The sequence below is a fragment of the Ceratotherium simum genome, chromosome 16, assembly GCF_057802395.1.
Source record: "Ceratotherium simum simum isolate JZ-2026a chromosome 16, ASM5780239v1, whole genome shotgun sequence".
Classification (NCBI taxonomy): domain Eukaryota; kingdom Metazoa; phylum Chordata; class Mammalia; order Perissodactyla; family Rhinocerotidae; genus Ceratotherium; species Ceratotherium simum.
In genome coordinates, this window is record NC_141915.1 from 52,068,990 (window position 1) to 52,141,078 (window position 72,089).

The 72,089-nt window shown below is 37.1% G+C and overlaps 1 pseudogene; it reads right to left on the reverse strand.

The window, feature by feature from the left end:
• Positions 1-366: 366 nt before the first annotated feature.
• On the reverse strand, positions 367-57,819 carry LOC101391933 (ras-related protein Rab-9A-like; annotated as a pseudogene).
• Between the last annotated feature and the right edge of the window lie 14,270 nt (positions 57,820-72,089).

A 72,089-nucleotide genomic window follows, 5' to 3' on the forward strand; every position in this document is an offset into this window, starting at 1 on the left:
AAAAAACCCAACTATAACTTCTAGAATGTCAACATCTTGTTTTAATTATAATTAATATCTTGGTCACCTCACTTATTATTAGATCTATAGCCTACATATTTAAATTAATGTTATTTGACACCCAGCAAAATTTAAAAATGCAAGGTTCCATTATTCAGTAAATAAATTTCTCAGTGGGTAGATGTTTCTCTTCTCCCTCCTACTGATGAAGCAACAGTATACGTTAGTTTAATGGTGTTAGTTGTTAGTCAATAACACACTGCTGCAAATACTGATTCTCTAATCCACCCTATGTTTACTTTGTGTGTATGTCTGAGTTGGTTAGAATGTATTGACAATTGCTTTAACCATCAACAGTAATATGAGCTAACCCTGGGCTTTCAATGAACAGACTTCATCTGTCTGTATTAAGATATCTGACTTATCCTTAATAACAAGAACTCCCCCGACTGCTTCCTACAAGGCTGGTGCAGCCTTAGCTGCATCTTTTGCACTTGTTTCAAGTAAGGATAGTTGACGGCCGTGCACCAGGCTTAGGCTTCTTCTGCAGATTCTTGCTATTCACATTTGCTAATCTTATTACCGAGAATCACAAGAGTAAAGCTCTCAGGCTGATTCACTTTTGCTGAATATATGAATTCTTTCTTCCAGTTATCAAGTCCTGGAGACTTTGAGAGTCAGCTACGCTAAAAGTAAGAACACAACACTCAGCATCGGTGTCAAATGGTGCCCTCGGGTTTCTAAACCACTTTTGACTGACTGTGTTCCAAACTTGCAAAGTTAAAATGAGCCATTCACCTCCAAATCTTTATTTAAAAATCCTACACCTATTGTATGGAATGCCTGGGTATCAAGTTTATTAGTCATGTATATGTTTGTAAGAGACCTCTTCCCAACTTCACATGTCCAAGTAAAATTGCTTTAAAAAACGATAATTTTCCTGCCTTTGCTAATCATAAGCTCTTTGACTTCAGAGCCCTTAACTGTTCAGTTTAAGCGCCATCATCACCTCCTAACCACCTGCATCTCAGAGGAAGCCACGGGGAGGCCCCTGGCTTGGCCCATCCTGGTGAATCTGGGGAATGCACAAGAGTCAGGAATGGCACGGAGAGAAGTCCAAATGAAAGGTTTGATTGGAGAAAAATCTATTGGTTAGGTCACAATTTTATCCTTCAGAAACATACAATATCAGGAAGATAGGACCACATAGGAAAACACACACACACACACACACACACACACACAGAGCTATGGGGGCAGAATAGCCTAGTAAAAAAATTGGTAATTTTGAATTTAAAAAATTTAAAGACCTGAGTACATTTCAGCTCAGGATTTGACCAGACGTTTTTAGATGCGATGGTTAACATTTCCTCACTTCAGTTTCTTCTTAGAAAAATAGAGATGTTATCCATCAATAAGAGTGACCCCTTTCTCATAGCAGCCATGCATCAAATTATAGCTACTGAAGTGCTAGGAAGGAAAAAAAATTTAGGATTGGATTTTAGCTGACTCAGGAATAGGAATAAGTTTAGCCAGAATTTTCCTCGGTATAATTTATTTTGAACAGGGTCCATTTATTAGTGATTTATTCTACAATAATAAGTATTAATTGTTCAGAAAGAACACAGAATATTTTATACATATATACATATTTTATACATATATATCACATTTATATAGGAGGCAAGCACAATACGACCCTGCCATCTTGTGGTAGCATGGAATTTGACAGCCATGTTAATTTGTCAAATGTAGAGTTTTGTTCTAAGGCCCTGGCTCCATGGCACTTTCCCCCCCAAATAAATAAATAAACAAACAAACAAACAAATAAATAAGGCAGAAGAGTTTTTATCAATGTACATATTATTCAGCAACTTTGATGTTTTTATTCTTTTTGGAAATAAACTGATGCAATTTTTTTTCTTAAGAAGAAACCCATTAATTGATTCTTTCAACACCATTTATTGACTGCTTTCTATCTGTCAGGCACTGTTTTAGACTTTGGAGATATGTGGTTTAACAAGAATATGTGTCTGTCCTCAAATAGCTCAAGATCTAACTAAGGGTGAATACTATTACAATGTAAGGGTCATGACCAAGGAATGTTACAGAAATTCCCAGGTGAGCACCCGGTTCAGAGTGGTGCCCTTGGAGGAGACTTAGAAAAAGAGAAAACACTGAAGTGAATCTTAAAAAATAGAAATTAATCTAGATTAATCGAAATTAATAAAGCTAGAAATTAGCCAAGCAGAGTAAAACTGGAGGAAGTAGGCTAGTGGAAGAAGTGGAATCAAGGCAGAGGGAATATCAGGGGTAGAGATAAGGAGCAAAAATTTTAGATCAGTTCCTAAGGTATTCACCACTCCTTTGCCAAGTATCCGGCTAAGTGCTGGGATACCACAGGAGACAAGGTAGACATTGTCCCTGCCAATATGAAAATTGCATTTCACGAGGGAAGTGATACATGAGATGAATGCAAAAAAGGTGGAGTAGACTGTGCTAAAACAAAGAGATTTGCCCTGATTTTGAAGGTTAGAAAAGTCAGAAAAGACCACCTTGATGAAGTGAAATTTAATTTAAAGAAGAAAGGAAGAATGAGCGTTAACCAGGTAAAGGGGGAAAGTGGATGGCTGGGCGGAAGAACTTTCGAGGTATTGGGGAGAACGTGAAGGCCAGAACCAGGTGCTTCTACCACTACCCTTTCCCCCAAGAAACAGAAGGAAGTTCCTGGTGGGTAGACCATGAAGGGCAATAGTAATGAAATGAGGCTAGATGTGATAGGCAGAATAATGCCCACTCTCCAAAGTGCTCACATCCTAGTCCTGGAACCTGTGAACACTTATACAATAAAAGATAATTAAGATTGCAGATGGAATTAAGATTGCTAATCCATTGACCTTTACATAGAGAAAAGATCCCAATGTAATTTTGTAAGCTTTCAGATGTGGGAGCGGGAGGAAGAAAAGTGAGGCAGAGACATGAGATGGAAGAAAAGTGAGGCAGAGGCATGAGATGGAAGAAGGGGAAGAAGTTCAACAAATGACAGGAAATTGACCCATCACTGTTGGCCTTGATGATGGATAAAGGAGGTCATGAGCCAAGGAATGTGGGGGGCAACTAGAAGCTAGAAAAGGCAAGGAAGTGGGTTTTCCTGTAGAGCCTACTGAAAGGAATGCAGCCCCATCAACACCTTGATTTTTGCACAGTGAGACCTGTGTTGGACTTCTGACTTAAAGAACTACAAGATGATACATTTTTGCTATTTTAGGTCACTCGGTTTGAGATCATTTGTTATGGCAGCAACAGAAAATTAATACACTGGTTGTGTTGTCGGTCGGTAGATCAGGGAAGCCCTACAAGCCCTGTTAAAGATTTTAGTCTTTATGGTCAAGGTGGAGCTATTTTCTAGTTCAGAAAGGAAAGTGACATAGTCCAGTCTGCATGTACAAAAATCACACCAACTGGCTTCACTGAGAATTGATGAGTGGGAGCAATAGTGACACAGGGAGACCTGTGAGAAGGACTATTGCAATTGTCAGTAATATATGATGGTGATTCGGACTAGAGTAAATAATGGCTGTGAAAAAAAGAGAGACATTGATTCATTTAAGAGATATTTAGAAGAATTGGCAAGGTTTGCTACTTAATGGATGTGAATGGTAAGACAAAGTGTAGACTTAATGTTTATGCTAAGATTTCTGGTTTCTAATGGGGCATATTATATTATTATTTATTGGAAAATGCTTTAAATACTGACAGAGGAGCCGATTTTGAGGGAAATTCAAGTTCAAATATGGCAATACTGATTTTGAGATGTTTGAGAGCTATCTAAGTGGAGATGGCCAACAGATGGTTGTGTTATACTGGTTTATAGCTCAGCAAACAGGTACAGACTGAAGATAAATATTTGTGAGTTACATATACACGATAAAGAAAAACATAGCATTGATTAGATTGTTTGGGGAGGGTATTAAAATAAGGAACTAGAGAGAACTATGAGGTATAGCAGCATCTATGGGACAAGTAGATGAAGAGAAACTGGCCAAAAAAAAAAAAAAAACAAGACTGAGGAGGAACTGGAAGATTAGAGAAAATCAAATTGTGTAAGGTTACATAGGCCAGTATTATTCTCCGGAAGTAGGGAGTGGTCAATTATATTACAAGTTTCAGAGAGGTCCAGGAATATAAGGACCAAAAAGCTTCCATTACATTTATTGAAATAGATTTTATTTGAGATATTGGCAAGAAGTATTATTTATGGAGTGGAAAAGAATCAGAATTGGAGTTAGGTAAGGAATGAGTGAGAGGGGATGAAATGATTACAGTTGGTAGGGGAAAATTGAAAGAAAATTATGGGTAAGAGTACATTGCTTTCTTGGCTTTTTTCCATTTTCATGTTACTTGAATTTGCTACAGAGAAACCTTGATATTGCATGACAGAAAAATAAAATCAGAAGTCAAAGAAAACTATGCTTAGTCACATCGTAATTAAACTGTGTGAAACCAAAGATTAAAAAAATATGAAAGCATCCAGGGAAAAATGACATATTATATATAGGGGAATCATGATTTGAATGACTAGAGATTACTCAACAGAAGACTTGGATTTCAGAAGACAGTGGAAAACATCTTCAATGTAATGGAAGAAACTAGCTGTCAACTCAGAATCCTATATCCAATGAAAACATCTCTCAGGAATGAAGGTGAATTAAAGACATTCTCAGTTGTAGGAATTAGAATTAGTTGCTCCAAAGAAATGCTAACAGAAGTTCTTTAGTCAAAAAGGAAATTATACCAGAGGGAAACTTGGAAATTCAAGAACAAAGGAAGGGCAACAGAAAGGAAAAATATCTCAGTAACAAAAACATTATTTTCTCTCTTCTTGTGTTCTTTCAAGTATGTATGAATATTGAAAGCAAAAATTACGACATTGTTCAATGTATGTAAATGTAATATATGTGATAGCTGTAACATAAAGGAGTATGGGTAAAAGGACCTACATGGTTGTAATATTTCTATACTTTAATTGATTTGGTAAAATAATAACTATAAATAGACGTTGAAAAATTAGGTGTGTGTATTATAACCCCTAGAGCTACCTCCCTCCCCACCCAAAAATAATACAAATAGAAAGAGCCCAAAACCAATAGATTAATTAAAATATAATATTAAAATATTTAAATAATCCAAAATAAAAGGGTATACAGATGAACAAAAAAAAGAGATAAGCAGAAACTTATTTTAATTGCAAGACGTAATGAAATCACATCAATATTACATTAAATACAAATGGCCTCAAGACAAGAACTCAAAGACAGAAATTGTTAGACTCAATAACAAAACAAGACCCAGTTATTGGATTGTTTCCAAGTACTCGAAAAACATTACAGTTATTCCCAATTACTTGGGAAAAACACTTGAAATATAATGACATAGATAGATTAAAAGCAAAAAGATGGAAAAAGATATGCTATGCAAATGCTAACCAAAATAAAGATGAAGTGGTTATATTAATACAAAACAAAATAGAATTCAGAAAAAAAGAAAATTATAGAGGAAAAAGAGAAACATTACATAATGATTACAAGATCAATTCACCAAGAAAATATAAGAATCCTAAATGTTTGTTTACCTAACAAGAGAGTTCCAAAATATACAAAGCAAAATGATAGTACTGAGAGGAAAAACAGACAAGCTTACCAGTATCGCTGGAACTTTAACATTCTTCTCCCATTAAACAATTAGAAAATCAGCAAGAATATAGAAGACCTGACAACCGAAGTTACCTAGGTAACAGCATCAACAGATGCACAAAAAGCACTCAATATTCAACATTTGTCCATCAAAAACTGCGAGCACCCTAGAAGTTCCCTTAGCACATGAAAAGGAATCAACAACAACAACAGAAAAACTAAAACTAGCATCAGATTTAATGATGAAAGATAAAAGTTTTCTCCCTGAGATTACAAATGTGAAAACAACGTCCACCATCACCAATCCTATTCAACATACTGAAATAGTGAATGGTAATGTTTAGACATCCATGAGAGAGAGAGAAAGAGATAATTAGAGGTATATTTTACACCTTATACAAAATTAATTCAAAATGGATCATGCACCTAATACATAAAATTATAAATTTTTATAACAAAATATTGGAGAAAATTTTTGTGGCATTGGGTTAGTCAAAGAGATCTTAAGATATGAAATAAAAACAACAATCCATATAAATAAATGAGACTCCACTAAAATTAAAAGTGTTTGTTCTGTGAAACAAACTTAAGGAAATGGAAAGACAAGCCATAGAATGGGAAGAAATATTTGCCAATCACATATCTGACAAAAGATTTGCAACCAAAATAGGTGAAGATCTCTCACAATATAGCCATAAGAAAAAAATCAATCAAATTAAAAGAGGGAGCAAAAACGTGAAAGAGATACATCGGCAACGGAAATATACAGATGGCAAATAACCATATGAAAAGATGCCCAACATTATTAGTCATTAAGGAAATGCAAATTAAAACCACAATGAGATATCACTTTACAACTATTAGAAAGGCTACAATTGAAAAAAAAGAAAAATGATAATACAAAATCTGGCAAGGGAATATTACAGCAAGTTTTACAGTATGTTTTCATTCATTGCTAGTGGAAATACAAAATGGTACAGGCACTTTTAAAGTAGTTTAGCAGCTTATTATAAAGTTAAACATAGACTTACCATCATCCCACTTCATCCCACTATCACCATCGTAGACTTATCCATCAATCCCACTCTCTAGACAGACCTCTTTGTAATCTCTCCCACCACCAGCCCCACTCATCCTCAGGTAAACATCAATCTCTTTCTTTCACTAAAAATTAGTTTGCACTTCTAGGAATTTATATAAATAGAAGCATGGAGTATGTACCCTTTTTTATGTCTTTCACTCAGCATAACTAACTTGTTGAGATTCATCCACGTTGTTGCATTCATGACATGAATGTGGCTCACTCATTTTTCTTGGTAAGTAGTATCCCATCATATGGATGTAGCTCAAATTTTTAATGCATCCTATGTTGATGTACATTTGTGTTGTTTCCACTTTTTGATTATTACAAATAAATGCTATGAACATTTGTGTACGAGCCTGTGTGGAGTGGCTGGACTGTATGGTAGGCAGAGCTTTAACATTTTTAATAATCTGTGAAATTGTTTTTCAAGCTCATCCTACCATTTTACATTCCCACCAACAGTATATGATGGTCTCAGTTTTTCTACATCTTTTCCATCACTTATTGCGATCAAGAATTTAATTTTAGCCTGTGAGTACACGTGTAATGTTGTTTCATTGTGGTTTTAGATTGCACTTCTCTAATGACTAACGGTACTGAACATCTTTCTTTTTTCCTATGCTTATTTGCCATCGTATATCTTTTTTGGTTAAATATCTGTACAAATCTTGTGGACACATGAACACATTTCTGAAAGCCAGTCAATCAATGATAAGCTCACCTGGATAAGCACACTTTCATACTTCCATAGCTGACACCAACCTTTTCCTGAGTACGAAAGTCTGCCAGTCCTCCATCTCTTCCAAATCCCTCTATAAAATAAGCTCCCTGCCTGACAATCAGGAAATCTGTGCCTAAAATCACAGCTCTGCCTGACTTAAGTCAGTAATAAATTTAGCTTCTTTCTTTCAAATGTTGAGTGGTGTGCTCTCCCTTCCACATCGTTTACTTTTATCTAAAAATTATTATTTTTTAAGTATGTTTTGTGACTTTGGAGAAATCTGCTTTCTCTTTCATCAAAGAAAGGAAATTTCTTTATCAATAGTTATTAAGTCCATCCTTTCTTCACTTATTTAAATATCTTCTTTATTCTAAACGAAATTCCTATACATTCTTGATTCTATCCAAAACGCTTAATCATGATTTTCTTTGCATTTCCAAGAAGTTTTTCTAGAACAGTGCTAATTTGCTACCAAACTGTGCTATTTTTCTACCACTGGAGTCTCTCTTAACACAGTCTCACATAACTCGTGAGACTCACATAATTTGTTTCTCAAATCAAACCATGAGAAACAACTAGAGGGGGTCAGCTTATTTAGTCTTAAACCTGAATCCTTTCAGCTCTTCTCTTTGATTGTGAAGCAGCTTTTTAAAATAATCTAGGGCTTGCTCGTGGAAATTAGTGGCAGAACAACTGGATTGAAAACAATAAAAAGCAATGCAAAAGAGAAAAGTAGATAGATATTTTCATTCATGGCCAACCAAAAGGTTTTTATTTTCAACTCAGAGTCTGTGATGCTTCATGAAATCAAGGTGGTTGTTTTTTTGACTCTACATGCCTAGCAACTAGAGGAATAGCTTGTATGTGGTAGACATTGAATAAGTATTTGTGGGATGAATGAATGAATGAATGAAATGAGTTTTGCCTTCCTGTGTGTATTTATGCTAAGCACATAGGATAAAATTGAGACATTATTCTTAATTACAAGTGATTACAAAGTGGTTGGGTGGACAACTTAACAAATAGCATTTGTGAATTAAATATAAAGTTTACACTGCAGCATCACCAGATGAGAAATTATTGTTTGCTAATCAAGTGGTATAGACCACAAATGCCTGGGAAGGAATAAATCACTGTAGACTACAGAAATCTAGGCTCGCTTGATGCAAATCTACACCTGGACTCTGAAAGGATGTTGATTTTTTTAAACATGAAATTCTTTCTTCTGATCTCCTTGGATGTGAAACCTGTTGCTTCTTCCTCTAATTCAATTTTTTCATTAAGTAGCAGCTCCATCACTTAGCATTTGATTCATCCCACACTCTGACTGCTAGCTCTGTGGTGAAACTGGTCTCATGCTAGAGAAGCCCAAAGGTTAACCAGAAAATAGCACAGAAAATGTGGTTCCCAGATTTCTATTTTTAAAGGAAATTCAGCATATTTTCATTCTGTTCTTCCAAGCATTGTCATTTCCTCTATATTCTTAAAATCCTTCAAACCTTGAAAATAACCTCATAAGAATATATAGTAGTTAATTGCCTAACAGATACACATATTGTACTCACTTTCTTGTTCCTTCTGTTCTTTTTATTGCTATCAAAATAATAATTGTGGTAGAGTATAATAATTTGGCACATTAAAAAGAACAAACCAGACGAGATTAAGGAGACATGATATAGAATGTAATGTGATATCCTGAATTGGATCCTGGAACAGAAAAGCAACATATGTGGAAAAACTGACAAAATCTTAATGAGGTCTGAAGTTAGTCAACAGAAATACTCAACAGAAATGCACCAAAGTTAGTTTCTTAGTTTTGACCAATGCACCATGGAGAAGTAAGATGTTAACATAAGGGGAAACTGGATGAGGTATATGTGGGAACTCTTGTATTATTTTTTCAACTTTTCTGTAACTATAAAATTGTTCCGAAAATGTAATGGATGTTAAAAGTTAAATATATAACTATATATTTCAGTAAGCATATTGGAGTGATTTTTCAATTAATTATCTTATTGTTACTTCTAAAATAAGACTATTTTATTCATTATGTTTTCTTCACTATGTGTAGCACATGGAAAGTACTCAAGAAATATTTGCCAATTCATTGAATTGTAGAGGATCCAGGCGTTCTTTTTAGTTTTTAACAGGAGAAGAAGCTGTATTCTCCACTCTAGCCACTAGGTGGAAGTATCAGCACATCGGTTAAAATGCGTTCTTCATCCCGACGTTAAAAACTACCATTTGAAAACAAACATTTGAAAAATGTTATGATACGACATTAATATATATATAGCAGGGGGAAGAATTCCTAGTATTGTGATGAAGATCAAGAAAGATATGAACTGGCTGTGGACAGGAATCCAGGATACTGAGATAGCCAGAAATAAAGTGGAAAAAAATTTAGTCATTTATTTAAACATTTCCAGACGCGGATATAAGTGCAGTTGGGCAGATAGCACATCTGGAGAATTAACGGACATCTATCTTTCCCCAGACGTAAGTGTAGCGTGCAATGTCTGAAACTACCAAGGCATGGAAGGCTAAAATGATCAGTGTGATGCCGTCAGTGCTTCAATATGAGTGATAGGTTTAAGTGCACCAGAACCATTCAGATTGGATGCTACCATTTAAAAAACCGATCTGCATTCTCCCTGTCATTTTCCTTTTTACACTTTGTATCATTCAGGACATAAAAGCACTTTCTAATATTGGCCAATGCAAGGTGTAACTAGGAAGGCAGAATCTAAAACCAAAAAAGGAATTAGAATGGATTCTTGTCTCAAAAAAACCCCACAAAACTTGCTTTGTAGTCTCCAATTCATCAATTTTATTCACTATTTTGGGTAATCAGATGTTCATTATGTCTTGAACACTATGCCGATCAAATTCTCTGTCCTCTGTATAAACTCTCTCAATAAAGATTGATACAGGTATGAGAGGACACCAGAATTTTTTCAGACAGATTTATATTAGACACAATTTAACACAAAGTGAAATCTAGTGATTCAGTCATAATTTGACAAATATTTATTGACTCACTGCCACATATCATGTGTGTTAGTTGGTGACAGTACCGAAATAAAATAAACAAATAGGGATTTGTTCTTGCCCATTTTCTGGCCCATACAAGCTTTCAGATAAGTGTGGTGTGTCAAGTGCATCTTTACCTGGTTTTCAGGCTCAGAGATGTTAGAGGTCTGGGAAATTGTTCCTTTCCCAATTGTAGCGAAAATCCATAGACCAGGGAAGGAATAATTATAGTCACGTACTCTTTTACACAGAGAAGACCTATCATCAAATAACTGTCCTGACATTGAAAATTTAACTGCTAACGGATTATTAACACACAACCTACTTGTTTCTAGGAATAAGGTCTACTTGTTTTTATTTATGAGTCTACATTCTGTGAGCGGAAATTTAGATAACGTTTGAGTAACATTTTCCATGTTGACTGACAACCACATACGTGGCAATGACAGAAATCTGAAAAAGATTCGTTTGGTTTCCTCATTAGTGATCTCCAGCTACAACATTCCCCTTCATACTCTCCTTTTCTTTACATCCACATCCACATATTTAATCTAAAGCCTGGTTATTTGGAGCAAAAATTCCAATAAGTGGCATTTCCAAGGATAACACTTAATAGATTGAGAACTTTAGGGCTTGCAGGCTTAGAGGTGTAGTTAGAAAGCACTTTATTAGAAATGCAGGCCACTGGGGGAATCAATCTTTCCTGCTTAGGGGGAAATTGCCTCTGTTTATTAATTTCCCTATAATAATTAATCAACAGACACAGTTATAAGCAAATGTTTTTGCCAGCAGTTGGACAACTACAAGCAGCGTTTTTGTTCAAAGGACACCTGCATAATGACTTGTGGACACTTATGAAGCAGAAAGATAAGGTACAATAGATTCTCTGGAAAAAATCTGCCAGGTACGACTCCGTGGGTAGGAGGCAGTGCAGTGGACTTCTTTGGATCTACCACTTGAGCAAGAGAGAAGAGGGGCTACCCTACTGCCCTCTTCAGCAGGGAGAAAAACTAGAGGCTGAGAGCGTGGCTAGAGACACAGTAGTGCTGTGATTTCTCAATAGAACTCAGATTCTTCCTCTAGGTGTTATCTTTTATATATCTTACACATAAAAGGAAGAGGGTATAAATCTAGATTGTTTTTGTTGTTGTTATTCTATTTTTATTTTGTTTTTCTTTATACAACAGGAAATTTTAGTTACTTGATGGTGTACTTAAAGGCATGTATATCAAATAGTTGAAAAAATAACATTTTATTCTGTCATTTGTATTTAGAAGTATATCAAGTTTGTTTGGGGGTAGGCAAAATACACCAATAAATAAAATTTACACTTTTTAACTAGGTTTTTGGATGCTACATTCCTGAAATTTCACAAAAAATGATATTTTTTGGAAAAAACAGAAAAAAGGTAGAAATCACATTGCCTTTTGTTTTTTTAAGGATCATTTCTTGATTGACTTATTTTCATTTCTGTATGTATGCTAAAAAAAAAAACTAAAACTAATGGGTTTCTAGAACAACAACAACAACCAAAAAAAAAATAAAAAATAAAAAGTAATGAGTTTCTGACAAACCTAGAGAGTAGTTCATTATTTTAACTATTAACTACCAGATCATTCAGGTCTCTGTTCTCTTCTATGTTTGTCTGTCTCATTCTCATATACTTATTTTTAAGTAGAACACATTGTACTTAATCATTGTCAAAGATTCTCTGAGAATCTGCTTTTCTACTCAATTTCTTCTAGATGGAAGATAATTTTTTGAAGAGAAACAATCTGAACTGTCATAGAGATAAACAAAATCTGTGGAAAGTACGTTGTTATTGGAGGCATCTAACCCAGAAGTTTCTGTTCTATAAAGGTATGTGTTTGGGGGCGTCTCTGAAAAGCACCAATCATTTCTTTGCTGGGACATAGTTTATACCTGAAGGAGAACGTGTAAGCAAAGAGGAAATGATGATGAATGTGCTCTTGCTGCTGCAGAAACCTCTTTCTAAAGGAGTAACGCTAACAAAACAAAGGAGACTTGAAAATGCAGTGGACCTCACCCTCAGCCCAGGTGAGCTTCCAGATTCCCCACCTCCCCTGGCTGAGCCATCCCTGAATTCGCAGCTAGGGTGGTCGTCTGCGTGCAGAACTTAAAGCAAACAAGGGCAAGCTGTAGCCAGATGTGGGGGCTTTCAGGTTCACTGACGGTTCCTGGGGTGCTTGAAGTCAAAGCAGCTCACGCACGTTCTGCTTTCCACCAGGAAACATGGAGACGTGGAGCCCAAAGGAATCTGATCAGCTCTGGGTCCCCAAGTTGGCCTTTTTGTGCTGCAAAAGCCACCACATTTGCTCCTTTTCCAAGTCTCATAAGGAAATACAAATGCCTTTGAAATATCAGCCACTGTTACTGAAGCTCAAATTGCTGTAGCAAATCTGATAAGCCAATGGATCCACCTTATAGGCCAAGATCCAGTAATATATTCCTACGAGATTGTTTCTTTGCCCTCCTCTGTACATGGGTTCCTAGAGATGTGATATCAGCCCTTTCTACTAAGTAGAGAGAATTTTTATTAGATCTTTGGAGAAATGGAAAGAAAATTCTTATTTTCAGAGGCATCTAGTTTTATCTCTCCCTCTTCTCCACATATCTAGCTCCAAAATCGATAGTTTTATTTGTTCTATTGATTTCTGACCTGTTCTTTTGTTTTGACTTTCTTCCTCACTAACCTCAAATCTCATCTGACAAGCAAAAACCAGAAATTTTAAAAAGCATATTCATTAACCTGGTTTTGTAATGTTAAATCAACCTTGCATATGGATTGACATAGGAAGATGTCATTTCATTGCCTTGTATATGAATTTAGGGAAGACATGAAAGTCAGTTCTGTTAGTTTCAGCCCAACTTTTGCGTGCTCAGTGCTTAGCGGTAGAGGGCCATTTGTCTCTTCTTCCTTTTTTGTTTTTTTTGTTTTCTAAATTTAACTAAATAATTTCATCTCTATGTCCCCGTTGCTAAAATTACTCCCTGGGTTGAATGAAATAAAAGATATAATTATTATTGAATATAACGATGAATTGATTTTTACAGATAGCTCACTTTCCAAGTGGGTCTTGAACTTACCTTTGAGCACTGAAAAGTTTATTGATGTTCTCTAGGTACTGGTCAAAATGAAACCAAATTTCATTTTACCTCATTGAGAGTCTGTTTACTAAAGTCACTAAATCACCCTGTTTCTGACCTCAGCTAGAAGTTCAAACCCTTTTTCACAGCCATTAACTTTTTCAGCGTTCCACCAAGCAGATGTGCGTTCTGCGGCTTAATCTTTTCCATACTGGATGATACAGCAGGCTTCCATATGATGTGGGCTTTGCTGCAGCATGAAAGTCTCATCCATCACATCCTATTTGCCCATTTTGTTTACGTATGATAAATTCAAAATTTTTTTTTACGACAAAGAGTCATGCGTTTGCTCATTAATTAAAATAAGAGACACAGGGATTGCTATGGTGTATCCACAGCAGTATCCTTTCAAGTAAGTCTTATTCATGTTCCTCCATCCCATTATTTTTCATACATTTGTTAAATTCACATGTGAGTCAAATTCACATATTAGAGTCACAAATTGTTCAATGGTATCAAAATGCCTTTTAACTAGCACAAATCTTCACCATTCTGGATCATTTTTCACATGAAACTGTGTCAAGCGTTGTGTTTGCATATATAAACTGAAAAGGAGAGAAGTAAAGCAATCAACTAAGGAGTTGGAGACATAAGCTTACTTTTTTGCATCTTACAGGCGGAAACAAATTACATTTTCTTATTCTGAGTGACAATCATTATTTCACCTCTTTTTAAAAGTAATATTAAAGTCTAGCATTTTTATTGCTTATTGCCAGAACCTAAGTGCTAAGATATTAATTTACATTGTTTGATTTGATTCTCATAAACATCATGAGATGCAAGAATTATTATCCCGTTTACCAGGTGAGAAAATGGAGGAACAGATGTTTTAGAGAACTAAATTAGCCTGCTCTTCTATTCTATTAGGTCACTACATTATATTTCTCAGTCTTTATGCTGATATATGTAATAATAGGAAATTCAGAAGGCATACAGTATCTATTTTGCATTTCTTTGGGGAAAATAAAACCTTACTTTCACCTTGATCCTTTTAGGTCTAAAATGATTTCTACAGACTCTGGATGGTTTAGTTATCCCCATAGAAAAGGTTGCTACCTTGGTCCTTAAAGTCCACAGGATGCACAGCTTATAACTACTCTGCCTGCCCCCTCAAACTTGTAATATGTGAAGAAATATGTGAAATATGTGTAAAGATTTAGATGACATTTGGAATCTCATGGGCTCTACTGTTCCTTAGAGAAAACATAATTGTTATTGATTCTTAACTAATCATTCAAAAATTAAATACCTCCAAATTTACTCTCTTTCTAATTGGAGGTTCCGGCTGCCCTCGGATCGGGTTTTCCTGTTGTTTACTTGTCCCTAAAGTCTCTGTAAAAGATTTTATTTCTCTAGGCAACCAGCTGGTTTTTCACGTAGATAAGGCCAATTAATTTGACCTTTGGTTCAATATGAAATGCATAATAAAAGCTGGTGCCCCCAAGACCGGATGTGGCCTTTCAAAAAAGCTACTTGCCGGGACAGGGAACAATAATTTATCACCTCAGAAACTCCAGTTGAAATGCTTGTTGCTGAGCATGGCAATGACAAGGAGCCTGTGTGTCTTTATTTATTTATTTTTATTCTGTGCGGTGGAGAGATGGGAAGAAGAACCAAGCACCTGCACTATTGACGGATGGGAAGCGGCAAAGCAAAAATAGAGCTGTTGTTTCTTTAAGGATCCGCGGACGCTAATTTGAATTTGTGTTTTTCGGCAGCTTGTTTTCTACTGACAAAAATTCGTAAGTACAGGCTCAGAGAGTTTATTATTGACTTCTGACTGTAAGATCTTATTAAAGCACATTTCATAACCCAGATTTGAGAACTGTGTAAACTCACTGCGAAGCAAAGCATGAAACAGAAAATTGAAATTGCTATTTACGATCAATACCAAAAAGACTAGAATTTGCAGTTTGATTGATAGATCTATTTATGAATCAGATTTTAAAAAATTTATGAGGATGTGAATTTTTATGTTTTAGGCTTCCTTTAACTGTGTCAGCATCATTCTCTATGCCATTAACATCCTTCATATGTGGTATGTTAAGACTGTTCACTCCTTCACGTGAATGTGTTATAATTGGCATTTGTGTCTAGTTTTATTCTGTATTTTAAACAACTTTGGATGATTCTCTTTTACCTAAATCTTTGACCACATCTCTAATTACATCTTAGAAATGGGCTAAGTCAAAACATATAAATATATTTAAGCCTATTGATAACTATTTTCTCAGCATAACTCATCATCTCCCAGCCACCATGTATTTAGGAGTCCATTATTTTAGCTATTCTTCTGAAATAGGCCCTTTTGTATGCCTTGAATTGTGGATTAAAGCATTTGCTCCTCACGATGTGTCCTCATTCCTAAAACACATCTTTTCTCAGCTCCGTAGATGCACTTTTTAGGGAGATTTTCACAGACGTGGAGATGCAATTTCTGGAAACGCAGTGGTAATTTTGACTAAGGAGAACTTTCTGAGTAATAATGCAATAGGACGAGTAATAGAATACGACAGTGCGGCTATAGTGAACAGGCTTACAGACTTTAGAAGGTACCAAGGCCTTTTGGGTGGCAGAAAAAACCTACAACCAAAGGGGGAAGAGGGGCTTTAGGAAGAGCATGGAAAGTAAAATGAAATGATGCTGGAGACAAACTTATTTCAAAATTTTTGCACAGCTACTCGCATGTACTTCTGGTGAGAAGATAAATTAGAACCACCTTTCTCGAAGGCCATTGGCAGTACCTATCACAAGCCTTAAATAGCAGATACTCTGTCTTGGCAACTACAGTATGAAGCCTTGGTCCCAAGCAAAGCATCATAGTTATCCCAAACAACTATTTTAACAGAACATAACCTGTACAAATAAAAACTGTGTTTATATCTTTCCAGAGATTTTCATATGCAGAGAGAGAAAATAATTTGATAATTTTACTGTGTATTTTGTTTGCCACCAGCTTCTTCATTTATTCACCAACTTACTAATAGTGGTTATTCCTGGTTTGCAATTTTACGGTGATTCTAAATTTTCTTCTTTTTCCAAACTTCAAAACACAAAAAGCATGTTCTATTTTTTTTAAGCCATTAGCAAATGCTGTTTTGCAATATCTACGGTTTTGTATTGGATGGTTCAGTATTGGGTCATTAAAGAGGAGAAATCTCTCTTCCCATGTTCCTTCATCCAGTGGTTCCCCATGGCCCCTGCCTCTGAGACCTGGACCTAGGGATAATGCCATTAGTACTATATTTCAAATACATTATTAGTTAAATAGACTTTTAGTTGACTATTTAAGAACCTAACCACAATTTATATCATTGTTTCCATGGGGAAAAACGTGTTCCAAGTTTCAAACAGCTGACGTAAAAACAAATCCAAAACAGCTTGTTTGTACGTTGAAGATTGTCTATGTATTTTTTTCCCTCATTTTTACTACTGAAAGCTAGTGGGTACCTGAAGTCATTAATTGCCTGAGAGTACAATACACTTGCAGCCGGAAATTGTGGCCTGGACTGTTTCTGACCTCTGGTTAAGAAAGCCTTTTTCTGGATCTTTATCCTGTATACAGCACTCTTTCCATGGGGATTTCTTTATTAATTTATTTTTAAGGTTGTCAATCGAAACCACACATTTACTGATGTGTGTATGAACTATGTCTGACGGAAAACAGGAAAATCATATTTAAGACTACTACGTTATCCCCTTCTCGTTACTTTCTTTGTTTAATTGCAGGAAAACCTTAGAATGGCTGTGTCTCTCTCAAACTCCTATTATATTTCTCTCCAGAGATCTAGCTAGCTCGAAAGGAGACTATTATCGGACTGCTTGAAAAGATCCCATTGCGCAAAAACTCACCAAAATATTGTCAATGTGTTCCAGCAGTAAAACTCAGGTAATAAGCTGAATTTCTAGCTGCCTGTGTCCAGACGTCCCTATACGAGTCTAAACAATAGTTGGGGCAGGTCAAGAAGAAGAGGTTAAGATACATGGCACTAAAGAAAGCGAAGGGAGAGCATAAAAGCTTTGTGCTTCTCGGGAACATAAAACTGTCAGTTGTAGGCAGCAAAATTCTCACGACCCCAAAGCTGAACTTCGTAAATAGGCTTGGCATCAAACTCTTGCTTGGAGAAACTAAAGCGGAAAAGAAAGGAAAAAAAAAGAAGATCCTTGCCCTGCTCCAACACACACACAAATGCATACAGATATGATGCGTGTGCACTGCTTAACTTTATAGGGCATATGCAACTGGCCCACTGCACACTGAATTACAGAACCTTGTGCTACTGACCGCAGGATGAAACCAGCGTTCCCTCATTTGAATTGTGACCTCTCTAACACAGTGCTTCCCAACAAGGCTTTTAATATCTGGACTAGATTGTATTAGGCTGAATGATGGAATTATTTTTATCAGCGAACCACCTCCAGCTCTGTTTCTTGGAGAGGCTCTTTCTAATGTGTCAGTATTATAAACTCCCTGATGTGTGAGGAGGAAATACAATGTATGATTCAAATTATGGACTTAAGTATTGGTTGATTTGAGCCTCAGTTCAACTAACTTACTCAATTTAAATCTAATTTATTCCATTTGTTTTATTTTTGTGTTTCTTTCCATTAAAACTGTGAAAATAGTAGTCTGCGCGTCTTTCTATTATCGTGAGAATTGAAAGACGCATGCCAAATGACCAGACGAGTTTGGAGAGCTTAGCTCAGTGCCCGACCCACAGTAAGTACACGAAATAAATATTAAAGAGATGTAATTATCATTGTTGGTATGAAGAGGGTATTGCTAATTGAAATGATAGACCAGGTAAGAATGAATCCCTAGATGTATGAATCTAAAAAATAGACTTTTTCAGTACAAAAAAGGGGCTCATTTTAATGCACAGCAGGAAAGATCTTATTCTCCTCTATTGTGTTCCATAGTTAGGAATTTTAACCTATGTCTGTTTTTTACAAGAATGGAAGTTTTGATCAAATGGTTTAGAACCATATAGGAGCCACGGTTATCAGATGACTGTCTTGTTATCACAGTGCTTGTGTTCAAGTCAACCTTATTTTACTTACTAATGGCCCCAAAGCACAAGAATAGTGATGCTGGCAATTTGGATATGCCAAAGAGAAGCTGTCAAGTTCTTCCCTTAAGTGAAAAGGAGACAGTTCTTGACTTAATAAGGAAAGAAAAAAATCGTATGCTGAATTTGCCAGGATCTACGGTAAGAATAAATTTTCTATCCATGAAATTGTGAAGAAAGAAAAAGAAATTTATGCTAGTTTTACTGTCGCACCTCAAATATGTATGTATAGGAAAAATCCTAGTATATATAGGATTCAGTACTATCTGGGGTGTCAGGCATCCACTGGGGGTGTTAGAACATATCCTCCGTGGATAAGGGGGGACTATTATATCTTTCCACTTCTCTGGTGTAAATCCTTTATCTCCTCTGTTCCATTTCATCCCAACTTCTCAGGGACATTCATTCACTTCAGTTTTGTAAGGATTTTTCTATTAGAGTTTATTGCTTTCTTTATTTTAATATTATTATCTTTTTTATCTACTGTTTTTTGTTTTTCCTTTAAAAACAAACTAGTATAGTAGGTGCTTGTTGAATAAATATATGAATGGATGTTAAGCATCAGTGGCTTCTATCAGTCACCTTGTTGTAGAAATCCATCAAAGAATGTGACAGGATTAAGAAGTAGGTATCTCTGTAAAGAATTTGTAATAGGAGTTTCTGTGAGGTGTAAGAATATTTACCTCTTATTCAATTTATTCATTTACTACCTTGTCTAATCCTGAAACTCCAGGGTTAGTTTTGCTCTTTGCCAATTTACCAAACACCTGGGAATTTATGAATTTGAGATCCATGTTTGAAATTTGTCATCTGAAGATTTTAGGAAGTCTTTCCATTTCCATGGGCAACATAATCGTTACGAAAGCAGAGTAAGACTGGAGATTTTTCCCTTTTTAAATAAAATACGAGAACAAGCCTTTAGGAAAACTGAGCAAACTTTTTTCAGAAGATATTTCTTTATAAACATTTGTCCTAAATGTTATGTGCTTTTTTGTTTGAATGTTTATTTTATTTTTGTTTTGTTTTTAGAACAGTTTTAGATTCACAGCCAAACTGAGGGGAAGGTACAGAGATTTCTTATAAACCCCCTGCCCCCACTCCTGCACAGCCTCCCCCATTATCAATATCTCCCACCAGAGCGGGACATTTGTTACAATTGCTGCACCTACATTGACACATCATAACCACCCAAAGTCCATAGTTTACCTTATGGTTCACTCTTGCTGTTGTACTTTTTATGAGTTTGGGCAAATGTATAATGCCCTGTATCCATCATTATGGTGTCATACAGAGTATTTTCACTGCCCTAAAAATCATTTGCTCTGTCTATTCATCTTTCCCCACCCCCAACAACTTCTGGCAACCACTAACCCTTTTACTGTCTCCATAGTTTTGCTTTTTCCAGAATATCATGTAGTTGGATTCATACTGCCTATTTTAGAGTGGCGTATGCTGATCCCCTTCAGTCTGTTTTCTTTTCTCTTTTCTTTTCTTTGAATACTTTAGTATTCAAAAATTTAATATTCAAAAATACTACTTAATCGTCAATTCTTTTTATTGTGGTCAATCAATCTTGTACTTGTTTTATCTCGCCAGCTCCTGATTTTCAAACAATCTGTATTCGTTTTTATAAATATAAACCCTCTAAAATGTTAACAAAATAAAAATCACCCAAATCCCACAATCCAGTGATGGTCTTTATGAACATGTCTGCATATTTCATTTTTTGTTGGAGGTATATATTTGTGTGTGTATGTGTGTATCAACAAAGCTCAAAGTATTATCAACTAATACTATGTAATGGGAGTCTGTGCTAGTTTCACTGTCCCCATTCATCTACTTGCATCCTAAATATTAGCCAGCTGACTTGTTCCTAGAACTCATTTATCTGTATTTATCTGGAACCACTGCATATACCATTCTTTTATATCATTCCTTCAGACTGGAGCATCCTTATCAACCTTCCCATCCCTAAGCTGAATTAGGCATCCCTACTTTGCAGTACCAAGGTACCAAGTACCCTTTTATATGCTTGTATATCAAAGCACATTTCACACACATTGTAAATTTCTTAAGTGTACATCTCTTCAGCTACACGCAAAGGATTTCTTACAGATACTTCCAGGGTCTCTCATTCTCTTTAAGTATTAGTCTAATGTTGGCAACATCTCTTTTGTGAATCAATAGATCTTCAGAGAAATTTGTAGGAATCCTATGAGTTCTAATACTCATTCTACTTATTTAGTATGTAACTCAGCATTTTGACAGATTTTAGTCGGCTTTTTCTTAATATTTAATCCTCAGAAATTTATCTTATAGGGTATATCCCAGTTCACAATTATTTGGCATTACTATCACTATCTTCTGTTTAAAAGTGTTCTCAACAAAGTCCAAACAGAAGTCACATAACACTTAAAAACAGATGACCAAAATATATTCATGCGTATTCCATTATGTGAGCTGGGCGATTTTTCACTTGTTTACACAATCTCAAATGTTTCCCTCATATAAAGTTCAGCATTCCTTTGTAATTCAGAAATTCTCAGTGATGAAGTTCTGCTTTAATTAGAATTGAGATGGGCAGAGAAAGGGACTAAGCACAGGAAGTTGTTAGAATAACAACATGACAGCTGGAGAAGCATCTGACACTTCAAATGGACTAATAGGGCATATTAATGGATCCCAAATGTTTTTATTTTTTCTGCAATTTCTGTGTCTCAATATGAAAGCTGAAGAGAATAGTTTAAGCTGAAACATTATCTCATTAGAACAGATAAAATGAACTTTTAAAAAGTGATAAAATATAAGAAAATATTTGTTATTTTAAAGATTTTATTTATTTATTTTTCCCCCCAAAGCCCCAGTAGATAGTTGTATGTCGTAGTTGCACATCCTTCTACTTGCTGTATGTGGGACGCGGCCTCAGCATAGCCGGAGAAGCGGTACGTCGGTGAGCGCCTGGGATCTGAACCCAGGCCGCCAGCAGTGGAGCGCGCGCACTTAACCGCTAAGCCACGGGGCCGGCCCAAGAAAATATTTTTTAAAATATAAATATTTTAATAAAACCTTTCTTTTTTTCCTGGCTGGTTCACATTGATTGTTTGTGATGATTGTACTCATTGACTTGCAGTCTCCTCTCACTTCATTTTGCCTATGTAAATAGCATCGACATTTTTTTTGCTAGGTTAGAGTGTAGTTGTATATTTAGTTATCTAGAATCAAATCAAAGCAGAGTAAGTAAAAACAAATTATTTCTGGTTGTCTTTTCAAACACAAGAGACTAGTATCATGATTATAGTCATGTGCCACATATTGACAATTTGGTCAATGGCAGACTGCATATATGACAGTGGTCTCATAAGATTAGTACCATACAGCCTAGGTGTGTAGTAGGCTAAACCATCTAGGTTTGTGTAAGTACACTCCATGATGTTCGCATAATGACAAATTGCCTAACGACTCATTTCTCAGAACGTATCCCTGTCATTAAGCAACACGTGACTGTATACTGCAATATTAATGATATTCAATTTCTCATTTTATTTTTGATTGTACATTGCTATTTGTTACTACTACAACTATTACTAATGTAATTATTAGTTAACATTTCTTGAGTATTTGCCATGTGACAATTAATATGCTCAGGGAATTAACACAAATTGTCTTATTTAATTCTTTTAATACCACTATGAGGCAGTTACTATTATCTCAATTTTGGATGAAAATGAGACTCACAGAGGTGACGTCAGCATCATGGTGGAGTGAGCTTTCCCGTGAACTCTTCCCCCGACAAGATACAACAAAAGGAACAGTCACAGACTAACAACGGAATCCCAGACAGTGAAAAGCTAGAGCGGAAAGATCCACACTGCCGCACATCTGAGAGCGGAACGTGCTGGGCCCCCGAGGAAGTGGGGAGAGGTAAGGAGAACTCCTCTCCCTCCCCATAAGATCAGCGATCCCGGTAGGCGCGGCTCCGAGAGAGGGGGGAGGGGCGGCCCTTGGCAGAGAAACCGTAGCTCTTCGGACTCTCTCAGCCAGTGGGAGACTCCCGCACAGAGGACTCAGAAGAGCCACGGGGCTACCATCAACATCTGAGCACCCCAGAGAGCAGATAAAGAGGGGCAAACAAGAAGCCTCCCACGTCAGGGACCCAGAGGGCAAAAGAGAGAGCTCCCCCCTCCCCGCAAACCAGACCCTGCAGCTCAACCGACCAGACCAGACCTAGGGATCCGCGGCAGACCAGACCAAGAGATCTGCGACAGACCAGACCAAGCGATCCGTGGCAGACCTGATCAAATGACCAGACCCGTGGATCGCAGCGGGAAAAAAAACAAAACAAAACAAAAAACAAAACTGCAGATCGCAGCAGAAAAACCAGGGCAGAGCACAGGGGGCTTAGACTACACAGCCTTTTACCACCAGACAGTGGCGGCAGGTGGAAATTGCAACCAGAGATTTCCAGGATGAGGAAAAACAAAACCAACACAGGAACCACAATGCAAAAATATATGAAATCACCAGACCAGAAACAAAATGACAAGCACCCAGAAATCAACCCCGAAGACACAGAAATCCATAATCTAAATGACAGAGATTTCAAAATAGCTATCATAAAAACACTCAACGAAATACGAGACAACACAGACAAACAATTCAATGAGATGAGGAGTTTCTTCACAAAAGAGATTGAAATCATAAAGAAAAACCAGTCAGTGCTGATGGAGATGAAGAACACAATGGAGGAGATAAAGGAGAATCTGAAATCTTTAAAGAACAGAGCTGACAATATGGAGGAAAGAATTAGCACTTTAGAGGATAGGAATACAGATATACTCCAGATGGAAGAGGAGAGAGAACAAAAGACTAAAAAGAAATGAAGAAAGACTCCGAGAAATATCTGACTCCATTAGAAAATGTAACATAAGAATTATAGGTATTCCTGAGGGAGAAGAGAGGGAAAGAGGAACAGAGAGCCTACTCAAGGAAATAATAGCTGAGAATTTCCCAAATCTGGGGAAGGAGCAGGAAATACCAGTAAGTGAAGCCAACAGGACACCTATATATATTAACAGACAAAGGCCTTCACCACGACACCTAGTGGTAAGGCTAGCCAGGGTCAATGACGAAGAAACAATATTAAGGGCAGCTAGACAAAACCAAAAAATAACTTACAAAGGAACTCCCATTAGGCTCTCAGCAGATTTCTCAACAGAAACTTTACAGGCTAGAAGAGACTGGAAAGATATATTCAAAATACTGAAAGACAAAAACTTTCAGCCAAGAATACTCTATCCAGCAAAAATATCCTTCAAATATGGTGGAGAAATAGTAACTCTCCCAGATAAACAAAAGCTAAGAGAGTTCATGGCCACGAGACCCCCACTACAAGAAATACTCAAGGAGGCCCTCAGGCCTGAACAAAAGAAGAGAAAGGGAAGACAAAGCTTGGAGCTAGGAGAAAAGTAGGTAGACAAACTCAGAAAAATAGTAGATCGTTACCGGAATAGGTTACCAACCACTTAAATACTAAATTCAAAGATCAAAGGAAGAAACTCACCAAAAATAAGTTTAACCTCATCACTGTAAACACACAGCCACAACTCAAGATAGAATAAGGTATAACAAGAACAACTTAGAAGGGGAAGAGGAAAGTGATTGAATTGACTTAGTATAAGGAAATAGGAGGCTATCAGATAATGGACTATCTCATACACAAGATTTTTTGCCCAAACCTCAAGGTAACCACTAAACAAATAATCAAAACAAAACTACATATGATAAACAAAGAGAAAACTAAAAGAGTCATAAGACAGAACAACCAAACTGAATTGGCAGTCCGAAACAAATGGGACAAGAAACAAGGGAAATGCAAAAGAACCAGAAAATAAGTGACAAAACAGCAACATTAAGCCCTCATATATCAATAATTACCCTAAATGTAAATGGATTGAACTCTTCAATCAAAAGATACAGAGTGGCAGGATGGATTAAAAAGCAAGACCCAACAATATGCTGCCTTCAGGAAACACATCTTAGCACTAAAGACAAGCACAGGCTCAGAGTGAAAGGATGGAAGACAATACTCCAAGCTAATGGCAAACAAAAGAAAGCAGGTGTTGCCATACTCATATCAGACAAAGTAGACTTCAAGATAAAACAGGTTAAGAAAGACAAAGAAGGGAAATATATAATGATAAAAGGGACACTCCATCAAGAAGACATATCACTTATAAATATATATGCACCCAACATAGGAGCACCAATGTACATAAAGCAACTATTAACAAACCTAAAAGGAGACATCAACAACAACACAATAATAGTAGGGGATCTTAACTTACAACAATGGATAGATCATCCAGACAAAAAGTCAATAAAGAAATAGTAGACTTAAATGAAAAACTGGACGAGATGGACCTAGTAGACATATACAGAGCACTCCATCCAAAAACATCTGACTACACATTCTTCTCAAGCGCGCATGGAACATTCTCTAGGATAGACCATATGTTGGGAAACAAAGCAAGCCTCAATAAATTTAAGAAGATTGAAATCATAACAAGCATCTTTTCAGACCATAAGGCTATGAAACTGGAAATGAACCATGAAAAAAAAACTGGGAAAGTGACAAAAATGTGGAGATTAAACAACATGCTACTGAACAACCAATGGATCATTGAGAAAATTAAAGGAGAAATCAAAAACTACCTGGAAACAAACGAAAATGATAACATGCCATATCAAACCATATGGGATGCAGCAAAAGCGGTCCTGAGAGGGAAACTCATAGCGATACAAGCCCACCTTAACAAACAAGAAAAAGCCCAAATAGGCAACCTTAAATTACACCTAACAGAACTAGAAAAAGAAGAACAAACAAAGCGCAAAGCCAGCAGAAGGGGAGAAATAATAAAAATCAGAGCAGAAATAAATGAAATTGAGACCAAAAAAACAGTAGAAAGGATTAATGAACAAAGAGTTGGTTCTTTGAGAAGATAAACAAAATCGACAAACCCTTAGCCAGGCTTACTAAGAAAAAAAGAGAAAAGGCTCAAGTAAATAAAATTAGAAATGAAAGAGGAGAAATTACAACGGATACCATGGAAATACAGAGGATTATAACAGAATACTATGAGAAATTATATGCCAACAAACTGGACAATCTAGAAGAAATGGATAAATTCTTAGACTTATACAATCTCCCAAAATTGAACCAAGAAGAAATGGAGAATCTGAATAGACCAATAACAAGTAAAGAGATTGAAATAGTAATCAAAAACCTCCCAAAAAATAAAAGTCCAGGACCAGATGGCTTCTCCAGTGAATTTTACCAAACATTCAAAGAAGATTTAATACCCATCCTTCTCAAACTATTCCAAAAAATAGAGGAAGATGGAACACTTCCTAAATCATTCTACGAGGCCAACATCACCCTGATACCAAAACCAGACAAAGACAATACAAAGAAAGAAAATTACAGGCCAATATCGCTGATGAACATTGATGCAAAAGTCCTCAACAAAATATTGGCAAACCGAATACAACAATACATTAAAAAGATCATACACCATGATCAAGTGGGATTTATACCAGGGACACAGGGATGGTTCAACATCCGCAAATCAATCAACGTGATACATCACATCAACAAAACAAAGAATAAAAACCACATGATCATCTCAATAGACGCAGAGAAGGCATTTGACAAGATACAACATCCATTTATGATAAAAACTCTCAATAAAATGGGAATAGAAGGAAAGTACCTCAACATAATAAAGGCCATATATGACAAACCCATAGCCAACATCATACTCAACGGGGAAAGACTGAAAGCCATTCCTCTGAGAACAGGAACAAGGCAGGGTTGCCCACTCTCACCACTCCTATTCAACATAGTACTGGAGGTTTTGGCCAGAGCAATTAGGCAAGAAAAAGGAATAAAAGGAATCCAAATAGGTAACGAAGAAGTGAAACTCTCACTATTTGCAGATGACATGATTGTATATATAGAAAACCCTAAAGAATCTGTTGGAAAACTATTAGAAACAATCAACAGCTACAGCAAAGTTGCAGGGTACAAAATCAATCTACAAAAATCAGTTGCATTTCTGTATGCTAATAGTGAACCAACAGAAAGAGAGCTCAAAAAGATAATACCATTTACAATTGCATCAAAAAGAATAAAATACCTAGGAATAAATCTTACCAAGGAGGTGAAGGACCTATACAATGAGAACTACAAGACATTATTGAAAGAAATCCGTGATAACATAAAGAAATGGAAAGATATCCCATGCAAGTGGATTGGAAGAATAAACATAGTTAAAATGTCTAGATTACCTAAAGCAATCTACAGATTCAATGCAATCCCAATCAGAATCCCAATGACATTCTTCTCAGAAATAGAAAAAAGAATACTAAAATTTATATGGGGCAAGAAAAGACCCCGAATAGCTAAAGAAATCCTAAGAAAAAAGAACAAAGCAGGAGGCATCACAATCCCTGTCTTCAAAACATACTACAAAGCAATAGTAATCAAAACAGCATGGTACTGGTACAAAAACAGACACACAGATCAATGGAACAGAATTGAAAGCCCAGAAATAAAACCACACATGTACGGACAGCTAATTTTCGACAAAGGTGCTAAGAACATACAATGGAGAAAGGAAAGTCTCTTCAATAAATGGTGTTGGGAAAACTGGACAGCCACATGCAAAAGAATGAAAGTGGACCATCGGCTATCGCCCTTCACAAAAATTAACTCAAAATGGATCAAAGACCTGAAGGTGAGACCTGAAACTATAAAACTCATAGAAGAAAATATAGGCAACACACTATTTGACATTGGTTTTAAAGGAATCTTTTTGGATGACAAGCCTACCCAGACTAGGGAAACTAAAGAAAAAATAAACAAGTGGGACTTTATCAGATTAAAGAGCTTTTATAAGACAAATGAAACCAGAATCAAGATGAACAGACAACCAACCAGCTGGGAGAGAATATTTGCAAAACATACATCTGACAAGGGGTTGATCTCCATAATATATAAAGAACTCACACAACTGAACAACAAAAAAACAAACAACCCGATCAAAAAAATGGGCAGAGGAAATGAAGAGACACTTCTCTAAGGAAGATATACAGATGGCCAATAGGCACATGAAAAGATGCTCAACATCACTAATCATCAGGGAAATGCAAATCAAAACAACACTAAGATACCACCTCACGCCCGTTAGAATGGCTATAATCACCAAGACAAAAAACAACAAATGTTGGAGAGGATGTGGAGAAACAGGAACCCTCATACACAGCTGGTGGGAATGCAAACTGGTGCAGCCTCTATGGAAAACGGTATGGAGAATCCTCAAAGAATTAAAAATAGAGATGCCCTATGATCCAGCCATCCCACTACTGGGAATCTATCCAACGAACCTGAAATCAACAATCCAAAGAGGCTTATGCACCCCTATGTTCATTGCAGCATTATTCACCATAGCCAAGAAGTGGAAGCAACCTAAGTGTTCCTCGACTGACGATTGGATTAAGAAGATGTGGTATATATATACAATGGAATACTACTCAGCCATAAAAAAAGACAAAATCGTCCCATTTGCAACAACATGGATGGACCTGGAGCGTATTATGTTAAGTGAAATAAGCCAGAAAGAGAAAGACAAACACTGTATGATCTCACTCATATGTGGAATATAAACCAACACATGGACAGAGAAAACGGGACTGTGCTTACCAGGGGCAGTGGGGGTGGGGGTGTGGGGTGGGCACAAGGGGTGAAGGGAGTCATATATATGGTGATGGACAAACAAAAATGTACAACCCAAAATTTCACAATGTTAGAAACCATTAAACCATCAATTAAAAAAAAAAAAAAATGAGACTCAGAGAGGATGGGTAACTTGTCCAAGATCTCATAGCTGCAACAGATTACATTGAGAATTAAACTCATGTCTACACTTTAAAAACTATGCCATATCATGTCCTAAAAACCTACGTAGCAGATGGAACAGGTATATGAGCACCCTTTTGCAAACACAAACACAAAGAACTTACTCATAAGTTTTCGTTACTCAACTTGCTCATAAACACTTAGCAAACTCGGTAAATATTGGAATCAAGGATTTTTCTCACTTCACCACACTTACTTTTTAATTTATATTTGCTCATTTACATATCTGGCCCCTTATTAGGCATAGATGCAGCTGTCCTTGGATAAACATTAGCTTAAAGTTTGATACTAAATTCCTATCCATGTTTGTCCATGACTTGTCCACCCACAGTAAACGAGTATAAAAAGAGATGAAATACATGAGCCAACTTTTTTCAAGCATTGGGCATCACGTAGATCAGGGTTATGATCCTTAAGAGTAAGTAATCACATTCCCTGGTTTTCTGCCTGGAGACATATGCAGACTTCATGGCAGAGCAAGTTGGAACCCAAGTAGAGAAGAACTATCTCTGAGCTGATGAAGTAGAGATAAGAGTCCCAGCCTGTTGAAACAACTCGAATTTGCAGAGCAGATTCAGAAAATGGGAATTTGCATAAAGAGGAGGGCCTAGAAGTCTGCGCAAGGATTTACCATGAGATCTTGATGGAGAGAAATTGTGCAGGCACAGGGCAAGCAACTGTGAGGTGTAGCAGAAACTGATTCCCACAGAGTTGAGAGAGAAACAGTGATACCAAAGTTCTTTCAATGATGGAAATTGGAATTTTGATTCAGCAAAAGTGAAGAAACCTCTCTGAGAAACTCAGGCATTCAGATGAGATCCCAGAAAAGTCACAGCTTAATAATAAGGACTACATTCTTGAATAAAGGCCACACCCTATGTCTCAGCTTATAATTGAAATTATTATGTCCTGAGAAATAATAAAACCAAGCCTCACAAAAACAGTAGGCTCTTACAGTAATTTAACTGCCTGTCAGGAAAGAAATTTAACACCATTTTAAGAAAGACGACATAATCCAGACTCCTCATCACACATCACCATAATGGGCAGATTATAATAAAAATTACTAGACATGTGAAAGTATAGGAAAATGTGACTTAAAAAAAAGTAGTCAATATAAATGGATCACACAATATCCTAGCTGTTGTAATTAACTGATGGAAACTTTCCAAGCTCAAGGGCTTAAAGAAAAAACAACAATAATGAATGAACAAATGAGAAATCTCAACAGAGAAATTAAAACTAAAGTCAAAAAACAAATGGGGATTTTTGAACTAAAAAGTCCAATATCTAAAATGAAAAAAAAATCACTGAGTGACTTAAAAGTAGTTTGGAGACTGATTACAATGGGTTAATAAACCTAAAGAGAGATCTGCAGAAAATCTCTATTTTAAAAGACAAAGGGAAGCAAGATTGAAAGAAAATTAACAGAGCCTCAGTGACCTGTGCAAAAATAAAAAGTGGTCTTACACACAGACAATTGGTGTCCAATACAGGAAGGAGAAAAAGAAAGAGTGGAAAATATTTTTTGAAGAAATTTCTCACCCTAGGGGGGAAAAAACATTCAAGTTACATATGCAAGGATTTCAATGTACACCAAGTAGAATAAAGACAAAAAAACCATATCTAGGTTACTGCTGAAAAGCTAAGACAGCAAGAAATTTTAGAATCTGCCAAAGGAAAAAAGAGATTACATCTCGGGGAATGATATATGAAATCAACTGATTTCTCATCAGTAGCAATGGATGCTAGAAAGCAATTAGACATCTTCATCGTGATGGGAAAAAAAGTTGACATAGAATTCTATTATATTCAGTGAAAACATCTTTGAAAATGATGGAGAAATAAAGACAGTTCCAGTCAAACAAAAGCTGAGAAAATTTATTGCTAGCAATATTTTAAGAATGGTGAAAGGATTCCTTTAGGCTGAAGGACAATATCACTGTACGGAAACAATTACAAGGGAAATAAGCTGTCCTCAGAAATGCACAATCTGGTACAGCAAGGATCATCAGACTATGGCCTGTGAGCCAAATCCAGCCGGCTGACTGTTTGTGTAGAGTTTTATTGGAATAGAGCCACACCTATTCATTTGCATACCGTCTGTGGCTGCTTTTGTGCTACAGCTGCAGAGTTGAGTTGCAACAGAGATCATATCTGGCCCTTTAAGGAAAAAAAAATTGCCAAAGCTTATCATAGAGACAGGGATCGTGATAAAACATAGTATGGACAAAGTACAATATAATATAGCACAATTTGTGCATCGAGGAAATCCAAGGTTAAAAACAAAAAGAGATACTTGGAGATTTTCATTGTCAGAGTGAGAGACTGAAGTGAAAATATATGAATGTTAACTAAAAGGCCATTCCCCAGAGTCTATGCCTCGGCCAGGACAGAAGAATTGCAAGTAGTTCTTTGATGCCATCCAGGGTTAGATTCAAGAGATGGTATAAAAAGTAAGATTTTATTGATTTTATCAGTTTTTTCAAATTTACTTCAAGGCAAATTGAATTTTGAATTATGTTCCCCATTTCTACACAAACTGAGTAAATAAATAAAGCATTTGTGGATGGTTTATCCTGTGTTCAACTTTTATAAGGCTTATTTCCGTAAAGCATAAATTCCTGAAAAATCCTTTCACAGAGTGGATCTCTGTTGTCAAATTCGTCTGGCTATCAGACTTGCACAACACAGGTGGGAGTTTGGGGAAATAAACAGTGCCCAGAAGAACCTGTGGATAAATTGGAGCTCAGACTTGTCCATCCCTTATATTCTCTTTCCTCTCTCACTCTTCGCACATCTGTGACACTGGAGTTTGGCCCAGAGGAAGAAAACACAGTTGAGATAAAGAGATGTGTGCCAAGAAAGCCGAATATTCGGATCAGATGGGATGCATATGAACATCTGTGCTGAGTAAAGAAAGCCACGGGCGATATTCTTCAACAGTGAAATAACTATACAGAATTCTACCCCTGTAAAAGCTCCCTCTTTTCTGCCGTGAGTTTTTCCCTTACAGAAGTAGTGTTTCTTTCTGTACTGCACTGAAAGGTTATCAGCCCACTCCTCTGCAGGTGTGTGTTTGTTTCTTGTTTCAGTTTACCAATTCAAAGGCACAAGTAAACCTCCTATTATTTGTATCCATATTTAAAGTGGGCTTGACAGTCAGAATTTTGCACTGACAGGCGCACAATAAAAATCATGTACTGTTGCTAGTTTTCTAGGCAGAATTATTTCATAACAATTATCTTCAAATCTCCAATGTTCTGTGTGCTCAAAACTAATTGTCTTTATTTTAATAATTAAGTTGAAGTGACAGTGGGTGACAGCTGCAATTGGTTACATTTGTGAAGCGAGCACTGCTTTCACTATCACCATGGAATCGTTCTGGCTGGGTGTCAGAATATTTAAGCCATTGAATGTAACCAAATTTGCAGTCAGACAAGGTGCACATTTTCAAGCAAACACACATTTTTTTGTGTGTGTAACATCATACACTTTCTCACCAAATCCCAATAGCTTTAGCAAGTTTTGTAAAGTAAAGTGCACAAAATATTTGATAGATGCAGAGGGTATTTCTTATGAAACAGCTTTGTTCCCAGGTTGTCGCTTTAAGCCAAGAGTTGGCCAAAATTTTCCGTAAAGGGCTAGATCGTAAGTATTTGTGGCTTTGCAAACCATATGGTCTTTGTCGCAACCATTCAACTCTGCCCTTACAGTGTGAAAGCAGCCATAGACAATACGTAAATGAATAGGCGTAGCACTGGTCCAATAAAACTGTATTTACAAAAACAAGCAGCAGCGAGAATTTGGTCCGTGGGTTGCTTTAAACAGTCATTCAACATATTTTATTTATAGCATAGTACCTGCCATTTTAAGTTCTTATTCTCTCTCTGCCTATTAAAATTACAAAGTATTAGTAGAGATAGAGAGAGAGTGAATGTGGTTTAAAAAAAAAAATTTTGGAGTTCTTTATGATATCGAACAATCCAAAATGTATTTTACATAGATATAACAGGTGATATTTACATGGCATGTGACCAATGACTTCTATGTGGTTTATCTTATTCGATTCCAGTAACAACCTCGTGAGTTAGGAGGGACAGGTATGATTCTTCAGCTCCATAAAGCTCAAAGAGGTTAAATGGCTCACCCAATGTCAGATACGTTAAGTGTGGAATAAAGATTTTAAACTTTCCATTTGGGCTTTTATTTTGGGTAGGCCCTTTGGGGACCTGATTTTTAATGGTAATTTTGATCTCATAGAAGTGGTCCTAATTCAGCTTTTGATATGTAATTACTGTTAGAAGTGAAAAAGAAAGTAAATATTTTCTATATTATCAAATTAATGGAGACAGCAAGAATGAATAACAAGAAAAAATAGAAACAAGCCTCAAATACTCATTTTTTCCTTAATAACAGTATTTCTCTGTCTGAATTATAGAGGTAATTTGCCTCAATGATCCACTTGGCTTCCTTTTGGAGACAACACCTTAACAGCCCTTTATGCAGCACTCGCAACTTCCAAAAGAGATTCTAAAATGATTCACTTCTAGCTCACCGGCATTAGACCAATTTGTTGTGAACACTTTTGGCTTCTGTACAATTTTACTGTTACAACTTTTATTACATAAAAAGCTAAAAGAAGAGATAAACTACAGTATTAGGATTTTTGATACAGACATTGAGCCATCAGCACAGGAAACCATGCTCACGGATCATGTCCATAGCTCTCCTGTCTGCCGAGGGACTAATCACCTCATAATATTACTAACTTTCATCTATGTTGATGGTTTTTCTCCAAGAGCAAAATGTTTTGGAGAAACTGTCTGAAATATCTTTACCACATTGGTCTAAGATCACAAGGTTTACAATTTCCATTCTTTAGTTTTTTTTTTTCTTAAATAGCTCTTTTAGAGAAAACCTAGTTAAACTATTTCACAGTTGTTTCTATATATAAAATCTGAGAATGTTGGCCATTTCTGAAGGCTTTGGTGATGCTAAAACGACATAAATATTAAGATTAAATCTCCTCATTAACATAAAGTCAGGTGGAAATGCTTTGTATGGGAAAATGCAGGCCAGAGGGGGGCAGAACTCTTCACACTGCAAAGATATATCACTATAAAAAGTGTAAAATGAAAAAGCAGTATGACAGGTACGGGAGGGCGTCTGTTTTCCTATGCAAACGGATGTCAAGGGTGGGAAGCGAGACTAGGAGAAGGATAAGAATCTGAGAGTGCCCGTAGAACCCCAAATAGCCAAGTGGAGGCAAAGTCACTATCTTCTTGGCCATAAAAATTGATATTATTCAAGGAGATAATTTTCACTTCTTAACGTACTTAAGAATAGAGGGTGATACCTTAACTAGAGTCACTGGCAATCTCACCTACTGAGATTTATAAAAGTGGCTATGGTGAAATGGTTTCCTGGTCTTTAAAAGAGCATGCATTATTTTATTTCTATCAAGAGAAATAGAAAGTAGAAATAATGCATGGAAAGCCATGCCATTCGAGTTTTATCTCCCTTTTTTCATTGAACTTTTGTCAGCAAGATACCAAAAGTAATTATAATATTATCACCACTGCAGAGAAAATCCGAAAGAAGGACCTCTGAGGCTAAATTATTTTCAAATAGTAGAGTCTATAGCTAGGCTAGTCAGTATTAGATAGTCAGTGCTTGCCAGCCCATAAAATCATCGTGTGTAAAAACCAACACAGGTTCTAGTAGTGATGGGTATGGTGTGGGGGGGTTATATACCAGGGCCAATACCGAGGGACATGGTGCGAGTTGAGAAAATTTTTCAACAAAAGGCTGTCAGATATGATTTACTGAGCTGGCCTCTATTGGGCAAGCCTCACTGAGCACTCTGAATTCGAGCTTTCCACACTGGCAGACTTTTCCGTAATCCAACAAAGACATGGAGTTATAGGCAGTTCATAAAAGTGATGTCTTTTGTTTAGTTCTAACAGGGGATCTCAACAGGGGAGGGAAAACCAATGAAGTGCAAAATATAATATGAAATCAATTTCCCTTCTCGCATGACCCTGAGAATAAGAAAAGGTTCTTGTTTTCCTGGGGCTGCTAAAAATCCACATGTCTTCCGGGCGGTTGGAAGAGAAGACCAAGAGAATTTATAAGAATATTTTTAGCTTAATTAGTTTAGGCACTTCATTTTGAGACAGATTTAGTGCATATTTCATCTGTTTAAAGGATCACAGGAGTATGAGTAAGATCGTTTTTCCAGATAGAGGGTGAAGTAGTTTGAGAGAGGGGTTATGCTTAATGAGATCCACTTTCAGAAAAAAATTTGTATTAATAACTGAAGAAAGGGAATACTAAACTGTGATTCAGGACCAATTCTAACCACTAGGAATGATTTCTGAACGCAGTGATGTAACTGCATCAGTGAGTCTGTTTCACAGCAGAGATGGGTGGCAAGCACTTTAAACTTCATTGTTTATAAATCATGCTACATCTGAGTGTGTGGTTATATTTCATATGTAGCTATACATATGGTGATGTTTGAAAATGTAGATAAAATATAAAGCACTTGACATTTTAATTAATAGAATATATTACACAAATAAGGAAGAGTTACTTGCTAGGAAACTGTTGAGGTATGAAAGTTATATCTTATTTTGGTGTGATAAGGAGCATTTTACTTAAATTGTACACTCTAGCTCTCGCTATAGTGTGTTTTAAGCCCTGCAATTCCAAATATATATTCCTCTATATTTCTTCTAAAACATTTTCTTTACAAATTGTAAATTAGTCTGTACCAGTCTCTCTGAGCTTATTTGTGATATTAGATATTTTTTTTTTTAATTTTTTGTTTATTGCAGTAACATTGGTTTATAACATTGTAAAAATTTCAGGTGTACATCATTGTACTTCTATTTCTGCATAGCTTACATCATGTTCACCACCAAAATACTAATTACAACCCATCACCACACACATGTACCCAATTATCCCTTTCACCCTCCTCCCTCCCCCCTTCCCCTCTGGTAACCACCAATCCAATCTCTGTCCCTATGTGTTTGTTTATTGTTGTTATTATCTACTACTTAATGAAGGAAATCATACGGTATTTGACCTTCTCCCTCTGACTTATTTCACTTTGCATCATGCCCTCAATGTCCATCCATGTTGTCACAAATGGCTGGATTTCATCGTTTCTTATGGCTGAGTAGTATTCCATTGTGTATATATACCACAGCTTTTTTATCCATTCGTCCCTTGATGGGCACTTAGGTTGCTTCCAAGTCTTGGCTATCGTGAATAAGGCTGCAATGAACACAGGGGTGCATGTACCTTTGCAAATTGGTGTTTTCAAGTTCTTTGGATAAATACCCAACAGTGGAATAGCTGGATCATATGGTAGTTCTATCGTTGATTTTTGAGGAATCTCCATACTGTTTTCCATAGTGGCTGCACCAGTTTGCACTCCCACCAGCAGTGTATGAGAGTTCCCTTCTCTCCACAACCTCTCCAACACATGTTGTTTCCTGTCTTGTTAATTATAGCCATTCTGACGGGCGTGAGGTGATATCTCATTGTAGTTTTGATTTGCATTTCCCTGATAGTTAGTGATTTTGAACATCTTTTCATGTGTCTGTTGGCCATCTGTATATCTTCTTTGGAGAAATGTCTGTCCAGGTCTTTTGCCCATTTTTTAATTGGGTTGGTAGTTTTTTTGTTGTTGAGATGCATGAGTTCTTTATATATTTTGGAGATTAAGCCCTTATCAGATGTATGGTTTGCAAATATCTTCTCCCAATTGTTAGGTTGTCTTTTCGTTTTGTTGATGGTTTCCTTTGCTGTGCAGAAGCTTTTTAGTTTGATGTAGTCCCATTTGTTTATTTTTTCTATTGTTTCTCTTGCCCGGTCAGATGTGGTGTTTGAAAAGATGTTGCTAAGACTGATGTCGAAGAGCGTACTGCCTATGTTTTCTTCTAGAACTTTCACAGTTTCAGGTCTTACATTCAAGTCTTTAATCCATTTGGAGTTAATTTTTGTGTATGGTGTAAGGTAAGAGTCTACTTTCATTTTTTTGCATATGGCTATCCAGTTTTCCCAACACCATTTGTTGAAGAGCCTTTCTTTTCCCCATTGTATGTTCTTGGCTCCTTTGTCAAAGATTAGCTGTCCATAGATGTGTGGGTTTATTTCTGGGCTTTCGATTCTATTCCATTGATCTGTGTGTCTGTTTTTGTGCCAGTACCATGCTGTTTTGGTTACTATAGCTTTGTAGTATATTTCGAAATCAGGGAGTGTGATACCTCCAGCTTTGTTCTTTTTTCTCGGGATTCCTTTAGGTATTCAGGGTCTTTTGTTATTCCATATAAATTTTAGGATTCTTTGTTCTATTTCTGTGAGAAATGTTGTTGGAACTTTGATAGGCATTGCATTGAATCTATAGATTGCTTTAGGAAGTATGGACATCTTAACTATGTTAATTCTTCCAATCCAAGAGCACGGAATATCTTTCCATTTCTTTGTGTCTTCTTCAATTTCTTTCAGAAATGTTTTATAGTTTTCAGTGTACAGATCTTTCACCTCTTTGGTTAAGTTTATTCCTAGGTATTTTATTCTTTTTGTTGCAATTGTAAATGGGATGGTATTCTTAATTTCTCTTTCTGCTACTTCGTTGTTAGTGTACAGAAATGCAACTGATTTTTGTATGTTGATTTTGTATCCTGCAACTTTACCATATTCGTTTATTACTTCTAAAAGTTTTCTGGTGGATTCTTTAGGGTTTTCTATATATAAAATCATGTCATCTGCAAATAGTGACAGTTTCACTTCTTCCTTTCCAATTTGGATCCCTTTTATTTCTTTCTCTTGCCTGATTGCTCTGGCTAGGACTTCCAATACTATGTTAAATAGGAGTGGTGACAGTGGGCATCCTTGTCTGGTTCCTGTTCTTAGAGGGATAGCTTTCAGTTTTTCACCATTGAGGATGATATTAGTGGTGGGTTTCTCATATATGGTCTTTATTATGTTGAGGTACTTTCCTTCTATACCCATTTTATTCAGAGTTTTTATCATAAATGGATGCTGGATCTTGTCAAATGCTTTCTCTGCATCTAGTGAGATGATCATGTGATTTTTGTTCTTCATTTTATTAATGTGGTGTATTACGTTGATTGATTTGCGAATGTTAAACCATCCCTGCATACCTGGAATAAATCCCACTTGATCATGGTGTATAATCTTTTTAACTTATTGTTGTATGCGATTTGCTAGTATTTTGTTGAGGATTTTCGCATCGATGTTCATCAGTGATATTGGCCTGTAATTTTCTTTTTTTGTGTTGTCCTTGTCTGGTTTTGGTATCAGGGTAATGTCAGCTTCGTAGAATGAGTTAGGAGCTTCCCCCTCCTCAATTTTTGGAAGAGTTTGAGAAGGATAGGTATTAAGTCTTCTTTGAATGTTTGGTAGAATTCACCAGGGAAGCCGTCTGGTCCTGGACTTTTATTTTTGGGGAGGTTTTTGATTACTGTTTCGATCTCCTTACTGGTGATTGGTCTATTCAAATTCTCTACTTCTTCTTGATCCAGTTTTGGAAGGTTGTATGATTCTAAGAATTTATCCATTTCTTCCAGATTGTCAAATTGGTTGGCATATAGCTTTTCATAGTATTCTCTTATAATCTTTTGTATTTCTGAGGTGTCTGTTGTAACCACTCCTTTTTCATTTCTGATTTTACTTATTTGTGCCTTCTCTCTTTTTTTCTTGGAGAGTCTAGCTAAAGGTTTGTCTATTTTGTTGATCTTTTCAAAGAACCAGCTCTTGGTTTTATTAATTTTTTCTATTGTTTTTTTGGTCTCTATTTCATTTATTTCTGCTCTGATTTTTATTATTTCCCTTCTTCTACTGATTTTGGGCTTTGTTTGTTCTTCTTTTTCCAGTTCCTTTAGGTGCATTGTTAGATTGTTTATTTGAGATTTTTCTTGTTTGTTGAGATAGGCCTGTATTGCTATAAACTTCCCTCTTAGAACCGCTTTTGCTGTATCCCATAAATTCTGGCATGTCGTATTTTCATTTTCATTTGTCTCCAGGTATTTTTTGATTTCTTCTTTGATTTCTTCGTTGACCCAGTCGTTGTTCAGTAGCATTTTGTTTAATCTCCATGTATTTGTGGCTTTTCTGATTTTCTTCCTATAGTTGATTTCTAGTTTCATGCCTTTGTGGTCAGAAAAGATGCTTGGTATTATTTCAATCTTCTTAAATTTATGGAGACTTGTTTTGTGGCCTAATATGTGATCAATCCTGGAGAACGTTCCATGTGCATTAGAAAAGAACGTGTATTCTTCGGTTTTTGGATGGAATGCTCTGTATATATCTACTAGGTCCATCTGTTCTAGTGTGTCGTTTAAGGCCAATGTTTCCTTATTGATCTTCTGTTTGGATGATCTATCCGTTGGTGTAAGTGGAGTGTTAAAGTCCCCTACTATTATTGTGTTACTGTCTATTTCTGTTTTTATGTCTGTTAATAATTGCTTTATATATTTAGGTGCACCTACATTGGGTGCGTAGATATTTACAAGTGTTATATCCTCTTGTTGGATTGCTCCCTTGATCATTATGTAACGCCCTTCTTTGTCTCGTTTTACAGTTTTTGTTTTAAAGTCTATTTTGTCTGATATGAGTACTGCTACCCCAGCTTTCTTTTCATTGCCATTTGCGTGGAGTATCTTTTTCCATCCCTTCACTTTCAGTTTGTGAGTGTCTTCTGGTCTGAAGTGTGTCTCTTGTATGCAGCATATATATGGGTCTTGTTTTTTTATCCAGTCAGCCACCCTATGCCTTTTAATTGGAGCATTTAGTCCATTGACGTTTAAAGTAGCTATTGATAAGTATGTACTTACTGCCTTTTTTTACTTTTTTTTTTTTTTCCCTCAGTGTTTTAGTAGTCCTTCTCTGTTCCTTTCTTCTTCTATACAGAATTGATGGTCACTTTAGTTTGACCTCTGTCTGAAAGCTGTACTCTTTAACTACCCTCCTCCCTCCTTTTATGTTTTTGATATCATATCCAACCTCTTTTTTGTGCATTTGTATCCATTACGTTCTAATCGTGGAAATAGATAATTTTTCCTATTTGTGGTCTTCTCTTTTCCCCTTAAATCAGTCCCTTTAACATTTCTTGTAACACTGGTTTCTTGGTGACAAACTCCTTTAATTTTTGCTTATCTGGGAAAATTTTGATCTCTCCTTCCATTTTGAACGATAACTTGCTGGGTAGAGTATTCTTGGCTGTAAGTTTTTTCCTTTTAGCACTTTAAATATATCATGCCATTCTCTTCTAGCCTGTAAGGTTTCTGCTGAGAAGTCAGCTGATAGCCTTATGGGGTTTCCTTTGTATGTAACTTGTCTTTCTCTTGCGGATTTTAGGATTCTCTCTTTATCTTTAATTCTGGACATTCTGATTATGATGTGTCTTAGTGTGGGCCTCTTTGGGTTTATCTTGTTTGGGGCTCTCTGTGCCTCCTGTACCTGGATGTCTGTTTCCTTCCTTAGGTTAGGGAAGTTTTCATCTATTATTTCTTGAAATAGATTCTCTGCCCCCTTGTCTCGCTCTTCTCCTTCTGGGACACCTATAACACGGATGTTAGTGCACTTGATGTTGTCCCAGAGGTCCCTTAGACTGTCCTCACTCTTTTTAATTCTTTTCTCTTTTACCTGTTCACCTTGGGTAATTTCTTCTAGTCTTTCTTCCAGCTCACAGATCCGTTCTTCTGTATCCTCTACTCTGCTTTTGAGTCCCTCTAATGAGTTTTTCATTTCCAGTATTGTATTCTTCATTTCTGATTGGTTCTTTTTTATGTCTTCCATTTCTTTGTTGACATTCTCACTGAGTCTATCTATTCTTCTCCCCACATCAGTGAGCATCCTTAACACTCTTAGTTTGAACTCTCTGTCGGGTAGGTTGCTCATTTCTGTTTCACTAAGTTCCTTTTCTGGAGTTTTGTCCTGTTCCCTTACTTGGAATGTATTCTTTTGCCTCTTCATTTTGCCTCTTTCCCTGTGCTTGTGTCTACGTATTAGGTAGGTCAGCTACGTCTCCTGCTCTTGGATAGGTGACCTTATGTAAGTGATGGCTTAGGAGGCTTCCAGTGTGCTTCCCTCAGTTCTCAATGTTCCAGGGGTGACCCCTATGTGGGCTACGTGTATCCTTCTGTTGTGGCCTGTTTGCTCTCCCTGTAGGCGCCCAGGGAGGCCGAGTTATGCTCCTGGCCAGCTGTTGTAATGCTCAGCTGCTTGTAGTTGTTGTGGGCCCTTCAGTCTCTTTATCAGCTGTGGGGAGCCCCAGCACAGTTGGCTGCAAGTTCTAATACCACATTTGTGTTGCAGTATTTCTTTTAAGTGAGTAGGCCCCCACCGTGGCAGGTTGTTAGGCTCAGGGCCTTACAATTGCTGTAAGCCTCTAGCCTATTAGGTCTCTTGTCAGCTCTCTGAGGATTGCAGCTGGGTGGGGCTGGCCTCAGGCACAGGAGCACCCAATTGTTTCAGGTTTTGGAAGGTGGAGCAAACCTCCTATGTGGGTCTTTGAGAAGTACAAGTCTTCTGTGGCTGAGAAGCCCTGCCGCCCACAGGTCCACACACACAGTCAACACAGTCCTGCCCCGTGTGAGCGCCCCGACCTCCCCAAGTGGACCCAGTCTCTCCACGGCGGGAGCCCCACACACTCTGCCACCACCCCACACTCTCCACCCGCTCCTTGTGCACACCCTGCCCCGCTCAAGTCAGCTCAGTTGCCAGGCTGCAGAGATTCCAGTCACCAATCTATGCAGGCCCACACGTTGCCTGAGGGCTTGTTGTTGGGTGGGGCTAGTCTCTAGGGTGGGCTGCCTGCCCTGGCTGAGCTGGATTTAATCGGTGCTCTAGCGGGTGGAGCAGACCCTGGGCTAGCAGGTCTCAGGGAGAACTCCAATGGCGTCTGTGTCAGCACGCTCACACCAGGCCACAACAATGGCCGCCGCCAATGTCCCAGTCCCTGGAGAGGTCTCACCCCTCACCGAGATGCACTCAGGGCCTATTAGGTGAGTCTCTTGTCACCGAAGCACTGTGCACCTTTCTTTCTGGTGATTTTAGGATGCTTTCTGGAACGGGTGAGCTTGTGCACGGGCCCTTTAAGAGCCAGTTTTAGTTTCTTTGTGAACCAGGTTTTCTGGGGGTGCTCCCCAATGCTTTAGTAGCAGGCAAAGTCAGATATTATGCTGCTGGTCTCAATTGTGCTGGGTCCACAAAATGCCCACAGCGGGGGCGCTCCCCGGCTCAGGGCCCCGCGCCTCCAGGGAGGCTGCGTACCTGTGAGCTGCTCCTGGCGGCCGTGAAGCTGGCGGCTTGTGAAGGCGGCGTTTTTCCTCTCCAGAAGGGAGTCTCTGCCTCTTCTACCCCAGTTAGGATTGTCCGTTGTTGCAGGAGTTCCTCTTATCCAGTTTTCAGTTCTGTCTCAGGGGTAATTTTTCCACGAGTAGTTGTAAATTGGCTGTGTCCACGGGAGGAGGTGAGTTCAGAGTCTGCCTACGCCGCCATCTTGACTCCGCCTCCTAGATATTTTTTCAAGTGATAGTTTATTCAATAGTACAGACAATATCATCTATTTTTTACTTATGCAACAGATGGATAAATCTTACAATTAAAAAGAGCAGAGTACCTGAGTATCAGAGTATCAATCTGAGTCTCTACGAAGCAGATGTCAAAATGAATTAGACATAAAAAAATTTATTGGAGAAACACCTTTGAAGGATAAAATGGAGAGAGACTAGGAGTAGGTAGATACAGGTCTGACATCTGTGAAAGGAGAGAGAGAAGGAAAGAAGTTAGGGTAGGAAGAGCCTCAGACTGTGGTGCAGCTCTGACAAAATCTCAGCCAGGCTGATGGAGAGCTCCAGAAGAAAGATCTCCTGTAAGAAAAGTCCCACATTCAAAAGGAATGACTGAGCTCTAATACCCAGACTGTGCTGAGACACTGTCGCGGAGAAGCCCAGAGGGAGTGTGGTCTGCATCCCCAAAATGTGGCAGCTGGAGTCTACCAGCCACCTATATTCCTTTCAATAGATCCTCTCTTGAGGAACAATCTGAGCCCATGGTTGCCACAACTTGGAAATCTCATTTGTGGAATATTGATATGATGAACTTGAAAAAAATTACATGTGTAACCACACTGCAAGAGTGATTCCAACACATTTGATTCTAGGTAAGATAGGTACAAACTATTCAAGACTAATTCATGAAAAAAATGTAAAATTGAAATAATTTCATCCATCAATTGTTTGTTTTTCTTAACATAGGAAAAGAATGTTAAATTCAGTTTTAGCAGCAATATTCCTTGGATCATCTCTAGGCGTATCAGAATATGGTGGGGTCATATTTTCGTAAATACTTGTATAGGTTACAAGTGTAATTTTTAAAAACAAAAAGGTAATTCTTGATTCAAAAAAATGACGTATATTATGTGCTGGTTGTGCTTTTCAAGAGGAGCAACCCAGAACAAAAGTATAAAGAGATGTGTCCTCACCACCCGTTTATTACTGTAGTCTTCGTTTAGCTGTCCAAATTCCCTGGAGGTGCTTTGTATTTTGTGCTACTTACAGCTGCTAAGGATTCACTAGAGCAACATGTGTCAATAAGACTTTCCTCAAACGTCTCCTTTGTTTAGACTCTGCAATCCCATCCATTCCAATTCATTAACATCCATTTCATTAACAGTCTTTTTCTCTTCTAAGATTCAGATGAATGCATTGAAAACATACTGTGTATTAAGTAGACCTGAAAGAAAAGAGCTCTCCAGCTTATCTCCACCACGGGGAGATTATTACAAGCATACACGGAAAGGCAGGGTAACATGTACTCTGGGAGCTGGCACTTCCAAGTCTGGGATGCGCTCCATGGAGAACCAGACTGATAGCTCACATCTACATAGGATATTATCTGAGGCCAAGTGATATTGCCTCCCTGAGTATACCTCCCATCCTCACTTCTCATAAGAGAGAATTTGTTCAGGTCAATTTGTGCAATGCAAGGCAGCGTTTTGGGTTGAGTCATTGCAGAGTGGTTGTCCTACCATATGCACAACCTACTCATCATGACTGTGACTTGGGCTTCTTTCCCTGGACCAGTCATTGGTAACCGTGCTTACAGGGTTTATTTTCTCATAACACTTATGGCATGAGTCAGAGCTGCTTTGTACATACAGAACCTCTTGGGGCTGCTTTCCACAGAAGAGGGCAATTAGAATTTTATGGACTCTCCAGTATAAGTGTTAATGTTTGATAAAACCTAACTATGTTACTCCTTGCACTTAACTGCATTTAACCATTGTTTCAAAGCCTATAACTCAAAGAGCTATGCTTGCATTATAGTCACATTGCTCTAATTTGTCAAACTTCAAACATGCTGCATGTTCTTCTTTTGCAAAAGTCCAGACTTGCTCATCAACCATTGGCTATATGCCCTGGACTAATCATTGCACTATTTGTAACTAAAGTGAACTTTATCTTCTGATCTTGTCATGGACTTTAACTCATATTGCTAGTTCACGATCATGAGTTTTTTAATGACAACTTGGCTTTCAATTCAGGTTGCTGTGTGATTACTTAGGACACGAAATTCTTTGCAGCTCATATGTGGCTCAGCACCATGAACAAGTAAGGGTGTAAGGCTGTGTCTGCCAGTAACAGGAGCCCAATAAAGTTAATTGTTTCTCCGTTAGGCACTTTGCTAGTGCCCTGAACACATGGAACCGATTATCTGGCACTGCAATGTTGTTAAATAAAATGTGCAAAAAAGAAAATACAATTATTGCTAAAGTAAAAACATACCACAAGGGGTTATTAAAAAAAGCAAGATGTTTTACATTTTAAGGATGTTCCGCTGCTGCATGTGTGTGTTTGGTGAAAAACTATTAGCTCCGAGACACTGCAGTACCAGTGTTAAACTTTTCCTTCTGCTTCATTGTCTTCTGGTCGTCTGAAATAAATGGAAGCAGATTTTTTCATTCTGAAGGAAAACAATTTTTTTTTAAGTTAATGGCATATTTTGGCAATGTTGGAATATAGACTATTCACTTTAAACATTGATCTTATACTATAACTAGGATGATTCTTTATCTTAAGAATATGTTTACTTCTATCAGCTCTCTGGGTAGGTCTGAATTGCTTATGAACTCCATTTATTCACAAATGGATACCATCACCTAAAGTAACTGCCTTCTGGTATAGAATATATTACTTTGGTAGCTTGGAAAAACCACTATAATCCTCTTTTAGTTATGCTTAAGAGAACCATGGGGACTTAATAAATACAATGTGTTTATAAGATAGAGAGTCATACTCAACTGCCATTTACCTTCAAAGGTTTTCCATTTCTCACCAACACGTTAAAATAGTATTATATTGCCTGAATGTTATGCAATTACATCTACATTGACCATTGTTAATTTTAAATTGTTTTTCCCATGTTGCAAATAACTATGATCATAAGAAATTTAGCCGATGTCTACTAGAGATTACACAAGAATATTTTGTTAGACTTGAATTTTGTGTATATGCCTTATAAATAATCAAACTGTATACATTTCAGTAAAACACTATATTAACCCATTTGACATTACAGACTGATTCATATATTAGCCTAAAAAGCCTGAGGATCAAAAACATAAAAACTCTTTGGATTTTATTATCTATGTCTTCAATTAAACAAAAATAAATTTTTTTTTCTTTTCTCTAAAGGGCCAAAAATCAAGTAAAGTGCCATTTATGCAGATCTAAATAAACAGATCTGGAATCTGGCTGTTAATTATCCTACCATAAAATGTAGAGGTCTTCTTTGCTTATCAAAGACCCACACATTAGGACTTAATGTCAATAAAATACTTGATTTTGCTCAGTTTTTCACATCTTGTTATTAAGAACCAGAGGTGAGTGGAGCTTCCAAAATAGAACATCTGTCATTCAAAGTGATCACTGCACATTCATTACAAGTGGGCTCTAGTAAAACACAGCAAAATCTTACATTTTCTAAATGTAATACTTTTCAACTAATTCTTAGTTCTGTACTTGGTTATTCTATAGCTTTTTTACATACTAAAAGAATGATCAGGCAGGCAAAAATCTTAAAATGAACAGAAACATGATTTTTTCCAATGGGCAGAATCAGAGGGTAAAGCATCATAGATCACTAACGACAATTTTCTTTTGAGACAGAACTACAAAACGCTCTGGCAACATTTAACTAGAGAAGTATTAAGGCATCCTTTTTTTAGTGCAATTTGGCTGCCTCTGCTCTGTTTTTACTCTCAGAGTCACTGAGATGTGATCACACTTCGATCACAATGTTAATAAGGGCTTGTTGTGAGATCCAAGCTTAATTTCCTTTTTCTTTTTTTCTGTACCACTCTTTCTCTCAAATTCTCAGGGAATATTTGAAGAGAGAAGGTCAGCATTGGCTAGGTCAGAAGGAAGCAAATGGCGCATTCAAGAAATTGGATGGACCTGGAGTGAATTTATGATAGAGGAGCACTGTCACCCTCTTCTCGAGTAAAGCTCAGATAGAAAATTAATGAGAAAATCAAGTGTGTAGCCAAGCTATGACTTCAAATTGTTAAATATAATATTCCTACAGCTGCAGAGTATGATTTAAATCATGTAAAATATAATGCTATAGCATTTCCAAGAGGAAGTAATTTGGGGTGATGGCCTTAACTAAAAATGCCAACAATTTAAAAGAGACTTTGTTACCATCAAGAGAGAAGTCCCTCAATTTCAATGAGATGATGATTTACTATTGATAACCCTGATTTCTTTGAGATTTTTGTGTGTAGAGAAAAAAGATGATTTGTCTATTATTAATAATGATTTGTGCAAAATGGAAACAGTCACTGTGAAACATGTAGCCAGAGGCTATTTGAAAGGGAATCTGGGAGATAATTATAGGATTCCATAAGTGACATAATTAGGTTTTGGCAACTTTTTAGAAAAATTTGCAGACAGATATTGTATTTTAGTAGGTTAACTGAATCATCCAAATTACTCTTTTTATTTGTGTTACAAGTAATGTAATATAACTACCCTATATTTTATAGATTTGACATAATCAACATGATTTAATATACTTATATTCACATGGATACCCAACTTTTTAATTCATTTCCAGTGGATTTAAAAGAAGCTAAATTTTGAAGTTTAATATATAAACATATTATATGAATATTGCAACATTAAAGAAAAAGTATTTTTCTCTTCACAAGTAAAGTTAATCTTTTAAAGTTGTTCTACATTAGAATTGTTTTATCAAGCAAAAATTGAATAAATATTTATTTAAGACTAATTATTCTATGCTAGCTCCATGATTTTCTAATTCTTCACAGGGAAACATATATTTTACACACAATCTTACTTTAAATCCTAATATATGAAACAGGTATTTTATTAGTATATTTATTTTATTAATGTAATGTTTATAACTTCTGATTATTACTGAATCATTCATGGGAACTATGAAATTGCTTTGAAAAACAGGGACATCTCTGAAATCATGGTTTATAGATGATAGTGGGAATTTTACTTATACACCAATCTACTATTTATTTCTGTATTTTCTTTTTTTTTTTGGTTGTACGATATCCAGAAAACCTTGACTTATTAAACCAAATAATATATGGTAATAGATTTAAATTACTCTGCAATTTCAGGAAAAGCATCACATAATAGATACCTTATTATAAGATTTTCACCATGATACATTCAGTTTACAGCACAAATGAACATGTTGTCTCCAAAGTGCAAATATTTTGTGTTTGTAACAGTGTTTAAGGCAGTTAGCATGTAAATCATGCATATTAAAAAATGCTGAATCATGTGTTTGCAGAATCATTGCAGCATCTTTTGTAGAACTTCAAGCTCTCTGGAACACAGCATTTTCAGAACCACAGTGCTCTTTGGAAGAAAATATTGTTAATTATAAGAATAATAATGCTAATTTTGTCCTTAGCATTTACAATTGATTTAATAAAAGCACACATGGGAATAATTTAAGAATAAATATATCAGAGGTTTTGTTTGTGAGTGGTAGAGAACCTCCAATAATAGTGTAATAACAGGTAGAGTGTATATCTCTTACATAAACAAAATCTAGAAGTAGGTGGATCAATTGATGCTCATATATGGCTGATTGTCACCTTCACTCTTCACCCAGCAAGATGGAGACAGGGTTTGGGAGGGGTACGTGGCTCTTTCCTTTTAGGGACACTTTTTGACACTGTCATGACTACTCCCACTTAAAACCCATTAGTCAAAAATAAGTAACATGACTACACACATTTGCAGGGAATCTGGGGACTGTGATCTTTATCTGGGCACCCTGTAGTTTCTATTCTTCTAAGAGAGAAGAAGGGAAGGAAGGAACAACATTCCAAGTACTAAGAACAAGTTAGTTCTTTTCTGCTTCCAGCTGTTGCTCTAAATCATGGCACATTTTTTACATTTGGATTCTGTATTTCTTATAAAACACCCCAGCTCTGTCCTTTGGTTCTTCAATCCAGAATCATTACGAGTTTTCCACGGAAATTTTAGCCATCACCCACCCCCTGCCCATGACCCAGAATGGTACATGCCCTAGACTAGAAGCAATGAATATAGAAAACTTTTCATACTATTTCCTTCTTTAAGGCGTCAATTGCCACTAATTTCTGCCTTGTTTTAGTCGCTCTCCAGTGCCTGCAGGTAACTGTTTTCTGTATTTTGTCCAGAGTTTATTGTTGTTGTCTGTAGGAGAGTTAGTCCGATAAGAGCTTATCAGCCATAACTGGAAGTAGAAGCTCATGGAAGGTTTTTCCCTGGTATTTGCATGGCTGGTTTCTCCTTGTCATTCAGATTCAACATCAATGTCACCTCTTTTGTAAGGCTTTTTCTGACCTTAGTTTAAAGTAGCCTTCTATCTTTCTGTGCATAGCACTATCAATAGCCCCCATTTTCCTTACTTACCCGGGGCTCTCACCCTCTCTTCCTTCAGCTCTCTGAAGTTCAAACGTCTGTGAATCAGTGAGACCTTCTCTGACTATGCTCTATAAAACACTCTCTTCCTACATACACATAAACACATATACACATATGAGCACACATCGAGAATGAATAAACTTTCCAGTTTGCCTGGGATAATCTCAGATTATGTCTCTTGTCATGATATAACGACTAATGACATTTCCTACTACCCTCAAAAGTTTCTAGATTGGGCCAATAATTTATATAGTAATATTAAAAATACCTATTATACTGCTTTATTTCTCTTCATATCTCTCACTCATCACCGCCTGATATATTAGAATTTGCCTATACGTATATGGAAATATATTTAATATATTATATATATGTCCATATAGTAAAATATATGTCTGTCTGCACATACTAGAATGTAAACTTATGAGGGAAGAATCTTTTCTGTTTTGTTCACTATTGAATATTGGTGGCTAGGGCAGTTTTAGCACAAAGATATTCAATAAAGATTTGTTGAAGGAGCAGATGAATAAATCAATTTCCTTTCTTGTATACCCCAACAGATTTCAAATTACATGATACTGAGACCAGATATTTATATTTCAGTTACCAACTGAACTCTCTCCCATTCAGGGAGAGACCTGAGGAAGGGTCTCTTGCCCTTCCTCTTGGGGTTCTTTCTCTGTTTGGTGTCGTAACTTTGAAATGAGACCAAAGCTGAGTATCCAATAGCACAAGCTTTATTCAGTGGCCAAAGAAGGGAGAAGTGGGAACTGAGTTCACAAGTCAACTTCTCAGCTCTTGGGGCAATTAAGCTGCTGTTATAACGGGTCCAGGTAATGAAGGGGAGGAATATTCATAGTTTTTCAGGGAACTGGGCAGGCTTTTCAGCGGAACAAGGGTGCCACCTCTTTTCTTTCTTTGGTTATATCCTTCCATTGCCATGGCAGTTGTAGCACTGTCATAGCGCCAGTGGGTGTGTTCTATAGTATGGTAATATATTACAATGAGTGTTAATGAGCTTCAGGGTCTATGTCAGGTAAAGTCAGACTGCCATGTTACCTTCAACTGGTTTTAACTGGTTTTGACTCTATGTCTCAGCCATCTCCTCCTTCCTCTCTTTGTGGTTTCCTGTAACCTAAAGACAAGACATTAGGCTTGTTCTGAGCAGGGTTGTGGTTAATATCTTACGGGGCCGGTGGCCAGGGTAACATTTCTCCAATTTACCCCCTGTTCCTGGCATATAGTAAGCCTTTGACATATTAATGGATTAATCTTACAACATAAATTTAACACTCTTGCTTCAAAATTGTTAACTAATACTATGTGACTGATGAGCTATGATGTCTGCATAGGCAACTTGGTTGAGTTTTTATGCTATTGTGTAGATCTTGTTTATCTCAAAGACCATGTCTTATCCACAATCAGATTTCCATTTCCATTGCATGGACAGAGAGACATAAGGCAGTTTCTAAACCCCCCGATTAAAGATCTCTTTACTCAGTGTGAGAGTGAGAGCAATGGCCCCTCCAAAGATACCTATAACCCTTGGAACCTGTGAATATGTTACTTTACATGACAAAATGGATTTTGAAACTGTGATTAAGTTAAAGAATTTGAGATGGGAAGATTATCTTGGATAATCTGAGTAGGATCCAATATAATCACAAGAGTTCTTAGAAGTCAGAAAGGGAAACTAGAAGGTAAGAGTGAGAGAGAGATTTGAAGATGCTATGCTGCTGGCTTTGAAGAAGGAGGAAGGGGCTGGGAGACAAAAAATGCAGACAGTCTCTAGAATCTCAAAAAGGCAAGGAAACAGAATCTCCCTTAGAGCCTCCAGAGAGAGCACAGCCTGCTGACGCCTTGAGTTTAGCCTAGTAAAATCCATTTAAGACATCTGACCTCCAGAACTGTAAGATAATAAATTTCTGTTGTTTTAAGCCAATGAGTTTGTGGTAATTTGTTACAGCTGCAACAGGAAACTAATACACTCTGCATTAGGCTTCTTTGGTGTAATTCACTTCTGGATGGAGAATTTTTCCTATTGATCTACTGGGAAGTAGAGAACTAGCTCAGTCTCTGCTCTGAATTTTCTCCAGGCCCAAATTTATACAACAGCCATCACCCAAAATTCCTCTGGTTAATCTAGAAAATAGCTTTCAGGCTCCAGCTGAGAACAGAAGCAGTGGCCACCTGCTTCATATTCCTGGAGGTGAGGAAGGGACTAGCCCATGTAGCTGTCCTCCAACAAGCTCTACTGCTAACTGCCTCAAGGCCCAGTCATAGTCTCTGTACTAACCAGTGTAACCTTGCAACCAGCCCCTCTAGCACCTTGGAGAAAGGAGCATCAATTCAGCTTCAGGTTTTGCGTTTGTTGTAGTTTCTTCTCCTATATTACACCACATTTGTCCTTTAAGAAAGTTTTCAAATTTTTTTGAGTCACTGACAGCACCCTTTATCCTTTATTCTTACTACCACCGTGGATTCACTATTTTTACATAACTTTGTTGTCATTTCAATGGGATTTGGGGAGGACAATTAGGCAAATACATGTGTTCAGTCTGTCATCCTGACTTGAAAAGTACTATTTCATAATATTGCTCTTTTTCTACACATTTGGTTACTCTTTGCTCTACTCAGCCCCATGTGTCTCTACTTGTGAAGTAGTGGGAGAGTATATAGGGTTTTTCTGTTTGTTGTGGTGATCAAAGATTCTTGGGGCAGTGCCCTCATTATCTGTCAGGCCTGGCATCTCTGATTAAGAACAGGTGCAGCCAAGCCCTCACGTTGCCTACCAATTCTGTCTGCATCAAATGAAAAGCAGAGTAAGTTTCTGTGGGATCTTGCTCTCCCTCTCAATTCTCTTGTGCTGGAGAACTTTCCAAAATATTGGCAAGGATCTGGATTTGTAGCTGACCAGGGGTCCCACATCCTGCCATGGCCCCCACAAACTTTGCAGCTTTGAGATAGGAGATTTTGATGTGTTTCTCCTGGAGTCCTATCTTCCGTGTAATTTCAATTTAATCAGCGGCCTTACATTCAGTGAATTATGGATTCCTTGATCTATCCTTTATTATTTTTATATGATCAAGCAATTCTTCGAAATTTCTATACATAGATGGCAGCAGTCCCTTGTTTCTAAATCAGCTATTGATGCTCTCCTCTTCATTCTTTTTATATTCCTTTGGTTATTACATTTGTAATTGCGTTAAGGTAAAGATAAAGGTTAAACATTTGTGCTCAAATCACCACTTACAGAGAGTTCAGATATGTTAACATAATCAATAAGCTTATGATCTCTATTCTATCTTTTTATGAAAAGTTAGCTTGGACATCAGTTTATCTGTTATAACTTCATTTTATAATTTAATCCTAAATTGCAGTGGAAGGTATAGGGAGTACAATGTATGCCTGCATAATGCTTTTGTGAATTCTGGGATATTTCAATGATAGAAGGAAGTCCCTTTTAGTAGACAAAATATAGTTTCTGATGCTGAAGGCAATAGACAATAAGTGACATTTGGATTTTGCTGTCTATACTAGAGATTTCCAACTCAAAACTGTACCAAAAATGACATAGGGTAACAATGGAGAAAGAAGTCCAGAAATGTTACAGACACTTGGAAAAAGAGATATACAAGTAGTTTCACAATTCTGTCAACAGAGACGGAAGGCCCGAGTTTCTGAGTTGAATTATAGGAAAGATAAGTCCCAGGGAAACAGAATTGCTTAGAAAGAAGGAGGCATAGGTACCAGGCCTTATGGATGGGAATGGATAATAGGAAGAAGAGCTAGTTAATTGCAGCATTTTATCTATCACACTATCATTTGTTTATAATGTCAACACATTAAAAGTAAAATTGCAAAACCACCAGCCTTGTGGAAAGCTCCTTTGCAAAGTTTATGGCTTTGTTGGTAAAGTATTTAATTAAAGTTTCCTAACTGGCTGGGCTCAGATATGTGTATTCAAAACATGTTTGACTTCTTTAAGCTTAGGCTAAGAATGTTCATCTTAATTTGGATGACACTTATTATAAAAACTCAAAAATTCCATTATCATTATCAGTAAAAATTTAAAAAATTTATTTAGGCACTATGAACAATCACTTCTCACGAGACAAGCAGAGATTCCCCAATGGACAAACAGCCAACTGTTCCTAATTGTATCACTCTTAAATAAAGGATTCCCAGCAAACATTCGGAAGAAATTGTATGCCTTCCAGGGATAGGCAGCCGGGAAAGAGGGAAGAGATTAATACAGAAAAAGCTGTAGACCATCCCGATTCTATTCTTTAGTTCCTTGATTGAAGGCATTAAGTTTTATTTTATTAACTTCTTTCTTGCCCTTCAAAAGTTGAGGGTGCTCACTCCAGGGCTCGTGTAGAACTGCCCCCGGGAACCTCAGTGCAAAGGTTTGAAATCACAGCTGGCTGTAATTAGAAGGATTGGGAGAGATCAGTGCTTGATTAACTTTCAGCTGCTATTGGTTTGCCTCAGTTCCTGCAGGAGAATTAATCCGTAGGTTCGAGTAAATTTTGGATCTTAATGGATACCAGATACATCAAGCCCACCCAGACCACCAAGATTTAGCAATCCCTTTCCTCACATTTAAGTTGTACAAATGAATTCATTCCTCCTTACCCAGTGGCCAAAATAACTCGACCTCACTGTTTTCTCCCAAGGCGTTCACTTTATTATGCCTTCTAGTCTAAGAAAGCATAGGTTCTTTTAAGGCAAGGTCTAGGTCTTCGTTTTTGTATTTTCGGAAGCAGGAATTTAATTCCTTTTACTCAAAAGTGTTTGTTAGATGAATAGCAATGCATTCTGCTCCCTTTCTCTTAATTTGTGTTCAGTACACATGAAATTATTCCATCTCTATAATCGATAGTCTCCACTCTCCACTGGAATTGTACCACAGAAATTGACCCTCCTCCTCAACTGAATTTATGCCATCCTTAAAGATTCTTGAATTAGAAATGTATAGTTATTATCACAAATCATCATTACCTTGATAACATTAAAAGGTATTAGGTCATCAAACATTTTTACAAGAACCCATGTTTTGGGATCCTTACAACCTTCACTTTATTGATAAATTTCATAACAAAGGGAAGTTCCTCATCTAACCCCTTCCTTGCCAACTGAATATTCTTATACTTGTGAATTGAGGATCTCACTCAAAAAAGAAAACTTGGCACAAAAGTAACACACACAGACTTGCTTAATTTCAAGAGAATTCTATTTTTCTGGTAGATTATTATGATAGCGTTGACCTATGAGACCCACACTGTTAAGATCAGACACATGTAAATAAAAATAAAGTATTAATCAACATAAATAAATCAAACAGAAATTTTCCTAACAAGCATGTAACTCATTTCCTTTTGTAGAGTCTAATTGCAGGAAGTAGTGGGAAAAAAGCAGAGAACTCAAAGCTTATTCTAGTGCTCATGTATTTCTCTGGGAATTTTAGTTTAATTAAAATGAAAGAGGTAAATTTCCTATTTATGACTTCTTGAATTGCTATGATCAACTTGCTTTCAGATTCATGTATTCATTTTATTCTCTTCCAAAAATTTTTATTAGTCCTATAATAACACAAATTTGCAGAGCTAAGTATTTCTTAGGAACTCATATGATAGTTATGTGCCGCGAGTGTCATCTTGCCTGCCTGAGATTCTCCTCCACCAATATCAGACAAATTAATGCACATATCTGTATATCTGTCTCTATCGTACTTATTTTCTCTCAATCTTCCTCTCTCAGAAGCCCTGCTTCAGTTAAATTGACCTATTCATTTTTGTCTATTAATGTAGTGTCTATTCCTCATTTGCCTTTGCTTTCATCACTTTTCCCACCTGCGATGCCCCACTCCTCGCTATTTGCTGCATCCTAAGTGACTCCCAGGCACCAGCTTAAGAATCATCTTATCCACAGGATTTTTTTTTTAATTTTCCTGAGAGTTTATTCCCTCTTCTTCACTTCAACATAACTTCATACATTCAGCACTTACTTGATGGTTTCTTGGGTTACTATTTATTATTTTGTGAAATTATGTAGTCTCTGTAACTTGATTGTGATCTCTCAAGATAGAAGGTATTTTTTAAAAATAGATCTCACACCTTGTTTATACAAGTAGTATTTTTACAAATATTTGCAAATTATGATGCATATGGTACTAACAAAGGAAATAGTATAACATCATTTAAATTTTCTTTGACTTAGAGCACCCAGCAAAATCTTGCATGTTGAGGAAAGAATATCATTAAACTGTTCATATCTACAAATACTGCTGCATAGAGTTCTGAAAACTGAATGACAGACAACAAGTATACATTATAAGCTTCCTGCTAGATTACAAGTGCCATGAAAACAAAAATCATAACTGTCCGGGCTACTACTGTATTCCGTGTATAGCATAATACATAGTACGTAGTATGTTGTTGGTGGTCAATAAATAATTTTGAATGAATCAAATGAATGAGAAAGTAAAATAATCTAGACAAAACACACATGTAAAAGGCAGTGTTCCTTTCCTATCTTTGTTAAGATTACTTATGATGGATAAAAACAATGACAACAATAATGGAATGACTACCTGTTCTGAGACAGGGACTCATCTAGATAAATGGCCAGAGGTAATTCATCCTTACTTTTCTCAAGAAAATAAATATGTTAATGTATTGTAAATACATTGAAAATTAGAGAAAAATGAAAGAAAAATTCTCTGAGTATCAATGTCTTCGCAGCTTAACTTGGCCAACATATTGCTTTTGCTAAGGGAATTAGGATTTTGAGCGTGTTAGAAAATTCATGATATTTCCAAGGCAGTTAAATCCATCTTACTTGTTCAGTAGTTGAAGGTGATCCCTCAAGTTAGCAAGTGAAATTCTCTCTAGGCTGAGCAGTGGTTTCTGTTTTATCTGGTCTCCTTTCCAGTCTGCGGTCTTTAACAAATTGAATGCATCACTGATGGTGCAGGAAAGACTAAGTCCCAAAAGTGACTGAGTGTATAAGAAGTCAAGGATTCAAGGAGATTAAAAGGGACAATTTATGCTTCTTCCTGTGCTCATCTTTGCTAGAGTGACTGACACCCTTAGTACAGGTGTACCTGCTCTTAGTACTTACGTTTAGGACTCAGGCTTACCTGATTTCAGGAACATTACCTCTATTTCTCGCTATCATCAAAATTCCAATTTTCTAAGTGCAGCTAATTTTATGTTACGATTGGGAGAACCGATTTAACTCATTCTCACTAAAGTGTGAGTGTCTGGATCATAGCTCCTAGAAGACATTGTATTTTTAAAGTTTTACTAACTCAAATATATATCTATATACTGGACCTTCTTCAAGATTTTCAAAAAAATTGCATTAAAAATTAAACAACCAGATCCTTCTAGAAATATTTTATAACACGCTGGTATTTTTTTAAAGAGTTAGTTTCTAGGAATTGTTTAAGTAGGTGTCACTTACAAAATGTCTTCTCTACTTTAATTCTTCAACCATCTCTTTCTCCATATGTATCACATTTTCCACAGCTTCTCTCATTCCACTCTTCTTGAATCCAGCAAGCCAAACATTGTCCCAGTAGTCAAATATGCATTATCCTGGTCTCAATAAGACAAGGGGATGTGAAGAAGGGGACTTGAACAATGATAACGATAACTCAAGTAGTTTTATGTATATGTGTGTTGAGGGAGTGGAGTGTCTGTGAGTGAGCATGTTGGAGCAAAGGACAGACAGGAAGAACAGAAGTGATAGTAAAATATATTACAGATCGTGACTATGTTGGGAGCTTCTAGAATACAAGTCCCACACAATTCTACTTGGTTACAATCTATCATTACTCATTAAATTAATAAGGAATGACATAATTAATACAAATACCATAATCCATAGCCTTCTAGAAAAGTAGTCTGGATTTTTAAAATCTATCATAATATGTGTCACATGGGGAGTCAAGTAATATGGACACAGTAGTTACCCAGCACATAAGATGGTTAGACACAGATTCAAAACACTAAAAAGAAGATACTCTAAAAGTCAGGAAATGGTGTTGATACCCAAGTTTCCAGTTTGGAGAAGAGCAAAAGATAAGCAAATAAAGCTTGTGTTATCTTATAACTCTAAAACCATTTTTAGAAGCCATTGAAGTGAAAACCATTTATGAGTAAGCCCTTTTTTGAGAAAGATGACATTTATCATGCATTTTCTAAAGAACCTCAATCTGCTAACAAGATAATATAAGGAACGATCTGTTGGATTATTTTAGCCCAATGGGAAGTTGTCAGCATTTAAGATGACGAAGGACCTCTTTGTCTTACTGGAAACACTGTGTTATACATTCGCTGTTGAATCGGCCTCACAACTCCCATTTTGCTTATTTCTCCATATATGAGAATTCCTGCTCCTCATTTCCCTGTCTCTCATTAGACACCTTAAGGTTCACTGGCAAGCAGTGGTCTATTTCATAGAAATAAGAGTCTAGCATGAATGCGTCATGGAGTTTGAATAACTTTCTCTTCCCCTAGGATCCAGCAATCAAGGTTGAGGTCCATTGCCAAAGACTCTGGCTCAGCTGGAGGCAGCACCTGGAAGGGGGGTTATCTTTGCACTGGAGGGTGTCCTTGCTGTATCTTCCCTGCTGTTAAACTACAGTTTTCAGAGGCTACTGACCCAGGAGCTTTCATCAGCCTTAAACCCACTTTTAATAACAACAGGCACAGGGAATCTAGGGAGTTGTTCACCAACGTCTGGAAGTCTGACAAACATCTCGTAGTTCTGCCTGGTAAGGTCCACCGCTGCTTCATGGGGCACGCACGTCTCCTCCCTGCAGCAGTTCTGGAGGTAAAACCAAACATCACCTTTTGGAATGAAACCGCAAATAAAAACAAATTAACCCACCTTGCCACCAGTCCCCTCCGTGCCCCCCGAGGTATCTTTTAGCCCAGTGCTTGCTTTAATGTTCTGTTTCACAGCTTTATGTGCTGAATTCTTTGGGCAGCCATCATCCTCAGAGTGGGGGCATTGTGATTCAACTTCTTCATTAATCATAGTGGGGAGTTCTGCCCACATGATCCCAGCACACGGACTCTCTGCTCAGCTTGACGTCCTGCTCTTTGCAACAAACAGGCTACAAAATGTGTTTACTTTACATGTCAGATATTGTTAGCCTTGAACTGGGGGCCTCTCGTGTGAACTATGCAGCAAGTCCAACACAGTCAGTCTCAGGTTTCCCTCCCATGATGGAAGTGACATCAGATCTTTGAGTGCTGTGATAGTGGTTTTGACTGAACTGCTTGTAGATCATGTCTGGAGATTTAAATGATGGTTGAGCTTCAATTCAAGCAGTCAATGTCCTGAAATAAGTGTTTCCTTCGGGGATTTTCTAAGTCAAGATCAAGAGAACAGAGTGCTATGGAGGTGTTTTGATTAACTCGCATGCTCAATTTCTTGGGATTCACGAAGCTTCTATTTCTAAAGTTATTTCTCGTTGTTCTCCAAGATGTGTATTTCTCTCTAGTGGGTGCCCCTTATCACAATGAATGTGATCACATGGCTCTTCTTGAATCGAATTCTTTTCCTACACTTTTCATTTCCGATTATTCAAGTGATTTCTCACTTTTCTGGAAGCTCTGCTTCATACAAAGTCAACATCCAAAAATTCAGTTTTCATGTTCTCTCATCATTTCAAGCGTGTTACTTTCCTCTCACAGTCAGACAATATGTGGAGGGCATTAAATCCAGAAGTTTCACAATGCAAGGTTAGCTTAAGAGAAGGAGAATCTCTAAATTCTAAATGTACTTATCTGATAAAATTTTGGGAGTAACTACTAAGGATCCCAAAGTAAAAGGATTTTCCTGTTTTTATCAGACAACTATCTAGATATAATGCGAGGCCAGAATTACACACGAGCATCAGTGTTCAAGAGTTCCAAAGGTAAAGTTCTAGACTGTGAAGACTGGTGCAGGCACAGTACTTTCGATCCCTCTAATCCAATGACTCTCAATGGGGGAGATTTTGCCCCCCAGCGGACATTTAACAATGTCCATTTAACATTTAACAATGTTTTTGGTTGACACAACTGGGGAGAGGGGTCACTAATGACATCTAGTGGGTAGGGGCCAGGGATGCTTACATCCTACACTGCATAAGAACCCCCTTGCCTCCAAACAAGGCATTGTCTTGCCCAAAATGTCAGGAATGCTGAGGCTGAGGAACCCTGCTCTAGTCTATGTCAATACTCATTGCTTTACATATATTGGACACTCGGCAAATGCTTGAGCACTAAAGACATGAATAACTTATAGGTTCTGAACTAGAATCAGTGTTCAGTTGTGCTCACTAGTGCTCCCTTATTAATCTATTCGATGCTAGATCTTGCCTGTCTTCCTAGACTCATGTAACTTACTATTTCTTCCTGCCATCCCTCACTTCCTCCAACTAGCCTGCTCCCACCTAGGTCTGTTAGATTCATCTTGCTCATGGCTCAGGCTTGCTTAGCTCTGAAATCTCCAGCTTGATGGCTTGCCGAGCCAGAAGACCACAGAAGCAGGATGGATAGAAGACCTGCAGTCAGGAGCAGCAACAGTCGCCACCACCTATTCTGAACATTAACATCACTTGATGGATTTCGGCAACTTTCCCACTTTATGCCAGGCCCTGTTGATACAAGTGCTGTAGCTGTAATGAAGTTAAACTCAATATATTTTTTTCCTCTAGTTATAACTGGCAATAATTTTGCAAGTTCCCAGCTACCGTGGAATCCATTTGGGTCGGGCAAAAAAAGCAAACCAGCTCCAGGATGAAATGTAATTGTGGTTGCCACATGTGAAACAGGTTAGCTACCAACTTTCCTTGTTAGCCTAACTCTAGTTTGCAGACACTCACTTTTGCTTAAACCAAATATATTTCACTAATAGGAAATGGAGACAATTATCTGGGCATTTTATTTAAAGAAAAACGGCTTTTCCTGGAAACATTCAGATTATGGAGACAAAATGATTCTTAAAATATGTTGCCAGAGGGTGTATCAACATTTTCAGATTATTTATCAGAGAGATGTGGAAATATACTCTATGTCTATGCCCAGGTCTGGAAATGTGAGTAGACACAGTTAATTAGTGAATGCATACTATACGCTAACACACTGAACTTGTTGCCATTTAAGCATCCCAATGATGCTATGACGTATATAGTAATATCTTCGTTTTTATAGTTAAGGGCACTGAGGTTCAGAGAGGTTGAGTAACTCCCACAGATAGGAAAAGAGGCTTAACTTAATGTTAGAAAGAACATGGAATAAAACCTTAAATTCATTAAGATTATTGGAAAATCTCAAACCTCCATTAGAAAGTTTGAACACATTTGACATTATGAGATGTCCCTAAATCTTTAACAATAAATGTAGTTTTCTATTTTGCCAGTGTCAAGTTACCACCAGTTTAAAATTCTGCGTCTGTCCCTCATGTTATCTTTTCAGTCAACCAACTTCACAAAAGTATAATTTATCTCTAAAATTTATAGTTCTCGCTCATCCTCACAAAAGCAAATTATCTACTATTTTAAGTTCTTTTCAGGGTAGATTATTTCTCCTCTAAAAATATATGTCAATAACTGAGCCATGTTCTAGCATCTCACTTAATTTTAGATTTGTCAGTATAAACACTTCATTGTATCATTAGGTGGAAGTCCTTGGCCACTTTAAAATAAATATTTGAATGTGACTTCATGAGGAAAATGTTTCCATGGGTAGAGAAGATACTCTGGAAAAGAAAAATAAGGAAAACTCAAGGTACTTATAGCTACTGCAAGTTTCTTTTCTTAATCAAACTTGATTCATCTTATAAGTGAACTATATTTATACAAGCAAAAGCACACATTTTATTTAAGTAGACCAATTTGCAAAGAGCCCTGTACATACATCTGTAAGCTACTATAAACACGAACACACAGAGTTCTTTATACTTTTTTTTTTATATTTTTATTTCATATCAAAGATTTCTACTGACGTCAATGGCAGTCTCAGGATTGGAATGACTAGTAAAGATTTAACAGGCAGTGGCCGACAGAATTTTAGCTCATTCGCTGAAAAAGACCTTGCATAAGTGATCTAAGCAGTGAATTCTAATTTAAGAAACGTCATCCATTTCAATCTTTATGAGTGGAATAAACGATATCAATAATAAGAATAATTGAACAAGGCGTATGGTTTCGGACACTTGAATGTTTTCTTTGGGTGGAAGCTTGTAATAAATCACTTTCTATTCCAACCTAATGCAGTGTATTTCCACTTCCAAATATTCTTCACTAGAATTTCTACGATTATATAGAGAAACAAATGATTATGATACACATAAAACTCAGTTATAAATTCACATTTTTATTGACACTTAAAAATTATTCTCCATTCAAACATCCTTCCCATTTTAAAACTAGCACCCATCCCTGTCCAGTCTGCCAACATTTTTTCAGAAAGTTTCTTAGAGATTGTCAGATGTTGCAAGTATCCGCAAGATGTGTCCCACTATGAAATCCTGCATCATATATAGGATTTGTCTTTTCATAATGGGGAGGTGATTATAACTTGCTAATTAGTAATATCTTAGTCTCTTCCGGTTTAAAAATAGTCTTTTCCAGGTAATTCGGTCTCTGGCAGGAAAAAATTAGATTTCATATTTCCTCCTCTAACTTCTTCAAATTGTTTCTGGTTGTCTGCAGAGGGGCGGAGATCACATGCTTCATTGAGCTAAGGAGATCAGGGACAGGGCTTCAGTTAACATGCACCAAAAGAAAATCCGATGTTTTTTTATAATCTTCTTGGGGGCAGAGGTACAGCCAGTGAAATAGTTACTCTGACTTATTTGAAAACCCTGCCCCATTTCTGATAAGCAAAGCAATCGAAAGTTTTTATGCTCTTAATGATAGTGCAGGCCATTTTTTAGTCTTCAGATAGGAAATCTGCATTAGTTAGACCCCAGAGCTTTGTAGTCATTTTAATAGCACACAGAAGTGTTCACGTGTATGGGAGGGAGGGGATAAAGGAAAATAAATTTTGTGCATTTTTTTTCTTCTACCTCCTTTTGTAACTGGCTATTCCAGAAGTGGCTGTGAATTTACGCTTCTAGCAGCAGATATTGATAATTCACTACATCCACACTATCTGTTATCTTGAGAGGAGAAGAAAAATATCCGGCTTTGAAACTGATATGGGTCTTGGGGTAAAAGGAGGATTGACTTCCTTATGTGAAATCCCTAGTGCACAGTGCTACTTAAGGGGAAGCCTGCATTTCTCTTTTTCACTTTGTATGAAAAACAATATTTTCCCTCGAGCCCTGTGGTGAGATTGAGGCAGCAAATCTCACAAGCCTACATTTCTAAACTCTTCCCTTTTTACCTCGTAACGCCATTCCCTTGCTCCCAATGAATCGCACATCCGTTGTTTTACCACCCAGCTTATTTGATCCCCATGGAAGATGAATGGCTTTGACTAAAAAAATTAAACAACGGCAAAACTAAAGTGCAGCACAGGGTAAACCTCACTGCGCTGCAGAATTTCCTTTCTTTTTCCTGTTTCTGAGATCAGGTCTGGGTTTCTTTGCCATCCACTCATATTTACTGGAATTCTTTTAATCACTGGGTTTCTTTTTAGAAATTTGAAATTATGGTCATTTGTCTTTCCTAGTTTTCTTTTCAGTAGGAAGCAGTGCTCTGTATGAATGCTCCACTGAACACAGAACGTGAAGATCTGGAATGGTGTCTTGGTTCTGTCACTTGAAATTATTTAGTTCTAGCTCCCAGGTCTGTCACTTCAGGATATTAGTTTTCTTACCTGCAAAGTGGAAACAATAGTTGCCTTGCTTTGACTCTCAGGGTGGTTGGGAAGATACAAAAATATAATGTAGACAGAAGGAACTTGAAAAATTTAAAATGAAGTAAATACGAAAGGAATTAGACTGATAAACCTTATAGCAAACTTATTATATTATTTTAATATACATAAACTTAACTTATGGAATACATGTGAGTCGAAAACAAGCAGAGAAACATTACCAAAGTCTGTTCCAGTGTTTCATAGAACATTAGTTAAATGGTACAGAGATACTTAATTTTTAACTGGCAAATAGCAATTCTGGGTGGCTGTTGCTACAATTACATTTCAAATTTCTGTCTTACATGCCACAAGATACAACTTGAGTGAGGACCAAATCTTCATTACATGCCAAAATATTTTGCCACCAATTCACATCATCCTGGAAATACAAACATTAAAGTACTAAATTGTTCAACAACTAGTAAATTTTCTGGAGAGCAATTGTGGGTTTCTCCACTTCTTGCTCACAGAACATATAGGGTAAATTATATTCGGTTTGGCTGCCAGGATATATAGCAGGCAGCACTTATCAGGGACCGGGATTGGTGGGTCATTATGATGGTGGTAGTGTGTCTGGAGAGGGTAGCACATTCTCCACAATGGGCACCTTAGGGTTGTCCCTTATAATACTATTGCCACAATAATACATTGAGTTGACCTGAATGACCTCCTATGTGCAGCCCAACAATGAGCTAGCTCACCAGGGGGGACTGCAAGTCCTCTAATATGTTAATTTCCCAGACATTTGGCAGACGAGAACATCACCTTTCTCATGCTAGCATTCCTGAAAATGCAAACTTGAGATCCTCCAAATCTATCAGATGATCTTTGTTCCTTCCCAAATCCTCTAGAAGTATGCAAGGAGGCAGGGAGTTAGTGTCCATGCTCAACATAACAACCCATGGTGAGTCTAGACACATCCAGTCTAAACAAACGTCTCAGGAAATGGTGAGAGTCTAGTGGGCATCATTCTCCCTACTTGCCCTGTGCCTGTAAATTTCTGCTTTTAACTTCACCTTGTGGTAGGAGTACTCTTTCCCTTTGTTTGACAGGGGGACAATAAGCAAGATAAAAAAGCCATTTATCCTGGGGCTACAGCCTTCAGGAATCAACATAAAGGTTTGACACACTCCAGGAATGAGAGAAACACCCTTCTGAGTGTCAATGGGTCACTTGGCCTAATTTAGATGGGACTTATGTACATGAATCACTGAAACACCAAGCTAACCTGGTGAGTACAAGCTATCCCCAGGGATGTGTGGCAGTAACTTGACCATATTTGGATGAGTGGTTTCCAGGTGGTCAATGTGATGTTCACATGTTTCAGAAGACCTGGAAAGGTGGATATACTGTGAAAGAGAAACTCAGGCAATGAGGCCATTGGGAAATTTCAGGTGGAGTAGCTTACTCCTCCCTGGCCTAGTATGGAAATGGGATAGTACTTGCATGCCCCTGTGCCCCTTTGGAAGGGGAAGCCTAGGGATATATGAAAGATAGGGGGAGCAAAAACAGAGATGATTGGGAAACTCCCTCTTGAGGCTCTTTATGAAAATTTATGTGCCCATAGTTCTTGGAAGAAGGGATTGAAGAGAGGAAATTGAAGAGATTAAAAAACAAACAACCAGAACTGCTGGGCAAATGTGGAAACCAATGGTACTTAAGGAGATTAAGGAGAAGAGAGGGACAAAGAGAGATAGAACAGAAGACAGATTCATCTACAAGCTGTATCAATTTTTAGGAGATTGGGATAAAGAGCCCCATGACGAATGTTTCTGGAAGAAAAGGATTAATCGCTAGATACCTGGGAATTTGACACTTGATTAAATCCTCCTTGCCACATTGAGGCAAGTTTCCAAGATTAAGGAGCCGAGATGACTGTGTTCCAGATGAAGCTCTTCTGCTTCATTGTCAAGGTTGTTTATCAAGTAACAAGTGGCAGATATTGATGAGATGCAGCTGTGCTAGAGAATGGGCACTACTTAGGTACCCCTGAGCCTGAGGGAGCTACATGACTTAAAAAGTATGAAAACTGAAGGGGCCTAGAGCTATGGCTTCCCTGAACAAAGGTGATCCAGGTCCCCCAGTATGGTCTCTTCAATCACACATGTCCTCAGTGTAGGGTGACTGAGACAATGGAAGTTGTGCCTGGGAGTTACACGGCCACTGTTGTGCCGTCACTGTGCGGGCTCTATTGTTGCTTCTCAGACCTGCTGATCAAGTCTGATGGCTCTAAAGGGGAGAACAGTGACATAAGAAATCCCTTCTGCAAACTTCTAGAATCATGCCAGGGGTGATGGAGAAACAGAACGATAATGAAAATGTCCTGGCTACAATACCATATAATTAGGATATTTCAGATGAGTACACAGGTGGAAAAGCCAGAGAAAGATGAATATGTATTTAGCATGAATGAATGGTTCAAAGATTCTGTGATGAAGAACATTGAGCATGTAAATTCCCAGAAATAATTTAAACTGATTTATGTCTGTATATCCTACGGAGAGAAAAGGAAGTGAGAAGAAGAGCTGCCAACACTAAAATGTCCCACCTAAATACTAGTGACATGGTATATGTTTTTCCTAGTATTTTCCTAGTACCCCAAAGAATCTATTTGAATCAAAAAATAATAGAAGTTCATGACTTACTTAAACACCTGTGGTTTGGTGGTTTTGGGGTTGGATAAAACATCACTTTCCATACAAGTAATTTAGGTTAAAAGGAATTTAAATAGCTAAAAGCTGCACACCGGATTCCATTGCTTTGGGGTTCCCTTGCTAATCGCTCATTTATAGCATATCTCTTACAGATACTGTTCTGTAAGTCCCATTTTGAAAGCAGTCCATTCTGGCTATATTTTTAAGGGAAATAAAACACAGTGGCAATTCAGGAGGCTCTTAAACAAGTGTCGTTAGTAAGACTTATAAAGCCAGACAAAGACAAGCAACATAGGCAAAACCCAACATTTCAATATTGATGAGAGCATGGGCCAGATGCCAAGAAGGCTATGAAACTAATTGAGACAGAATCAGGCAATAAGTAGAAAAGTAAGATTCAACCAAACAATTAAATAACTTGAGTAGATTCAAATTAAAAAATGAAGTGAAGTAGGTTGGTGTTTTAACTTTAATTCTGGGACTTTGCATCACAAGATCAACTCATCTGGAGGATATGCACTTGGAATCTAAATCTCCATGATGACTGTGATAATGGGCTCAAGTTTCCAGGGAATGCCAGGTGAATAATTACCTTGCAAATCAAAAATCCCCTGTCAGTATGGAGCTTCAGACTAGGGAGACAGAATCTCCAACATTCCTGAAATGATATGGCTATTTCTATAAATGACCAATCACTTTTAATTCTAAAAATTTTGAGAAGAGGTATAGATATGCAAAGTTAACCACACCCATGATACTAACCCATTTTGTGGAATAACCAGTGCTTGTATTCACGGGTTTTGTAATGCTTAAAGGTAATTTAATATTTTAGGTAATTTACTAGATTAGCCTTGGAATTCCAATTTAAAGTAACTAATTGAGTAACTAACATTAGAACTGGGATTCATTTTATTTCTTCAGTATATTCATAAGCTACAACATATACAAACATTTATTTATGGAAGTTAATTTTTCAATCAGTGACACGAATAGAAAGCAGTTATAGGGACTACACTAAATAAATAATTCACTAATTCCCTGTTTCAGGAAGAGGGACAGGGAAAAGGTTACAGTTGACCAGATAGTGGGGATTTGATGTTTGGAGACTAGCAACTTAACTTAATAAGGTTTAGTTAAAGTTGGAGCCTTGGAATTTTTAAAAATGTTGTGGTTCCTAACGTTCTGATTCAGGCTTAAAACAATAGAGAAAAAACCCTAATCCTTTGTAGGGTGTAAATTAATTGTTGTTCCAATAAATTCAGTTACTCTATTCATTTTTATTAAAATAATTTCGTTTTTTAAGAAAAACAGATTGTGGTATATCCACTTAGCTTAAAACAGTTTTGTGCTAAAATAAATGTTCTTTTCAAGGTGTGGTAATGCTATGTGTTTCAAAATCATAGTCCTAATTTTATGGTACTTAGTCCTTGGGTCTAGGTTAGCAGAAGGCTAGTGAGGCTGTTGAGGAGGGAAATAAGCAAGTGAGTGACAGTGATGTCCCTGGAGATGAACACACCAGAAGGCAGAAGAACTGGAAGCTCATCAGTGTACCTAGAGCTACCTTTACAAATTCCAGATCAAAAGAACTCATTATATGAGTATCTAGATACCAGAGTGGGGGTGGTATCTTTCCTAAGTCTCTTCTAATCCCCATAGTTAAGTTTCTCTTTGGTAGATATTTTCTGTTGACCAATGTTGACCTCTTCTGTGCCTTATTGAATGGTGGGCCTTTGTCAGAATATTTATTTTGTGACATCCCCAGTTACAAACTATGTCAGATAATACGGTTGTCTTTTCTCTATGTTTCTTAGTTCATTGGAAATTTCAAGCTCTAGATCATGCTATATTGCCTAATCTTTCTGAAATGTCTTTGCTTCATTTCATCAGTCTACTTATTAAAAGGCTATATTCTGGAGCCTATATTAACACTTTCCTGGGATGCATCTTATATAGCCCTGACTCAAAAGATTGAGTTCTGAGGCCCTCAATTTCACCTGCTCCTTAAGCTGATGGTCTATTCTGCAACCTTCCAACAGCAACTGTACCTGCCAATAAGTGAAGGGGGAGGGAACACTTAATTGAGATTTAATCCAAAAGAAAAACAAGTTCTACCTAGTTGTTTATAAAATAAAAGAAAACAGGATTGAGTCAAGTCAGGATCATCTGAATAATCGTCTCATTTTTTTCTCACTTAAAAATATCCTCCTATGGAGACTGATTAGTACTAATACGTTCACTCGATTGTCCAAAGGAAAGTGCTGGCTACTGAATTAAGGACACAATTCATCTGATTTGCTTATTTTGTATTTAATTCTCAACTTAAATTTTTACATTGGACATTTCTTTCCAAATTCTCAGGTAGCCACCCAGGATATCTGGCCCTGCCTCAGACCTCACTCCCATAGATGTGCTTGTAAGTGATTTGAAGGGTCTGCTGTACCAGCTCCCAGTGAAAGGTCAACTAGGGAAGGTGAGTTCTCTCCCAGCTAACTTCAGAGTGCCCATGTAATAATGAAAACAAATGTTTTTGACACGAAAAAGCAAGTTACTTCTTTGGATATCTCCTGTCTTGTTCCCTCCCCATCTTCCCAGGCTAGGAGACTTATAATTTAACAAAATACAACTAGGGCCAATATTAATGTTTCCTTTCCTCCTTTACCTGGGTCGAACGTTATGGGCAAATTTTCAAAATGATTTCTGACATCATCTCCTCTACAATATTGAACAACCATTTACGTGAGAAAAGATATTTTTTGTTTAGAAGAAAAAGACTAACCTGAGGAATAAGAACAAATTTTATAAAAGGTTAAATTTCACAAAGATTCAAGATGATATTGTATTTCCTGGACTAGAGATAGGAGTCATGAAAAGAAAGATTGAGCTGGGAGAAGTTGGAAAAGCAGCTAATAGATCAGTTAAAATATAAAAGATAGATTCTGCAGAGAAATCAAGCTAAAAGAAGCTAAGGAATAATTTTCAGAATTTGAAAAAGAATAAAGAAATGGAAACTAGAGAATAAAGACAAAGAGAAGAAATACGAGAGATCCAATAACAGAACCTGCAGAAAGAAAAATATAGAACATGCAAAACAAAAGTAATACCTAAAGCAAATAAATAAATAAACAAATCTTCAAACTGAAAATGAGTGTAATTCTTCATATTAAAGAGTCATAGCAAATTCTAAGAAAAGATCATGAAAAGCTCTAGAAACAAAAATAATACATATTTTTTAATTTCAAAGATAAATGTGGAAAAATCCTATAAAAAACATCCCATAAACATACAGGTGTATTGCTTAAACTATTGCTTAGGTATAATGGAGACATTTAAACATTTAAACACAAGTGCTCAGAATGTATAACATCCAATTACCCTTCCTGAAAGAAATGCTCTGACCAATTGAAAAGTAGATAAAAATAAATAATACGATGATGGGGAAAGATATGATAGTAGAGAAATAATGATGAACAATGAAACCACTAAAATATAATAGTTTAAGTAATTGTTAATGTATTATGACACTTCAAGAAAATGTACAAGTAATTCAAAGAATATGCAAAATCAGAATGTTGTCAAGAAGAAAAAGAAAATAAGAACTTACTAAATTTCATATATGTTTTTTCACATCAGAGACAACATAAACAAATTCATCCTTATTAAGCACAGAGAAAGACACATTCTATTATACTGCACTTACCTGAATATTCACTTACAAACAACAAAATCCAGCTCTGATTAGCGTTAAGTGGACAAGGAATTGATTACAAGGGTTTTAGGTAGCTCTCATAATCGACAGGGAGATTGTAGAAAAAGACTCAGGCAGAGACAAAGGGAGGCAAATCACAAGCGATATCATGACACTGAAACACATGATTCGTGTGCTTTCACCAGAACCATATCCTGGAGCACTTGCCAGCTTGGTTGGCACCATTGCTCCTAACACTATGACCAGCTGTCGGGTCTTAATTACACCACAGCCACTGGGAATGAGCTCCGCCTGAAGCTGCACCTTGAGAGAGTGACCAAATGTGCAAAGCCTTGGGTAGGGACATCTAACTGGCTAGGCTAAGGACATTTGCCCATCCCGTGGCTGCCAGGAGGATTCAGCCACCATCGTCTCGGCCCTGCCTCTCCCTTGACTGGGCTGTCCCATCATTTGGAAAGAGTGAAAGGACAAATGTCTAGTCCAGGAAGACCTCCCCACACAAATGTACATGCATATCCTCACATTTTTTAATGTGCTGTGAATTAAAGCCCTTTGGTAGCAAAATTGAAAAGCACTGGACTAGTTACTCATATATATTTTCAAGCCTTTAGAGCAGCAAAAGGTGCCATTATTCTAGGCATGACGGTTAAAGACAGAATGAGATCTCTCATTTTCTCTTCAGCCTATCCTATTCCTCTAACCTGGGACCACAGTCACATCTACATTTGGCTTGAAGACCAAATCCGGGACTGCAAAAATGAATGCTTGTGTCTCTCACATAATGAGGCTTCAGATTCAAATTAACCTAAAATGACTCTTTTCCCAGTGAATTTTACCTAAATGTCAAAAGTTGAGTGCCAGGACTAGCTCCATATATTTTCATTGCCACCCTGATCTGGCTGAGAGACAAGAACATAACTTATAGAGGCTCCACTTGCAGGGAACATACAGTGGATCGCTTTTATTTTTGTAAGGATTTCCCTGCCAAGTTCTAAAACGTGAAAACTTACATTAGCATGTTTGAGACAGCACAGGGGGTGAGTGTTTGACGGTCCTCCTTGACTTTTGCTTCTCAACCTTTTGGAAATTTAAAATGGCCATGATTTTCAACTTTTTAAAATATTATTTTTATTCTTTTGCTAAATCTTCAGGTTTGAGGATGTCAAGATAGTATTCCTCTATTTTTTTTCTATTATTTAGATAATTTTGCAGTCACACTATACCTTTTCTTCTATACATCAATGACCAATCTCAGAGAATCTCATCTCCAAGATTATCTATTCTTTTCAAATGCAGATTTTATCCTCATGCCAAAAACTAAAAAAATTTCTTCAGAGTGGAGAATTTTAATATTTATGATTGTTATTGTCAAAATTTATAAAAATTATTTCAATTCATATTAGCATTACAGGACCCAGCCTACATATCTAATTGTATCATGTTTCTGAGATGAAGTTGATGATGGTTTATTCATTAGTCAACGAATCCTTATTGAATTACCTCTGTGTCAGGCACACCTCTAGGCACAGGAAACACATCGTTGTACAATAAAGACAAAATCCTGCCTGTGTGCAGCTTCCATTCCAGTGCGGAGAGGCAGAAAATGAATAAAACAACCAAATTATAGAGCAGGTTACAACATGGTAATTGATGTGGAGCAAAACACACAAGGAAGAAGGAAACAGGTTTGCAATTCTAAATGAGGTGGTTATGAAGGTCTTACTTTGAACATGACTTTAACACATGGAGTTGAATGTGAGAGATGACAACTGTGATGTCTGGGGAAAGAGCTCTCTGGTCAGAGGAAATAGCCTGTGGAAAGACTAGAATGAACAGCCTGTGGAAATATGAATAGAATAGCCTGTGGAAAGACCACAGTGTCCAAGGACCAGGAAAGGACTAGTGTAGCAGCAGAGGGAACACAGCAGATAAGTGATGGTGGTGATGATGATGGTGTGACTGAAAGACTGTCAATGTGCCCTGACTCAGAAAATGGCATTAAGCTCCCCAAACCAAGGAACCTGGTGCAGGTGCCTTCTGTGTTAAACTCAGCAGAGGAAGGGGACTCATGGCAAAAAGGAGTCCTCAAGCTGTTACATCCCTGTGGATGGAATGGTGCCTTGAATACAGTAGAGCTTAATAAGCGTTCATTGCATTGACTAAAAGCAAGCCCATATATGCAAAGTGAAGAACTGACAGAAAATATTTTTTTTCAGATTTTCATAATAGCTGGAATATATAAATTCTGAAGCACGCAGAAGGGCAGTGCTGGTTTGCTGTACAAAATGGAAGGGAGAGAGATTTGAAGTTCTGAGTGAGTGGTAGTCTGGCTAGCAGTCTGAGAATAGGGAGGCTTGAAGAAGTGCCAGAGAGAGAATCCTGCTGGTTCCCTAAGAACTGGAGAAAATAAATGCTCAATATTAAATTTCAGTTGAGAATTAAGTATAAAAAGGAAGCAGATCACACAGTCTTCATTCTTAATTCAGTAGCAACACTTTCCCTTGACCAAGAGTGTGAATGTGTCAGCTCTAATCTACCCTGCATAGCAGATGTCAATAAATGGCTATTGAATTAATTAATCTGGTTTCACCACACCTAATGAAAGTTCTTTGAGACCTGAGTTTCACACCACAAATAAGCCCATCTCATCTAAGCTTCTCTCAACAGTTCTAGACAAAATCTTTCTGTTAGGAATAAAGACTTTGCCAAATTGGCAGCATGCTTTAGTTTTCTTCTTGGTTTTAAAAGCCCATGATCCATCTTGATCCTTTCGTACCTGAGGAGGTTTCGATAGACTATAGATTGGCTTACCTGACCTAGAAACTTTTTTTTCTTGGTCTGTTAGCATATCCGTACCAACCTGAGGGGGCAAAAATCATGCCAATCCTTGGCTCCCTGATAACACGTTCTGCATAAAAAGAGAGGATGGAAACAAGTATTTCTAAGGTTTTGATGTTTCAAAAACAATGTTATATTATCTTATTTGTCATCCATCACTGCTCTTTGAGGCAAATTCTTTTACAAATGAAGAAAATGAGGCTGAAGCAAGTCAAGGCCACACTGTTTATAATCATTATTATTATTAATCATGTATCATTATAATTTATAATC